General features: G+C 32.2%; 10 protein-coding genes across 16 annotated transcripts in view; 6 read left to right on the top strand and 4 right to left on the bottom strand.

The window, feature by feature from the left end:
- The first annotated feature begins 2,100 nt into the window (after window positions 1-2,100).
- LOC107628955 (uncharacterized) lies at window positions 2,101-4,457 on the top strand. 2 transcript variants are annotated; one of them, XM_016331603.3, is made up of 4 exons: window positions 2,101-2,234; window positions 2,752-3,124; window positions 3,235-3,342; window positions 3,915-4,457. In XM_016331603.3, exons 2-4 carry the CDS (start codon window positions 2,753-2,755, stop codon window positions 4,218-4,220), a joined length of 786 nt encoding a protein of 261 aa, XP_016187089.1. In that variant the 5' UTR covers window positions 2,101-2,234; window position 2,752; the 3' UTR covers window positions 4,221-4,457. The 2 variants fall into 2 exon arrangements, with proteins under 2 accessions (XP_016187089.1, XP_088364554.1); XM_088508428.1 differs by lacking the exon at window positions 2,101-2,234 and adding an exon at window positions 2,292-2,338.
- Window positions 4,458-6,440: 1,983 nt separating this feature from the next.
- On the top strand, window positions 6,441-8,653 carry LOC107628961 (endochitinase EP3). Its single transcript, XM_016331609.3, has 2 exons — window positions 6,441-6,769; window positions 8,046-8,653. Exons 1-2 carry the CDS (start codon window positions 6,484-6,486, stop codon window positions 8,450-8,452), a joined length of 693 nt encoding a protein of 230 aa, XP_016187095.1. The 5' UTR covers window positions 6,441-6,483; the 3' UTR covers window positions 8,453-8,653.
- A 1,793-nt stretch (window positions 8,654-10,446) lies between these two features.
- On the bottom strand, window positions 10,447-10,928 carry LOC148569706 (uncharacterized). The gene has a single exon (XM_088509756.1). It carries the CDS (start codon window positions 10,843-10,845, stop codon window positions 10,573-10,575), a length of 273 nt encoding a protein of 90 aa, XP_088365882.1. The 5' UTR covers window positions 10,846-10,928; the 3' UTR covers window positions 10,447-10,572.
- A 3,264-nt stretch (window positions 10,929-14,192) lies between these two features.
- Window positions 14,193-19,267, bottom strand: PTAC4 (plastid transcriptionally active 4). 3 transcript variants are annotated; one of them, XM_016331611.3, is made up of 11 exons: window positions 18,945-19,267; window positions 18,750-18,868; window positions 18,527-18,637; window positions 18,208-18,272; window positions 18,043-18,124; window positions 17,416-17,490; window positions 16,398-16,468; window positions 16,223-16,305; window positions 15,577-15,641; window positions 14,880-14,954; window positions 14,193-14,742 (listed from the first exon to the last, which is right to left on the bottom strand). In XM_016331611.3, the coding sequence occupies exons 1-11, from the start codon at window positions 19,063-19,065 to the stop codon at window positions 14,623-14,625; spliced, it is 987 nt and encodes a 328-aa protein (XP_016187097.1). In that variant the 5' UTR covers window positions 19,066-19,267; the 3' UTR covers window positions 14,193-14,622. The 3 variants fall into 3 exon arrangements, with proteins under 3 accessions (XP_016187097.1, XP_016187099.1, XP_016187098.1); XM_016331613.3 differs by having other exon boundaries at window positions 18,527-18,645; window positions 18,945-19,200; XM_016331612.3 differs by lacking the exon at window positions 18,945-19,267 and having other exon boundaries at window positions 18,527-18,660; window positions 18,750-18,870.
- A 1,254-nt stretch (window positions 19,268-20,521) lies between these two features.
- Window positions 20,522-22,034, top strand: LOC148569705 (uncharacterized). Its single transcript, XM_088506599.1, has 2 exons — window positions 20,522-20,617; window positions 21,570-22,034. The coding sequence occupies exons 1-2, from the start codon at window positions 20,522-20,524 to the stop codon at window positions 22,032-22,034; spliced, it is 561 nt and encodes a 186-aa protein (XP_088362725.1).
- Window positions 22,035-30,194: 8,160 nt separating this feature from the next.
- LOC107628963 (DNA-directed RNA polymerases II, IV and V subunit 8B) lies at window positions 30,195-33,002 on the bottom strand. Its single transcript, XM_016331614.3, has 4 exons — window positions 32,863-33,002; window positions 32,401-32,558; window positions 30,973-31,061; window positions 30,195-30,476 (listed from the first exon to the last, which is right to left on the bottom strand). The coding sequence occupies exons 1-4, from the start codon at window positions 32,936-32,938 to the stop codon at window positions 30,365-30,367; spliced, it is 435 nt and encodes a 144-aa protein (XP_016187100.1). The 5' UTR covers window positions 32,939-33,002; the 3' UTR covers window positions 30,195-30,364.
- A 731-nt stretch (window positions 33,003-33,733) lies between these two features.
- Window positions 33,734-37,052, top strand: LOC107628966 (FKBP-like peptidyl-prolyl cis-trans isomerase family protein). Its single transcript, XM_016331618.3, has 7 exons — window positions 33,734-33,869; window positions 34,524-34,804; window positions 35,287-35,370; window positions 35,685-35,734; window positions 36,103-36,151; window positions 36,285-36,359; window positions 36,730-37,052. The coding sequence occupies exons 1-7, from the start codon at window positions 33,785-33,787 to the stop codon at window positions 36,847-36,849; spliced, it is 744 nt and encodes a 247-aa protein (XP_016187104.1). The 5' UTR covers window positions 33,734-33,784; the 3' UTR covers window positions 36,850-37,052.
- Window positions 37,053-37,238: 186 nt separating this feature from the next.
- On the bottom strand, window positions 37,239-41,378 carry LOC107628965 (uncharacterized). Of its 2 annotated transcripts, XM_021117930.2 has the most exons (11): window positions 41,104-41,374; window positions 40,248-40,404; window positions 39,994-40,162; window positions 39,687-39,757; window positions 39,209-39,346; window positions 39,036-39,127; window positions 38,682-38,953; window positions 38,217-38,302; window positions 38,014-38,115; window positions 37,518-37,692; window positions 37,239-37,372 (listed from the first exon to the last, which is right to left on the bottom strand). In XM_021117930.2, the coding sequence occupies exons 1-10, from the start codon at window positions 41,184-41,186 to the stop codon at window positions 37,531-37,533; spliced, it is 1,332 nt and encodes a 443-aa protein (XP_020973589.1). In that variant the 5' UTR covers window positions 41,187-41,374; the 3' UTR covers window positions 37,239-37,372; window positions 37,518-37,530. The 2 variants fall into 2 exon arrangements, with proteins under 2 accessions (XP_020973589.1, XP_016187103.1); XM_016331617.3 differs by having other exon boundaries at window positions 37,239-37,692; window positions 41,104-41,378.
- A 9,063-nt stretch (window positions 41,379-50,441) lies between these two features.
- On the top strand, window positions 50,442-58,681 carry LOC107628964 (P-loop containing nucleoside triphosphate hydrolases superfamily protein). The gene is made up of 17 exons (XM_016331616.2): window positions 50,442-50,896; window positions 51,273-51,363; window positions 51,501-51,619; window positions 51,768-51,958; window positions 52,104-52,314; window positions 52,912-53,152; window positions 53,433-53,860; window positions 54,132-54,270; window positions 54,398-54,594; window positions 54,883-55,232; window positions 55,638-55,737; window positions 55,812-56,030; window positions 56,450-56,689; window positions 56,809-57,018; window positions 57,130-57,399; window positions 57,506-57,709; window positions 58,206-58,681. Exons 1-17 carry the CDS (start codon window positions 50,606-50,608, stop codon window positions 58,365-58,367), a joined length of 3,663 nt encoding a protein of 1,220 aa, XP_016187102.1. The 5' UTR covers window positions 50,442-50,605; the 3' UTR covers window positions 58,368-58,681.
- Window positions 58,682-60,574: 1,893 nt separating this feature from the next.
- LOC107628967 (DNA double-strand break repair protein) overlaps window positions 60,575-60,948 on the top strand; it is a 3,541-nt gene continuing 3,167 nt past the window's right edge. The window contains exon 1 of one of the 3 annotated variants that reach the window (XM_016331619.3): window positions 60,575-60,923. The gene's annotated coding sequence lies outside the window, so the exon portion shown is untranslated. The remainder of the gene's footprint in view (window positions 60,924-60,948) is intronic. The other 2 variants (XM_016331620.3, XM_021117927.2) reach the window with 2 other exon arrangements.

Raw genomic sequence — 60,948 nt, 5'->3', positions numbered from 1 at the left:
GAAGCATTCATGAAGATGGATAAAATTAGGATATACTAAATAATTAAATATAACATTGTAAAAAGGTATGTACTCTCAACATTAAAGGAACATAAATGATATAATAATATGAAAAGTCATGTAAATGCACATGGTAGAATTAGGATATATTAAATAGTTAAATAAAACATGGTAGAAAGGTATGTACTATCAACATTAAAGAAACATTAATGATATAATGATATGAAAAGTCATGTAAATGCACATGGTAGAATTAGGGTATATTAAATAGTTAAATAAAACATGGTAAAAAGGTATGTACTCTCAACATTAAAGGAACATTGATGATATAATGATATGAAAAGTCATGTAAATGCATCGGATAAAATTAGGATATACTAAATAATTAAATAAAACGTGGTAGAAAGGTATGTACTCATGAATCAAGAGATTATGAATGACAAAAATAGATAGACATGGTCAATATGGATAAGGGATGAGAAAAAGGTACTTAATGCTATGAAACACATGAAAGATAGTAACCATGCATGGATGGAAGAAAAATAACTAGAACATACTACATGCCAACATAAAGTGAGAAAGACATAATTTCCTACTCTTTTTCCGAACGCTTCTTCTTCGAGCTTGCCTCTTGTGTTTGCACATAGAATATTATTTGAGAGGAGAAGGGAGAGGATTAATATTTGAGAGGAGTGATTTTCTACTTATGGATGATCTCCTATTTATATACATTTGGGGATAGGATGGTTGAGATATTTTAAATTTCAAACGGATGGTGGTTACTAGGTTGCTATCCATAAATTCAAAATTCTAAACTTATCTCCGACTGATTTTTAAATTTCGAATTTAATTTTGTTTTTAGAAGGATGGTCGTTACAATAATCACTTGGCCTGGTTAGAGTAATTACTAACTCAATAACGTTTAATCAAGATTTTAGATTTAAGCTAAGATATGTGAATACAAGTATATATTCGTGTTGAGAGATTCATCACACACTATAATCAAGTGTACGACTCAAGTCGAATTTAAATAATTAAATTAGTATATGTATCCATGTATATATACGGATAATATACGAAAATATATAATATTTTTTTATTTTTAAATAAAAATACGCATAATAATTTTTGTTATAAAATTTTTATAAAATTAATTAAATTTAGAGTTTAACTATTTTCAATACTGAAAATAATAAAATCAATGAGTAATAATTTTGTTTATTTTTAAAGTATAATAATTTTTCATTAATAATAATATATAATTTATGATTAAATTAAAATATTTATATTAGAATTTTATTTTTTCAAATATTTTTTTTAATAATATTAGTGATTAAATTTGTAGATAAAATTTGAACAAGTACAATCTAATAAAAGATACAATTTGTCTTAAATTATCTTTTTTATTATCATAGCAAAAAAATTTATGAAAAACTATTTTTGTTAAAATATATCTACAAAAACTTTTAGTAAATATTGACTCAAATATTAATATGATAATAAATTAAATTAAATAATTAATATAATAAATTAATTACAATTGTTTGGCTCAATGAAGTAAGTAAATAAATAAATAATACCTTATAAATATATTATGTAAAAATTATAACACTTTTTAAAATTATTAATCAAAATATATAAGACAAAAATTAATGCAAATCCAATCAAAACAAAATTAATTTATTTATTTCATTCAAATTTAATAATTAATATAATTAATTATTTATAGTTAATATGATCAAATAAAATATTAAATAAATTCTTAACTTTGTCAATCTATAATAATAATAGCCAATGAGTAATAGTTCAAATGGCATAGACTCCCCCATATTCAATTAAGAGGTTGCGGGTTTGAGTCTCGTATCTTTCCAAATTTTTAGCCATAATAGCTCAAATGGCATAGTCTCCCCATACTCAATTCAAAGTAATATTTTTTTTAAATATATGTGTGTTTATTTGAGTTATGTGCAAAATAATTAGTAAATTTAAAATTTTCATATTATAAACTTTATGTTTAAGTCTATCTTACAAAATTAAATATATTTTTAAAAGAAGAAAACATTTACATTTCATTATCATCGTTATGCATGACTAATTTTTGTTAATCCACATTTGCATGACTTTTGGAAACTAAACCTGTGATCCGGTTACATAGATTTTTTTTTTTTTTTAGCTTAAAATTTATGTAGTAAATCTCATTTGGTCCATGTTCCTGAACCTGTGGATAGAACAAGGTATTGTTCATCGTCATGTTTTTTATCTTCTTTTGTTTTGTTACTATCAATTTGAAATTTCCAGGAAAAAGTCAACATCCGTATAAAATTGCTTCTGAATTAAGGTTACCACCACCCATCTATTTAAAAATCTTCCTTTTTCAATGTCTTGGAATCACAGACACGCAAAGCCTTCAACTTATTCAATTCTTTTTAGTTTTTACATTCTTCAGATTCAAAACTCCTATATATATTTCTTACTTTGACATTCGTTTAATTAAAAATAAAAGTTTATCATTGTTCTTGTTTAATTATAATATATCATAGGCTTAATCAATGTGCAACGTGTATGCTATTAAATCATGCAAAGTGCAAACGTTAACATTACTTTGTTTCTATCACCAAAAACCTTGTTCTGTTCTGTTCTGTTCTATTCTATTCTTCATCCACATGTAGATCACAGAATCATTAATTTATATACAACATTGTTGTGAGTTGTGACAATTGTCTTAACCCCATTGATTTATGGTTTCAACAGAATGATCATCACCCTTTTGAAGGGGATGATGGAAGATGATGATCAAGTTTTTTCCATGACCAAGATGATGAGGAGGAAAACATGTTTGATTATGATAATGATGATGGGCATGTTTGTTACAACAACATATGCAGCAGGTGACACAAATAATGTTTATAGTCCATGTCTTGATGCTAAGGTTCAGACAGGAGATGGTTTCACCTTTGGAATTGCTTTTGCATCAAACAAACAATCTTTCTTACAGGACAATGGTGGTCCTCAGCTTTCCCCCTGCGACCGCCGCCTCGGCCTCGCCAGCAACGGTGCATCCGTTGCTGTCTTTAGGCCAAAAGTTGATGAGATCTCCTTACTCACCGTTAACAGAAACGACACGGTATGTAATTATATTATCGTTCGTATATTTCTTTCTATCAGCTTAAGTTTTTAGAGTTAATTGATCTCATAAAAGTATCTAAGAGGTTTTCATGAATTCGAAATGATCAGGCTTCGGGTAGTGGATATATGGTTGCATTTGCTGGACAGAAGTATGCGGCAAGATCACTTCCAATCATGTTTGCTGATAACACACACACAATTACTAGCTTCACCCTGGTAAATTTGATATATAACTATTTACGTGTCTTTTTCTATTAGTTTAAGTTTTTGAGATAACTAGTTTTATGATATGATTATGATATCAGAGTTTCTATGACCAAAAAGTATAGAATTCGATTCTTATTAATTCCAAAGACGTGTTAGAGATATAATCATTCATATACCTCTTTCTATCTTTTTTGAAAATATTCATAACAGTAAACACATTTAACAATAAGTCTGTTGGAGAAGTTGTAATTCTAAAATTTGGATGGTGATTGATTGATTAATATCACACACAATTACTAGTTTCACTCTAGTAAATTAGAGATATAATTATTTAAGTATCTTCTTCTATTAACTTAAACTTTTGAAATAAATAGTTTTATGATATGATATCAGAGTTCTTATGACCAAAGATTTAGAATTCGATTTTTGTTGTTTAAAAGAAAGAATTTCAGTAAGACGTGTTAGAAATATAATCATGCATGTGCATCTTTCTGTCAACTTAAATTTTTAGGATAAGTAATTTCATAACAGCAAACACATTTAACAATAATAGTCTTGATTGATTGATTAATATCACACAGGTTCTTGAATTTAGTGGGGGAACCCTTCAAAACTTGTTCTGGAAGAGTTACGGCTGCAATTCGTGCTCCGGAGGAGGAAACATTTGTCTGAACAACACAGATTGTGCAGTTCCAAACTCAAAGTGTCAAGAAAATGGAGGTAGTGGCTGCAACATAGGCATACAATTGGCATTCTCAGGGACAGACAAGAATCTTGATGTTCTTAATTCTTGGTATGAAGTCAAGAATCTAAGACAGTACTCTCTCTACACTCTGTACTCCAATCTGCGCGACACCATCGTTGCGCCGTATGAAAAGTTTTTCTAAACTCCTAAACATGTAATTAATTACTCTCTTGATGAAATTGTTTTATGAGTATAGACCAAATTGGTTCCTTAAATACTAAATAACTGTTTCTTGTGCTACACGTTAAATCTTGTTGCTTCATTGAAGTTCAGTTTGGTTAAACTCAACAACTAGAGTTTCAGGCTCAGTTATAAGATTAAAGGCTAATTCTTTTCCTGGTTTAGAATTCATTTATAATCATCTATGGATGTTGTGTTGCGTTCAAAGACTAATTAATGGCCTTTTCAAGTAAGTAATGCAGGCTCATGTTTTAGTTATATGTTGATTTTATTGGAAAAGAATCACAGAAGAATGAGGGAATATTTATGAAGACCAAAAGAAGATACCAATAATTAGTGTAGGAATAAAGCTGCAGATTGCTTGCTTGCTTGTTATGCTGCTCAGAGAGTGTGAATAAGCTTATATTATCATAATTCATAACATTAACTTTAAATTTTCTGAAAATTAATTTGGGTTGGTCGAATAGTTAATTTATTTATCCGTTTAAATAAATATAGGAGTTCGAATAAAAGAAAAAATTTCAAAGTCAATAAAAAATTGAATAAAAAATATTACTTTGAAATAATTTAATTATTCTTATGAAAGATTATAGTCTGCTTTCGTAATTAGAAACATAAAAAAAATATATTATTTTTTAATTAAAAAAGGATTGTATTAAACCCTATATAGTTAATATAAAAATTTTGTCGAATTTTTGTACCCTTTTTACAAATGGTTCATTTGAATTTAATTCGATTATTATTCACAAGTTGGTTTACTTTGGCAATTATTTATAGAAGAAAAATAGTTTGAATTAGTAATTTTTAGTATTTTTTGTTATTATTTGATCAGTATAAATATTATATTATTTTTAACAAATAAATTTTATTATCTAATTCATATGTACAAATTTTAAAAAATATAGATACAAATTATATTAATTTATGTGTATAAACTTTAATAAATAAATATAAAAATTATATATTTATTGTATACAAAATTCTAATAAATATATATATATAAATTATTATTGACTAAATACTAACTAAAAATAATAATATTTACTTGTCCTATAATATTACTCTTTATAAAATTCTTCAGTAATATAATTTTGGATGCTTTTATTCAATTACTTGTCATGTAACAATGATATTAGCTTATTATATCAGTTCTTTAATTTCTTCTCAAGATACAACATGATGAACATATAAGGCACTAAAAAACAGTCTCCAATCATGTTTAGTCAGAAAAGAGGACTCATTCAACCAGCGACACCACTGCCAATCACCATTATTTAATTTAATAGCCTTAGACCAAGACCAATTCAATCCGACAAATACTTGTATGTTTTCATAATTGTTATTTTTTTAAATTACATGTATATTATTTTAAATAATGAATTATTATAAAATTTTTAAAACACTACTAAATGTTTTAAGTAATTTTTTTTTCACATTATTTCTCATTTTAATAGATTTGAACTTCATTTAATAAAATATCATTAACTAATAATAAATTTCTCATTTTAATAGATTTGAACTTCATTTAATAAAATATCATTAACTAATAATAAATTATTATATACACAAACCAAAATAAATTATTATGATTTCGAATAAATCGCTATAGTAAAATTGGTAGATATACTGTTCTTAGGAAACAGTGCTATACATCTCGGTTCGAATGGTTCAAATAAATTCATTATATATAAAATAAGAGATAAATGTATCGAAATTTTATAACCTTTTTAATACGATCAAAAAAATATTTTATCTATAAAATTTTTGTTCGTATTAAATTTTGTCGTGTAGACCTTTCGTTGAGGCCCGCTATACAAAAGCGAAAAAAATTTTATTCTTCTCTTTTTTTTCTTTTTTTTTAACATTCAAAATTTATTTAAGCAATAAACAACTTATCAATCACTCATCCTATCATCCAACTAAAATTTGTCAAATGTTTTAACTAATTTATCTATCCTGCTAGTGTTTCTATAGTAGTGGACACTGGACAGCGCACACCACTACAAAAAGAGGGAGAAATATCAAAGTCAAGGTCAAAATTTTCCACAAACACATACTATTCTCCCAATAATTTTCACACTAAAATGTCAACCATCCACAACGTAGCCCCACAAATATTGTGTATGGATAGCGTGGCCAATGCAGCACCTCCTAATCAATATAAATACACCTCCTTTAGCTTTATGTTCCTATAACTAACCATATCACACATCTTGAAAGATAATATGAGGATGGAGAAAAGGTTGTTGCTAAAGATGTGTGTTATGGGAATATGGGTAATGATGGGCATGGTGAAAAGTGATGGTTCTGTTGGTGACATAGTGACACAGGAATTCTTCAATGGTATTATTGATGAAGCTGATGATAGCTGTGCTGGGAAGAAGTTCTACTCCAGAGATGCATTCCTCAGTGCCCTCAATTCCTATGATCAGTTTGGTAATCTTGATACTCTTGATGACTCCAAGCGTGAGATTGCTGCTGCTTTTGCTCATTTCACCCACGAAACTGGACGTACGTTATTGTATATTTATTCGTATTTTTTTTTTTTACCAAAGATAAGATATTCGAACCTGTAATCTCTTAATTGAGTATGGGAGACTATACCGTTTAAGATTATACTCCTCATACTCAATTAAGAGGTTGCGAGTTCGAGTCTCCTATATTTAGTTAAAAATAAATAAATAAATAAATAAATTATTTAAATTTAAAATATTATTTATCTCTTTGTTTTCACGCGTTAATAGTTAAAAATCAATAAATTATTTAAAAAATTTAATTAAATTATTATCTAATAATTATTAACTATTAACTTTACATAAAAACACTGGATACGAGTTTGATTGATTTTTTTTTTTTGGTATTTTTTATTTTAAAATTTTGTGAGGTGAAAAAACAATAAGTAAAACAAAATTAAGAATTTTATTATTTTTATAATTTTTTATTCTGAAAATAGAAAACATTCTGGGTCGATCTGGATAAATTTTAGTTGATAAGAGTCAATCATACTTGCATTATTGTTCGACCGGCCAAAATAGACTCAGATTGGCTCGGTTTGAATGGTGTCGGTCATACTTACCTTCGGTTTGGCCGATCGAATTAGGTTTAGGTAGTTTTTCATAAACATAAGCCTATATAATTATGATTTTTTTAAAGAAAATAGTTTTTACTGTTAATTATATATTCTACAACAATTAAAATTTAATGAATAACTATAAACTAACACTAAAACCAATTATAGTGCATTTGATTTGACGTTTTCATTTTAGCATTTTTCTATTTATATGATTTTGTTAAAAAATATATAAATAATTTTTTTATTTTTACCTCATGTTTTTATTTTTTTTTCTTTCACAAAATTTTTAAATTTAAAAATATTAAAAATAAAAAAATAAAAATACAAACTAAATACACTCTTATATTACACTTTTAATTTTGTTTAAGATTTTGTATAGAAAAAATAGAAAGTACTAAAAATAATTAAATCTCATTTACTGTTTTTACTTATTTTCAGTTTCTTCTTCAATAATCTTTAAAAAAAAACAGATTTTTTTAATAAAAGATACAAAAAAAGAGCAAGATATTTTGTTTCTCTGTCCTTATCTTTACAAGCAAAGGAACTTTTATATATGTATGCTGTCTTTTTTTTGTTGTCTACGGTATCTCTCAACCCAATAAATTAATGACTAGTTTATCATGATTTAAACTCTATTTAAGAGTTTGCTGTACTTTTATTTATTTCAAAAATATTATCCAAAATAATTATTGCAAGATGTAAATGTGAATGCAGATTTTTGCTACATAGAAGAGATAGATGGTGCATCAAGGGACTATTGTGATGAAACAAACACAGAATATCCATGCAACCCAAACAAAGGGTATTATGGGCGTGGCCCAATTCAAATATCATGGAACTTCAACTATGGGCCTGCAGGGAAGAACATTGGGTTTGATGGGCTCAATGCACCTGAGACTGTGGCCAATGACCCTGTTGTGGCCTTCAAGACTGGACTTTGGTATTGGATGGAGAATGTGAGACCTGTGGTTAGCCAAGGCTTTGGTGCAACCATTAGAGCCATCAATGGTCAACTTGAGTGTGATGGTGCTAACCCTACCACTGTTCAGGCTAGGGTTAATTATTACAAACAATATTGTTCACAATTAGGTGTTGACCCTGGTGATAATCTTACTTGCTAGTTGCTTGTGACTACTTCTAAACTCATCATTATTTAGGGTTATAAATTTGGATATCATGTCATACATACATTTATGTCAATAAAGATCTCACTCATGAATGAGATCCTATTTAGGAATTTGAGGAAAGTAACATATATACAAGTTTTAATGTGCTTGTTTCAATAAAAATATTTAGTAATAAAAAAAATTAGCCAAAAAAAATCTGAACTTAGTTTATTTAATATTTATTAATTATTATAGCAATTAATGAAGGCTAAATAAAATAAGTTCTGACTGTTCATTTTGTCTTCCTAATATTACCGTTGTTTCAGTTTGATATTTTTTTACCCCATGAGATGATAGTGATAATTTTTAAACTAACAATGTTTTCTTTCATTTAAATTAATGTCCATTTGAGATAGATATCAAGGTATATTTAAAGATCAAGAAATTGTGATAAATAAAAATTAAACTATTACATATTCAAATAACGTCTATTTTTTTTTTATTTTGGAAATTATTAAGAGGAAAATGTTTTTCTTGACTAGTTTAATGTCAGCTGCTTAGTCCTTTGGGTTTGGTGAGGACCAATATATATTAAATTATTAATCAAAATAACTAATGTGTTTGTTACTTTGTTTGCACGAAGCTAAGCAGCCACTAGTTAACTTTAATTAATTAGGGTCTACAAGAAATCAAAGCCAATTAGAAGAAGAAAGCAAAGCCTAATACATAAAAAATAAAAAATAAAAAATATCAAATGGATAATGATATATATAATGACCAAGCCCAACAAAAGACAATGTCAACATTATTAATCACTAATGTTTGTAGTGCTCATCATATATACACTATGTAGTTTTCTTTTTTCGCAATTAAATAATATTAAATTATTAATATGAACTATTAGAGCGTTTTTAATAGAGTATTTTTAAAGTATTATTTTTAATTTTTTTAAAAAATAAATTAATTTAGAATTAAAATCTGTATTAAAATTGATTGATGAAATAAAATTGGTATTATCTTAAAAATACGGTGTCACCTTAATAGAAAATTAATAAAATTTTGTTATTTATATAATTATATTGATGAAATAATTAAAAATAATATAAAATTTTAACTAAACTAAAATTAAAATTAGAGGAACAAATTTTACTTTTAATTTTAAATTATTATTTATCACATATAATTTTATAAATATTTATGTATCATTTTATAAAACTTAAAATGAAATTAAAATTTGACCAAGCGTTAGATGCTCTTATTTCTCATTAAGTCTCGTTATCCGTACATGCATAATGAAATTGTCACCAAATAAAGAAATTAGTAACTGCAAGTCAAATTGATTTATTGGGACTCATTAATTAATTAGAGACTTAATAAATGCTAAATAAGATAAGTTTTGGTTTTTTTTTTTTTTTGTCTCTCTAATATTACTCTTCTCGATCTATATATTGGTAAGAATCTTATAATCACATATAAAAGATATGAATAACAAAAATAATAATAACCAAAATACCCAAACATATAACAATAATAGTAACCAAATTCAAAAGGTTAATAGTAGTGGAACTCATTTTTGTAGATTATATATATTGAATAATATATTTATGTGTGTGTTTGTGGAAATTAATATTGGAATTGAAACTTGAAGTTGTTATAATTTAGAAAAAAAAACGAAGAATTAGAAAAGTATTATTTTTGTTATTCATATATTTTATTTACATTGATTTTTTTTTAATTTTCTTTGATATTTTTCTGATTTTGTTTTTTAATTATGATATTTTAATAGATATTGCAATTTTTTTTTACCAAATATAAGAGACTCGAAAATAAATATGGAGAGACTATGTCATTTGAGCTATTACTCATTGGCTAATAGATATTGCAATTACTTAAATTAAATAACAAAAGAATATATTATTAAATGAATATACGTGAATCATATATTCTGCATTTTGGTAGATCCGTATGCAAGTTTCCATCTATATATAACTAACACACACATCTTGAGCTAAAGTAATAAATAAATAAATAAGATAAAAAGGTATTATGGGATTCAATAAAATAATAATAATTGAGCTAGCTAGTCATCTATGTAAGTATATATATTTAATTTGATGGAGAATATATAATGAATATCAATGACCAGGGCCTTTAGGACTTGGTCCAGAAGCCAAACGCTGAAGCCAAAAAGCCATGGTGTTCTTGGCATGTTCATATGCTGATGAAGATGAAGAAAATGTATATGACTGAAGGTGGTTGGCACTTGCAAAATCCTCTGAATTTGAAGAACCCCTTAATAAAACCCTACCTGCATCCACCCCACTTTGATTATTATGGCTCATCAAAATACCCAAACATATAACAATAATAGTAACCAAATTTAAAAGGGTAGTAGTAGTGGAACTCATTTTTGTAGATTATATATATTGAATAATATATTTATGTGAGAGTGTTTGTGGAAATTAATATTGGAATTGAAGCTTGAGGTTGTTATGATTTGTGAGTAGTGAGAGAAGAAATTGGTGCCTTTTTATAGTGTGGCAAAATGGAGACTGCTAGCTAGTGATAGTGGTAAATTCGAGGTGGTTTTTTTCGACTTTTTTAGTGGACACATTGTTTTGAAGGGATTTAATTAATTGCGTGTTGACCAAGAAATGTTATTGGAGGAAGCTGCCATGCATGTGAATTATGTATGACGTACTTGCTTTGCCGGGTATGTATGTATATATAATAATAATTTCAATTTCTTCTTTGAAAATGTCAAACCCTATGTTACTATATTTTCAAAGATTCAAGTGTTTTTTTCTTTATTGACACAACAAATTTTAACTCTTTAAATATTTTAATATTATAATTTTAAATAATTAAATTTATTTTAATAATTTTTATCAAATTATAGCGTTATACGATTTAAACCATATTATTATTTTATATTTTACCTTTTAAGTTTATTCCTATAATTTTATATAAGATATACATTGATTTGGATATTAAGAAAATATTTTTAATTTTGATGTGCCTATTTTAGTTATTTATGAATTCGTCCATGCTCAAGAGTGAAGACATTTTGGCAAGTAGAGTCGACATACAATTTATGTGATATTGGGAATATTTTGTTTTATCATATATATGAATCATGTTTCCTGGTCGGAAAAAATGGAATTTGACTAACTACACTTCTGTTATATTTGACTATGCCCGAGAAAATGGAAATCATAGTACGGCACACGTAACCTAATGCTGAAAAATTTTAACACACAATAGTTTGGGTGAGGGAATTTAACAACAATTCAACGACTTTTATTGTAGCAAGTCCCAAATTCTAACTCAACAACCCACACGGTTTTTGATAAATCAACCACCCCTTTGAGGGCTGACTCATGCTCACATGTACTTTGTTGAAAACTAAAGAAAACAACAAAATTACTCAAGTCAGAGGCTACTAGGGTCTAGGGGTGTTCAAGAGTTCGATACAACTATACAAGGCATATTTTGCCGGATTTTAATTTGTTATTTTTATCCCATGTTATTTTTGAGTGATTTGGGATTATGCTTGGAGCCATTTGATCTAGTCTAAAGTTATTTTTTTAATAACAAAAAATATATTTTAAAATAAAATTAGTAATATTATATTATATTTTTATATTTTAATTAATATTTTTTATATTATATGATATTATTTTTGTTTTAAAATAATTTATTTTAGTATAAATATGATATAATATTTATTAAATTTGATTTTTAAAAGTAAAATTTTATTACTTTAATATATAAAATTCACAAATTTACATATACTAATTTTATATCAAATCGATCCAATTTATTTTAAATCAATTTCGAGTCGAATCAAAATAAAATCCGAATCTAATTAAATACGCCCAAGCCGACCCATGAACTTTTAGAGGCTACAAATACAGAGAGCTCTGATAGAATTAGTATTGGACTAGTCAAATTAGAGAATTATACTATAAATATGAGTATGATGTAATAATGTGAATAGATATGATGTAATTGGAAACTCTACTTTCTCTCTTGTCCATCACCTTCAGAATTGCAATGCGTCTCCCCTTCTCTGCAGCATCCCCAGCGGCTCCTCCCTTCTCTGCCCTGGGTTTCACTGCTACCAGGAGAACCATCAGCGTCGCGCGTGCCTCTTCCCCTTCCGTCACAGCCTCGCTCTTCGTCCTTGCTCCTTCCTCACACGCCACCCACAGTGGAACGAGCCAACAACCGCGCGTGCCGCCATCGCTGGAGAACTCGAGGCTTGGTGTCTTTGCAACACGATCCTAGGGAAATGATGCTGCCATGAGCGGTGGTGGCCTAGCCACTATCGGCGAAGAACGGCGGAACCAACCTTTGCGAAGAGCTCGCGGTTCTCCTTCGTGCAACTCGACAACGTCACAGAATCACCTCCGAGATCGGATGCCCTCGTCCCTTCCTATTTATAATATAATTCTCTAATTGGGCTAGCCCAATACTAATCCTATCTCGGAGGCGATTCTATGATGTTGTCGGGCCGCGTGAAGGAGAATCGTAAGCTCTTTGTAATGGCTGGCTCCGCCATTCTTCGTCGATAGCGGCTAGGCCACCACCGTTCATGGCGGCATCATTTCCCTGGGATCGTGTTGCAGAGGCGCCAAGCCTCAAGTTCTCCAACGATAGCGGTACACGCGGTTGTTGGCTCGTTCCACTGTGGGTGGCACGTGAGAAAGGAGCAAGGACGAAGAGCGAGGCGGTGACAGAAGGGGAAGAGGCACGCGCGACACTGGTGGTTCTCCAGACAGTAGTGAAACCCAGGGAAGAGAAGGGAGGAGCCGCTGGGGATGAGTTAGGCCTTTTTAATAAGAACCAAGTCCAAATCCGTTCTCAGCAAAAATGTGTTAAAAATTGAGCCAAACATTAAAGAAAATTATTTTAATCTGATGGGTCTTGCATTTTTTAAACAATAGAATCTTGGTGGTTAATTTTTTTTTTAATAGTAGCATAGACAATATTATTTTAGGATTACTGGTATTTTTTTTTAATTACCAGTAATTAGAATTTACAATTTTCGTTAGGATTTATATTTTCCTGCAACTTTGAGAACAAAATTATTTTAAAAGGTAGGGTAATAATAAGATTAGTATTGGACTAGCCCAATTAGAGAATTATAAATAAAAATATGATGTAATAACGTAGATAGATATAATGTAATTAAAAACTCTACTTTCTCTCTTTGACCCTAATTCTAAGAATTTCTCTTCTATTCTCTCTAATTCTTGATACAAATTTGTATCACTCTCCCATACCATTGTCCTTTCGGAGAAAGTAGCATAGAAACAAGAAATTATATTTAACTCGCTATTTTATAATCCCATGCTAATTCATGTTTCTTAGTAGGTAAAATAGTAGGTACTATATAATATCTCATAAAATTTGTGTATACTTGGCATCACTTGAATACTTAGTCAAATTCGTTTTACAAAAACTAAAATTATCTAGAATCAGAACGTCTTAACCAATGATCAGGACATTGTTTTTATAATACACCATCGACTGATTAACTAAGTTATTTGAATTACCGCATCTATCTATGTACAACATATAAAAAGCTAATACCAATGTTTATGGTTATTATTTACTATTTTATAATTTTATCATTTTAAGTATTTATGCATAAAAAAAAGCTAATAGATAAAATTTAATATGTAAAATTATACATGAAGCCACTGATGAAAATGTCATCCCATTTTTAACACCCTCCGTCACCAAAGATAAATAAAAGCACAAAAACCTGAAATGTATAAATCTACACCGAAAAACAATTATTGCCAAGCTATCTGGATGATGCTGAACGTTTTAAAAGCACAAGACAGATAGATATCTATCAATCTAATAGAAGGGGCTTAATACATCAAAATCAACAGTTTTCAAGCGCTACTTGGTTTAATTCAGAAAAAGGGGAAAGAAGGAGAGGGGGGGGGGGGGGGGGGTTCGGATCTTAGATATACTACAGTATATCAGTGTGCTTAGATGTCACACATGAGCTACAGAAGCATGCAGCTTATCTATTCCATTTTCCATCCAGCATTTGGTTGTAAATAATTTTAATCGCGATTGGCACTTAACTGTACAGTGTTTGATATCTGAAGCATACGAAATTCAAGCATGAAATACGAAGAAACGAAAAAAACATTCCATGCCTTTTAAAAATCCTTTGCTCTTTGCCTCAATTGATCAAGCTCCCTTTCTATCTCAACATCTCGAAATGGAATTCCGGTGTTGGCGCTAGTTGTGCTACTTCTTCCAGGGGGAAGCTCTCCTTTCTGCTTCAAGCAAACAGTTAAAGAATGAATAGTTAAAAAGATATGTAGCATGTGGGAACTAAACAATTTCTCTCCCTTCACTTAGTTTATCATGATATAATGATATTGGAGAAAGATAACAGTCATTCGAAGCATACCTTCGAGCCAACAGAGAGTTCTTTCTTCAGATTTGCAAGGTCATCATCAACTGATGAGCTCTCTAGCATTGCAAACTGCAAAAATCAACAGTTAATGTGTTCATGTTGGGGGGGAATCCATAATTCCAAAAAAATCAAAAAATAAATTGTACAGCCTTTGCAACTTCAAACTTCACAAATTTCATGAATTTAAAGATCAAGGGATGATGCGGCCCTAGATAAGACTCGAGAATCAATCAATTTCACCACCAACTCAGACAATGAATCCAAACACATTTGGAAATTAGAGTTATCCTGTGGTTTAGTGGTTCTAAGCCATACTCAAATCATAATTAACCAAAGGAAAATATTTACAATAGAAAAGTTTGTAACATAATCATTGGAACTCCAGTGTCAATTTTCCTAAGGAAGAACTTCTCAAGAGGTGATTTTCAAAATTTCCAAGGGAGGTGAACTGGGCAAATTAGCATAACTACCTTTGGTATCCCATTAGCAGGCATTTATATACTAACCCAGTGACAAACACAATGAACATAGCTATGATAATATTTTAGAAGAATATATTTTCCATTATTATTATTAGAACATCAATACATTTTATAAACCTAGGCTGGCTTTATTTTTATTTTTCTTTCACAAGCTCAACATGTAACTATATATACAAACTTGAACGTTACATGGTACACAAGTTACCTACCTTCCCTTCAAGATCATCACTTGTTAACTGGCCAAGAGCTTCGGCTTGGGACTCCATTGCCATCACTATCAAGATAACATAAAATAAATACGAAGAAAATAATCTTATATTTCATATATAATAAAAAGCACATAGAAATTTCATGCAAATGGTTCTGGCATACACGCCATTTCCAATTGAGCTACTATTCACATATTGATTAGGCACTTATCATGTCCAACTATACCAACTTCAGTTTTACTCATAAATTACTCATAAACTTCTGTTACCATATATTTTGACTACAATTACATGAACTACAACAATTTAAGAAATAAGAATAGCACACACATAAGGGCATAAAATCTATAAAACACAAGGTATGTGTTCAGCATAATCGTAATAACTCGTGAATATGCAAATAAAACTATTCAGATTGTTGAAATGAATGCAAATGTCAAATATTTTGAACCACTAGAAGCTTCAAGATATCAGATTATATATATATATATAGGAAAGGGGAGCAGGATACAAAGCATAGAACCATTAATATCTTTCTGTCAATCCAATTTAAGCAAGGGCATACATCAAGGATAGACCAGCATAGTATTATTATATATTTATATACCCGAACAACTAATGAGTAATGTCAATAATTTTTATTCACCTTTCTCTTCCATTTTTTCAAAAGCAGACAGAGCACCACTTGTATTGACATTTCCCAGCATCTCACTCACCTTGGTTGAAGTCCTAAAGGAACATTAATCAACAACCAGGATTAAAAGGGATTAGGAATAGACTGTAATAAAATGCGAGTCAATCAGAAAATGGTTTGGACAAACTTTGCAGATTGAGCTCTTGCTTTCAGAGTATCCTTCTTTGATCTCGCCTCCTGTATCTTACTCTCCAGAAGCTACAAGCAATTAACAAAGCAAAAATGGGAGAAACTTACATCACTAGTTATAACAAAAAAATCCTGCGTTATAATTAAAATAGCCCAACAATTTTCAACAGCTTATGGGATTCTGGGAAGATGCAATTTCTTACAAAGCAGCAGAAATACAGCATTGTGTCCACATCCAGCACACAAATTAACATCAATAAATTATTGAACCAACCTGATGCACCCAATTCGAACACTGGGCTACTTATAATTAGCTAGCAATAAAATTAGACTTCAATAAATGATGGGACCATAAATTATTGGTCTAGTACACAAAGCTCGAATATATTAAAGAATTTCTTCTTTTCAACAAAATTTAAAATGCATTATTGACATTAGCATTATAGGCCCACTTTCATTCATTAGGATTTACATTAATATTCAAAACCCAAGTGGATTACTTCTCTTCCTTTCGCACTCATATTCATATCCTTATGCCTATTTCTTTCAGCCATTTCCTGTTTTATATTAGTATACTCAATATAATTTACTTGAAACTTCATAGCTAACCCAGATTTATCATACAATCACAGGAATGGAGAATTTCATATCCAATCGGATGTTGAACCTTAGTGGAAGCCCAACAACTCAATAGGTTATGACTAGGGTTTTCCTAGATATCATCATTGAGATGGTAGAAAGAAAACAAGAAGGTAACATAAGCTTCACACATACAGGTACTCTATAGGTAGGTACACCTAGGATTGGAGAAAACACACATAACAGCTATCCATCCTAAGGAAACCAAGGTGTGTAACAATCTAGTAAGGTTTTAGGAACATACATCCCAATAATCAATACTAATCCAGAGTGACATTCAAAGAGGCAGCACTGCAATTCATCAAAGTGCTTCAAAAATACTTTTATAATACTGATCATTTCAGAGTCTAAATGTACCAACAAAGAATAACATTTACCCGTGTATTGGAGACAAGATTGTCAACAACACTCTTTTGTTGATCAAGTTGGGCTTTCAAAGAACTAGCATTATCCTGCAATATATAAGAAGCATATAATAAGACAACCTTATTATAATAATGAATTGAAATATATAAACAAAATCACTTCACAGATATTAAGTATTAAAAGGTCTTTTCACTACTGAAGAAATTTGAACTAACATCAGATAATCACAAAACCTTATAACAGGACATGACAACCTTAATAGTCAATTCACATCATAGACGTATACATTTGACTATTATAATAAATCACTTGCGTACACAACAAAAAGAAGAGTTAGGCATGCTTGTAGGAAAGAGAATTTGATACAGCAATACATCACTTGGGTAGACAAAGGAGTTCCCATCGACCTTTAAGAAATGCTTGTATGAATGGGAACCATAGCAAGTATAAGTAAAAAATGTTTCAATTCAATTAATCAAAGGAAGGGAGGAAAAAATACTACCGCATTTAACAAGGAAAGGAAATTAAAAAACAAAACTTCATTTGATTATTTGCACATCCCTATATGTAAAAAAAATCCTCTCCAAAAACTAGTAACTCAAAAGAGCAAAAGTCCCCCAGAGGATAAGGGAACGTACTGCATAAGATTTGCGTCTTTTAAGTGCTTCACGGGCAAGATCTTCCTCACCTTTCTGAAGAGCAAGTTGTGCTTTACGGTACCTACATCATATTTAAAGCACAAGGTGGTATTTATACACATAAGGTCATAAGTAAATTAAGATAATAATTCTTTCATACATTACCACTCTTCAGAAGCTTGTTCTGCTGCTTTGTATTTATTTTCCAACCGCTTTTGAGATGCCAACACCTTAAGATAGAATATGAAGCAAAAAAAAAAATGACATAAGCATTGCTTCTTTTTTTTTTTTTAACGTCTTTTCAGCTTTCAACTGTTATAGCTAAACCTCAAATAGTTCCCAATAGCTTCTTTTTTCTCGTTTTTTTTGGGGGATAAAAATCAATAACTAATGCCTTGTCATAAAAAATATTCAAAACAAGCAAATAAAAACAACGAAGCAACAAAAACAAATAATTCTGAAGAAACAAAACGGAGTAACTAACTTGTGCTGTAGCTTGACGCATTTTGGTCAAGTCATCGTTCATCTCAAGCACGGCTTGCTCCAATATCTTCTCCGGATCTTCAAATGAACTAATGATTGCATTTGCGTACGACTGCATTACTAAGATGACAAAATCTAACCATAACGATAAATAACAATGAGAATATTAAATCTAAACCTAAATATTTTCTCATAAAAAAATTCCCAGTGTTCGTGTTATTCACCTTCACAACTCTGGCGAATCTATCAAACAGGTTCATTCGAGTACCAAGAGCTCCACCTCCATTCGTGGAACAGGAAGATCGCAGAGGCTTCACAACCTTCACTCCTCTAAGCTTCACAACTTCAAGCACAAGAACAATCGAAGTTAGTGAATAAGTTAATTTCAACGAATCGTAGGACAATAAAACACGTGTTACCTCCGTTGCCGAAGAAGGAAGTGGTGAGAGGAGGTTTCTTGGTTAGCGAGGTAGACGACGAAGAAGAATAATGAAATGGCGCCGGGGGTAATCCTGTAAATATGTGAAGCTTCGACGCCATTTTTTTCTTTTCTTTTTTATTTTGGAAAGTGATGAGTGATGAGAAGAGGAGTGTTGCTTTGGCTGAAATGGGAGGATGAAGAAGAAAACGATAAGAATCGGAAGATATTGAGAATTTTGGGAACACTCCTCAACCTCACTCCTCTTACAGTATTTTTTTTTTTGTTTCCTACGGTATCCCCCAACCCGACAGGTCAAGGATTAATCCGTCGCGGATCTGAGCTCTATTTAAGGGTCTGCCGCTGGCCAATGGGTTGCTGCATGCACAAGGTGACACTCCTCTTACAGTATAACAGTACAGCTACCACGCTCGCTACTTTCTTATTAATGGGCCTGATCCTGGGCCTGAACATAATTGGGCCAACAAGAATAAGATCACTGTTAACCAAAAAGTCAAAAACCATAAAAAGGAGTACACCAAAAACAAAACCCGTAAAAAGGAGGGTCGTCCTCTTGACCAAATACCATGGTTAGAGCTGAAATTGAGTCAAGTCAGCTCATGAGCTAATTCAAACTCGACTCGTTAATAGTTCGATAAGATGAGCTAGTGAGCCAAGTTTGAGCTTGGAATTGAGCTCGTAAATTAAATGAGTCGAGTTTGAGCTTGGATAAGCTCAAACTGACTCGATTATATATATACACATATCCTATATGCATTTAATCTATATTTTTAATATTATATATATACATATGAAATAGTAATATATAATTTTATATATATATATATATATATGATCTTAATTATTTGAAATTTTATATTTATTTTTTATATATAATTTTGATGTAGGACATCAATAAAAAATTTATAATTTATTGATAGATAGAAATATATAAAATTAATCTTTTTAAATATTTTTTAAAATATATAAGTTATAATTTATTGATATAGAATTATAGATTAAGTATTTATGTTTCTATAATTTGAGTCAGCTCGTGAGCATTCGGTGAGCCGAGTTTGAACTTACGAAATATGCTCGATTATTAATGAGTCGAGCAATGAGCGAAACTCAATTTTTGTGAGCCGAATTTGAACTTGGTCTAACTCGACTCAGCTCGACTCACTTCCAGCCCTAACTATGGTAATCCTCACCACAGACAAAAATATGTTGATGTTTATAAAAAAAAAAAACGCCCAAAGAAATTATTTTAAAGCGAGCAATGTTCGTTTTATTAGGCAGAAAAATCAAGAAAATACTACCATCAAAGAGTGGTGAAAACTTACATATAATTATTTTTATATAAAATTAATAGTTAAAAATTATTGACTCACATATAATTGTTTTACGTAAAATTGATCATAATTAAAAATTATTAAATAATATTTTAATTAAATATATTAAATTATTTAATAATTCTTAATTATTAATTTTATATAAAAATAATAGTACCTGAACTTTTATCTTAATTAAAAGACATGACATCAAAAAATAAAAAATGTCAAATCTTCTTAAATTATTATGGAGTATTATGGAGCTAGCTCCCTTGAGAAAGAGGTTATTCGACCTAGCTCCCTGCAAGAAGCATTCCTTTCAAGATTTGTCAAGGATGCAAAAGTAGGTTTCGACTGTGACAATAAATGACGACGTGAGTATAACAAAATAAATACAAATCACAAAATAAAATATTACCGTAGAAGTGGGAGGTCTAACGATTTTTTTGTGACTTACTGGGACCAGATCTCAATATAGAACATCAATAAACTCACGTTTTTTCGACCAGAGAATGGCATCGCTGGGATTTCTCTCTCCTTCGACCACCTCCTTTCTTAGCATTGGATTTTTTAGGAGCATGATTCTCGTCAGAATCATCCGAATTCTCTGTGGGTTTTTTAGGATCGGAGCCTACTCCGACAATCTTGGTAGGACGCAGCTAAAACATAAAAATAATTAAATTATATATAGAAGCAACAAAGTAAAATTGCACAAAAAAATGTGATACTAGAAAGATATTTGGTGATCTTCCGTAGTACTAATAAGGTGGTAACTGGTAAGTATGAAATATGTATTCTCAAAAAAATTATAAAAAATATATATTTAATGAAAAATTATTAAATTTTAAGAAAAAATTATGATTATAAAAAAGTATCAAAATTCAATTTTTAAAGCATTTTTTGATAAAAACATATTTAATATTGAATTAAAGCATTTTTTGATAAAAACATATTTAATATTAAATATTTTTATTGCATTTTTAAATTATTTGAAGACATTTTTATCGATAGAAAAATTCGAATATATTTTCGAGTGCATTTTTTGTAGTTTACCCAAACTTTATAATTGTTTTCTTTAGAAAAAATATTTAAAAAATAAAAATCCATCCAAATATAAGATATCCAAATCCAATCCATTAGAGTCACCAAAAAAAAAATTCAATCCATGATCACCTCATCTTCTATATAAAATCTCACCAAACTTAAATCATGTGAACATGATTAATCTGTTGAATATAAATATGGCAATTTCCAAAAATTTAAGGTCATAATTAGGGATTCGGTCTCAAAAAAAGAATAATAATGTAAATACCATTGACACTGACATTGATGAGAACCAAGTTAACGACGAAGAGATTCAGCCACTGCCACCAACATGCGGTATATGCACCCTCCCTATATCTGTCGGCAATGTCTTCAACAACAACCACCATTGCATGCACCCTCCCTATTACTGCCATAACTGCATCAGCCGCTACCTCGTTTACTACGCCCGATTCGTCACTGCACAGAACGTCCATTGCCCTGACTTGAAATGCACCGTAAAGTTAGATCCAATGGCATTCAAGATTCTCATCCCCGAAAATATCTTCGATAAATGGTTTGATACAACAGTCAAATCGGCACTCCTTTCGATGGAGTATCAGTGTTGCTGTCCTTTCTACTCAGAATTGGTCATCAATGAGTGTAAAGATAAGTCTGTGAGAAAAGTGAAGTGCCCTAATTGTAAGGAGTTTTGCTTGAAGTGTCAAGTTCCTTGACATCATGATAAAAGCTGTTATAATCATGGTGTGCACGATAACGATGTGAAGTTTGCGAAGCTTATTTGTAAGAAACAATGGCGTAAATGTTCTCATTGTTCTTGTTGGGTTGAGCGAGTTAATGGATGTAATTTCATTTATTGCAGGTATAATTAAGTGTGAAACTTTTTTATTTTCTTTTTTCTTTTACCAATTCTTATCCATATCTACATATTTCTTAGTTTGATGGTAGGTTTTAAAAAATTAATTTGTAAATTTGTTTGATTTTTGGATTTACTGGATTTTAATGGATGGTTTAATTGGATTTGAATGGATAAAATGTTTTAAGGTTTGACTTGTGAGTTTGATAGTATTTAATGAAAGATTTTATTGGATTTGAGTGGACCTAATTATATTTTAATTAGTGAAAATTTATGTGGAGTTGATATTTAAAAATTATTAAATAATTTAATAATTTTGATTAAATAATTATTTTAAAATTTTTAATTATTAATTTTACATAAAGATAATTGTATATAAATCTTTATTATTTTAATTTGATGGTAGATTTTTGAGGGTTTGATTTTTAGAGTTATTGGCTTCTAATAAGAAACTTGATTGGAATTTTTATTTTTTATTTTAAAATTTTAAAATTTAATTTTGACGTAGCATGAAGAAAATTTTGAAAAAATATGTAGTTCATATATTCATATATCAAAAGAAAATAATAAATTTATTTTTTTAGTGAATATTATTTTAGTTTATGAAGTATGCATTATTTTGATGTGGAATAAATTAATAATGTTGGTGATACATTAATAATGTAGGTGCGGGTTTACTTCTGCTATATATGTGAAAAAGATTATTACTCTGATAATTGTCTGGACTCTTTGCTGCATATGTATCTGGAGACCTTTGAAGAGAAAATTTCAAAAGTAGGAGTTCTATTGGTGTTAGCATTCTGGGTTTGTTAATTAATGGACTAATAGTTTATAAAGAGTTAATATTTAAAGTGGTCTATGAATTTGTATTTAAATTTTTATGTCGTTCTTGAATTTAAAATTGTTTTAAATTTGTCTCTCAATTTAATAACAATGACGTCGTTGGATAGAGGCCACGTTAGAAGTCATGTTGTACTGATAAAATATTACTATTTCATTTTTTTGCGCTTTAATAGAACATAAACAACATCTTGAAACAACAATATTTTATCAGTCTAGCGTGACTTCTGACGTGGCCTTTATCCAGTCAGATCATCATTTTGTCACCGAAAAGCATTTTAGGGATAACCATTGTTAAGTTCAGAAATAAAATTAGGACGATTTTAAGTTTACGGATGACACTAAAACTTGACTGCAAATTTATGAAGCACTTTAAATATTAATTCTTTTATAAAACCCCATTTATAATCCCAAAATTAGTTTTTTCAATAGTGGTTGACATTTTTAATGTATTTTATTTTATTATTTTTTTAAGAAACAAACAATGTTTATCTCCTTCCTGTTATATGCAAATAAAAGCTCTTTTTCCTCCAATCAGAAGAGAAGTTAGTTAAGCTTGGATGATACAGTGTATAAGAATAAATGATGATATATTTAGTAAAATATTTAGAGATGAGTAAAATATTACTCACTCTTAACCTTTTTTAGTTAAAAAATTAAGATAACATGAATTGATGATAATATAAATAATAGAAATTTTGAATCAAATTAATATTTTGTAATAATTATATTTTAACAATATACAAAAATAATTCTACCAATAAAATTATAACTATTTTTTAAAAAATTATCTAATCCATTAGATATCTATTCTTGGAATTTCCTATTAATAAGAAATTCCAACAGTGCTGGTTCCATTTTCTTAATGAACCAATAGTTCATAAAATAAAATTTATGATATGAAAGTTAGTTTTTTCAATAATTGTTGATATTTTTAATATATTATTTTTTTTATTAAGAAACAAACCATGTTTATATTCTTTCTGTTAAACGTATACAAAAATATGTTTTTCTTTTCGAGGATTTTTTTTACAAAATAAAAAAATTAATTATTTTCTTCAAAACAAATTTTTAACTTTATTTTTGTAAATACGATTTTTTTTTGAATTAGCAGCAAGTTCGTCGCCTCCGGCGAACTCTATAATGAGTTCGGCACATTATATAAACAGTGTGGGACCATTTTGGTTTGTCACTTTCTCCTTCTATTCTATCTTCTAGAATTTTTCTGTTACTTTTTTCTGCCTTTTCGACATCCGTAAAGTTTATTGTGGATGACAGTCTAAGTTCCAGGTTAATAAATAACAGTCTATTTTTTTTTATGTTAAGTTGGTTTACTGCTTACATGTTAGATAAAATTGTTAGGTATAGATCGTTTATTAGTTAAAATAATAGATTTATTATTTACATATTACTTATAGGTAGATGTACTTTTTAGTGTTGTTATATTAGGTATATTATTTTATGCTACCGTTTTTTAATATAGTGGCTATGTATCATCATGTAAAAGAATATAGGAAAGTACATTATTAGATAATTTAGTTATTTGTATAGCATTGTGTTGTGAGTTAGAAGGTAATTAGGTGAGCACTAAAATTTAAGGTTAAGTTACTTATAAATTAATATGACGACGCCAGTTAAGTAGGTTAAGCTTAAAATTAGTAAGTTTATAAGCCATTTTTCATTTAGTTAATTTTTTAATAATATAGTATGTGATTTTATTTTAGTAGATTGTGTTTCGATGGAGCAGCAGTTATTGGATTATGAACATGAGATGTATAGATTGGATCAGGTTGAGCACATCGTTGGGAGGCTTGATCGAGTGGTATAATTTTTTAACCCCTTTTTTTTTATTTTATTATAGTGAAGAAAAAAGTGAAGAGTGAAGTGAACTTGCTATTGTATGTATTGAAGGTACCGTTCTTTGTTAAAAATTATTTTTTTTTTGTTTGGTAGGCGCCTCGGATCTTGCACACCAAACGGAACTTGATGACACGGCCGACGGAGCAGATTAGGCCATATATGAGACGAGCCGGTTTTGAGTACGTCGCATACATGGTGGAGTTTGAGCATGATTGGTCGCTTACCTCGGCATTGATAGAGAGGTGGAGGCCTGAGTCTCATACGTTTCATTTGCCATGCGGAGAGATGACCATCACCTTGCAGGACGTGGCATATCAGTTGGGATTTCGGATTGATGGTGATCCTGTCAGTGGATGCATCGGTGGGTAGGAGCAGCACCACCAGGGACGGACCATTGAAGAGTTGTGTGAGCAGATATTGGGTGTTGTTACTGGCCCAGAGGACAGACAGTCACAGACTAAGTGGACTATCAAGCTTACTTGGTTCCACAACACGGTTTGTGGAGAGCTAGAGCAGGATGCCACAGAGGAGCGGCTGATGAGGTATACTAGAGGATACATCATGCAGTTGATCGGCGGTATCCTCTTCCCCGATGCATCTGACTCTCAGGTGCATATCAGGTGGCTTCCCCTGCTGGAGGACCTTGATGCATGTGGCCGGTTGTCGTGGGGCTCTGCTGTGCTGGCATGGCTGTATCGCCAGATGTGTTGGGCCACAGAGCATGGCCAGCGCAACCTGAGAGGATGCGTCAGCCTGATGCTTTCTTTGGGCCTACCACCGTATTCCGTTAATACGGCCTGATGGGTTTGATGCTCGTCGCTTTCCCCTGGTCGAGAGGTATCATAAACACTAACCAAAGTTATTTAAGTAATTATTATATAGTTTATTAAAAATAAAGGCTAAAATGTTATGGTTGTTGGTTGTGTAGGTGGGTTCAGTACCGGCCGGACAATGCCACAGGCGAGGCACAGGTTGAGGTAGTACAAGCGTACGTTGAACGGGATTGGGATGATGAATGTAAGTTATTAATGTTTATTTCTAAGAAATTAATGTTTAGTTATCTGTTGTACGTATTGCGTATGATTATTTGAAGTTTGATGTGCATCTGTGTTATGTGAACACGTTGAGTGGACGCCATATGCTGACCCGCAGCTTTTTGGCCTAGTTCCACCGGCGATAGCAGAGGCAGATGCCTCGGCGGCGGTTGTTTGTCCACTGCTGTACTTTGCTATCGTCGAGTGGCATCAGATGGACCGGGTGGTACGTCAGTTCGGTGGCCTGCAGCACATTCCCACTAGGCCACTGAACATTGACGACATGCACAGGCTGGACGAGAGATTCGGTCGTGGCGAGTGGTTCCCGCATCTGCTTGGTGGCTGTCACAAGGCTTGGGCCAACCATCGTCTACCGATATATCATCATATTGACATGTAGCCGTCCCTCCCGTACATGACATGGTACCTGCAGTGGGCCCACACAGAGTTATTCGGTTTGGGTGACCATTATTTAGTGCCTGCTGGGGTGGTGCCTGAGGACCTGCCCATACATCATCCACTTGCTCCAGACCTGCATCAGCCACGATTGTGCCACTAACTGCACCCAAGTACCTAAATTGGACATACTTTAGTCGGCTTTTTGTACACGGCTAAATTAATGGCGAATAAATAAACTGGAAATAAATCTTACCAGGCAAGTACATTTGCATAGCGAATAACCAACGAGGAAGCTCTTTGTATGACTCTTCCCAATCGCCATATATTCTAGCTATGACTCTCTGTTTTGCAAGTCAAACCTTTCTGTACGACGCCTTGTAACCAAAGTGATTCTCCACACCTCCTTGTAGAACCCTGATGCTGATTGTTGGATCGGCCTTGACCATCGTGAAAATGTGTTGTGCAATGACATTCGAATCCAACCTACGATGATCTTGCCCTATCGAAGTTTGTACGCAAGTATCAGGACCGGTGTATCTCCTAACCTCCCATCTTTCTTACTTTCGGCGATATGATATAAGTATGCTCCAATTACAACCGGGTCCGAACTGGATACATCTTGCATTGTACCTCCAATGGTCACTCTCTACTATTTTGTACTCCACGGCTTTCCTGATGTTGTACTGCTTAATTGCCAACATGACTTCTTTCTTACTCCCAAATTGTTGTCCAACCTCAAACTTGTTGCTTGGGCCTTCTTCGGGACCTCCTTGGGTGAACGACCAATCCGATGTCATTGCATCTAGATTCAATCTAGTGAAATGATCCGACCGGTCATATGGTTGAGAAATGGCAGGCTATGTCAGAGCAATCTGTGTGTCACCGTAGTAGTTCATCTCCTCTTCCTCGTCACCATCATCAGGGATTTCGGGTGGTTCTTCGTCAACATCCTCTCCTTCATCGTGGTTGACTTCGTACTGCTCCATCATCGGATCTCTGATACTAGAACTGTCATGACTTTCAAGACCGTCATCCATTAAGTCAACGTTACGAACTTCAACATTAGACCCCTCCTGACTACCCTCAGATGGCATATTCAAATCCACCATCGTTCTTCTGATAGTTCGTCTAACAACGCCACCCGTTGGACTATCATTGATAGTATTTGCAGATGATCCTCGGCCACCAAAGTCAACAAGAAACGCGTATAACTCCAACAGATGAATATTGGTCCATTTGTTGTGCCACGACCTTATAAGTTGTACGTCCTCGTCGTCGCGCAACCGATACCTAATTCAAAACAACACAAATATCGCTCACAACGACGGTGTGATAAATATACTTGCAACAGAGACAAAGAAAACACAACTATAATTTAATATACCTTTTATAAAACAAATTGCCATCCAACTCGGTAGGATATCTGTAATAATTTTTTTTCACCTTTTTAGATTCCTGCTGCCCGAGGACATGCAATATCAAACTCTTTAAAGCTGTTAAACTGTTGACTTCCGTTGTCATATACGTAATTATCGGCTGGCCCGATCTAAAGATAATTGAACCTTCTTCATCATACACTATTTCACCATCGTAATGAATGGATAACAATGAATTTTCTGACATCGTAGCAATAACAATAACAGTAAGAAAGAAGAAAGTAATTAGAGAAGTTGTGACTGCTTGAGCTCCAATGGACCTGCTTTTATTGCCGAACTCATCATAGAGTTCGCGGCGCAGGGGGAGGCGGCGAACTCTATATAAATTATAGAGTTCGCTGGGGGTGCAACGAACTCCATAATTTATATAGAATTCGCCGTTAATTTTTTTATTTTATAAACAAAAAAAATCCTTCTTTTCAATCCAATATTTAGGGTCGATTTAATAAAGCTTTTACTTTTTGAAATAGTTTATTAGAGTTGATTTTTAATTTTTTTTTTCAAAAATTGTAAATTTATAGTACTTATCTTTGCTGAATCAAATTATAATCTCATATATCTAATATATGAAGTTTTATTAGATTTTTTAAATTTTAATAAATACAAATTAATTTTAAAAAGTATAACTTTATATACTTTCAAAAATATTTTTAAATTTTAAAAGCTACAAATATAAATACATAATTTTTCTATTTACTAACACAAAATAAAATATTTGTGCTTTTGAAAAGCTTTTTTTTTTTTTTAAATTCTACTAAACCAAGCTTTAGTCATAAAAGAATTAGAGCTGAGTAAAATATTCACTTTTAACCTTTTTTATTTTCTAATAATTGTTTGTTTCTATTAGAATTCAAATAGTTGGAGTTGAATCCTAAATTCCTAATATCATGTTACTTAATTTATCCATCAATTATAAATAGGTTTAATTACTCTATTGGTCCCTATAGTTTCGCGAAATTTTCAATTAAGTTCCTATACTTTTTTTTTTTTTAATTGAATCCTTGCACCAATTTTTTTTTTTAATTGGGTCCCTACACTTTTTTTTCTTTTATTTAGGTTCCTATATTAATTCTTTTTTTTTAGTTAGGTCCCTATAAAATTAAGTCAATTACTACTAAAAGGGACTTAATTGAAAAAAAAAATAGACTGAGTTTAAATATATTAAACTTTTAATGTATCAATTTTATCTAAAATAAATACTTACTTAAAACTCGATAGACTGAGTTTAAATAATGTACCGCAAGAAGAAGGGAAAAAAAAAACTTACCGTACAAATTATATGTCTTTATAATTTTTTTTTGGTGACTATATGTCTATTATTTTGTTGCAGAGTTTTATTTTAATAAATTATTAGAATAAAAAGAATTATGATGCAGATCTTACACATGCATCGAATTATATATTGTCACGTTAACAAAAAAAAAGATAAAGAATTTGTTTGGATGTTATTAAATTGATAAAAAAATATTTTTATTTTTAGCGTTTTTAATAAATTTTTAGTAGTAAAAATAAAACATTAGAAAAAAAATATCTTTTTTGAAAAGGTATAATTTATATATTTTTAAAAAAAAATATTAAAAAAAAGATGTTTTTCACATAATAAATAAACAAAAAATACTTTTATAGAGTTATTCCCAAACATCATTGATAAATAAAAATATCTTTTTGCATGAGATATCTAAACATAAAATTACTTTTATTTTTCTATAAGATCTTTTAAAAAAAATAATTTAAAAAAAATATTTTCTTAAAAGCTCACTCAAATAAACCCAAAGTATTATTTTAATCCTCAATATTTGAGTCTAATATTAATTTAATTCTTAATGTGTCAAACTTCATATTTTAGTTCTAAAATATTTTAAATAGATTTAATATTATCTCACTATTAAATTTGACACAAATAATTAATATTTTAAACAATTAATTTAAGTACATAAATAAACCCATTAATGATTACTAATATAAAAAGCTTTCTCATTAATTTTGGTACATTAATAATTGATTACTAAATTTTGTATGAGAGAGAGAATTAGACAACATAGTATACAATAATATTTTGGCCCTATTTTTCTAACAAATAAAAAATATGACTTAACAACAAATAATGTTAAACGTCCACAACACCTTTTTCCATTAATTATTCATGTTAAGTTTAATAATAAAACAACATTGAACTGATCCGAAAATTTTTTACCCTAAAATAAGATATTTAAAATATTAGAAACTAAATTAGGATTTGATCCAAATGTTAGGAAGAAAATAATATTTTATCATTAACAAAAATAACTATATTTTTTATTGACTACGTAATAGTTATCCAACAAAATGTTTTAAAAAATAAAAATATAATTTATATGATAAAGTGACTTCCCTTCTATCACAAAAATTCTTTGTTGAGTTTTGTACATGTAGAAGAATTATTTTTCTAAGAATTTCATTAAGGAAGAAGAATAAGCTAAAAGAAATTTTACTCACCTTAAACAATTTGGTTAGAGTAAGATTAATATCTAGTTAGCATGAAGATTAACAGTATATGAATTCTTCTAACATGTAATTACAAAAAGGTGCCGATAACCAAAATTTTCAGATCCCTTAATTTGTTTTTCCTTCACTAGTTCTCATCATACTTTCCTCATGAGAAGATAAAGCTTCTGATCAAGCTCAAACTTGTTGCAATGAGAGGGATCTCCCTTCATCATCATCAGAAGCCCACCAAATGAAATAAGAACCTCCCTGTAAATAATACAATGCAACAAATCAAATTACCATTGTGAATACCACAATCAAATTATAATCTAATAGTCATGTATATATCAATAATTTATGCTTATGATAAAAAATAATCTCACAATCATTTTGGTTTTCAACTTTCAATTACTGAGCAGTTATATCGAGACAATATGCGTCAATCGGAATCATACAAGTTCATGTTCCTAACTATTTTAAAACAAATTCAGGTAAGGGTGTGATCATGAGTTGGGATCTTAAAGGACGAGGGCAGGCGAATAGCTGAATAGCATGATGAGTTAAGTATATTCTATTTTACTTTTCGAGTCATTCGCTTCTTCAGCTCCCCAATTCGAAAGGAAGAGGTGTCTATAGTTAAGAGGTCACTAGCATCCAAATGGCGAATTAGCAATTAACAAAAGTTACATAGAAACTAAAATAAATGTTAACAAGCAATTCCTTTCTTCATAATCTTATACTTTAAAACTGGTAAGGGACATACACATTTTCACGCGTTGAATCCTCTGTTATCTTGTAGAGCTTCCCATGCATGACGTATTCAAAATTGTCAGCGAGTGAGTGCCGATTGCCCTGAAAATAGAAACGGGGAAAAAGAAAAATAAAGAACTTCTGTGAGGGAAATTATGGACTATCGAATTGACAAGTAGGAAGGAGAACAAAACTAACAAGGGGCAAGGGGAGTAATGGTTGTAAATTGGTTTACGACAACAATTTTCTCATACAACCTTACTTTATTCTAAGCCTAGAATTTGTTTTCTAAGAAGGATATAAAGTGGTTTGAGGTTTGTAAAATGTGATTAGTCATGTGACACTAGATCATTAACAGGTTATAGATGAGCAATGAAACTCTCTTAAAGTCCTTGCATGTCTGAGGTCAAGTTCTTTGCATCAGTCACAGTACCTAAATACTAAGGTACAAAGATTCTCCATCATATAATATATTCATGGCCCATGTTCTGTTGGATACCAGAGCTAAATGGAACAGAATAGCAACTAAAATTTGAAGATGAGAAAAGAGTGGAATTAAACACTATCATTTATCTTTAGATAATAATGAAGAGAATATGACTGAGTGGAAAAATTAGACACACTCAAATACAAGGAGAAAATTAACACTACTTTTTAATGTGTTAAAATTATACTCATACTAACAAAACCAAATTAGGAGAGACCTAATAATGTCTTTCTATAATTACACTCACCAATTAAATTTGATTCTTCCTACACTTCTCTCGACTTCCTATATATATAAATATGGCGGTAATGACCAGAAAAAAACACATTCTGACCATTACATTATTACTCTTTATGATACATGATGATTTTGGCTTCCTTTAGGACACAAATCTGCTGACAGATGTAGTTTATGCTTCCAACTTAACACTTAACTTTATCACTGGCAATTATTATGTCTAAACTGATCTTGGTTCCTTTTTTTTAATCAAAAGATCGCGTTGATTATTCTTCACATATTCTAGCAAATCCAAAAATTTTATATAGATTGGGCGACCGGAACACCTTCCCAGCAGAAAATTTGGCAGAAAACAAACCACTTTCACTGCATCAACCACATGTTCATGCGTCTTCCCCCCACGTATGATTCAAGTCCCAAAAACATGAAGAACAAAAGCTCCCCAACAACCATATTAAATGCTTTATTTCTACCTTATACACTCTACTAATTATCTCTAACTAACCAACTAGATAACACACTCTTAACTAACTTATACTAATGGTTACTAGCGAAAAAAGAACAAAGATTGACATACAAACTATTGAATATACCGGGGCAAAAAGTCATATTCTAAATGGGTACGTGTTCTATTTTACCATGGTTCACTTGACAATCATAACAATCATTTATCAGAAAACAAAGGTGTCCTGTATAGAGAGAAAGAGATATAATTACCCCAATATAATAGCCAGTGTCTGGTGTTCCATCAAGATTAAGAGTTGGAACAAGTAAAAGGGCGAATTTCTGTCCAACCTTTAAAGGATACACCTCAGAATTGATGTCTAGGTGCATGAACATGTCAAACCTCTCACTTCTTGCTTCAATGCGTGTTACTTCGATTAACACAAAAACAAACATTGAACCATCAGAATCAGATACACACGCCAAAACCCAAAGCTTAATGTCTCCAACAACAAACAAGAAAACGCACACTCATCAGAAAGCACATAATATAGCCACACACACACACACACACACACACACAGAAAGAAGCTAACTTTGAAATGAAAACGAGGACCCATTTACAGATAGTGTAAGAAAAACATCATAGGAAGGCGAAAAGCTTCAAAGATCATAAACAGAGATAATTGAATATATGGGTGTATGAAGAAAATGAGGAGAAAGAAAAAAAGCTACCTTTATCGAAGTATTTCTTGTCATCGGGGTTGAGTTTTTCCACTCTGAAGATATCATCAAAAAGAACGTCCACCATTTCGCAATTTCTTCTTCCTTTTCACCGCACTCAGTAAGAAATTTCTGGGTACTGTAGCTACGTAAAATTTTGGGGCCTTTTATACTAACTACTAATACCCTAAAATGTTTTTTTTTTTTTTTTTTGTTTCAAAAGTGGGAAGTTTTATTGAAAAATTGAATACTTTAAAACATTTTGTCTCTAAATTTTTATCAATGTATTAAAAATTCTCAGGATAACAAATTTTAAAATATTTGTGTGATTAATTATTATTAGCTTTACATGCATTTATTATTATTATAAGATAATTCATTATGTATATATTAAATGAGAGTTATATTGTATTTCATAATAACTTAATAAGATAATAAGATTATAAGAATGTCATAACAATATAAATTAGATGTGCAGTATAATAATAAGGTTACTTAAGATGGTAAGTATTTAATATTTTAATTAAGATATTTTGAATTTGACTTTTTAAAATAACAAAAATATATTTTTTTATAAATTATATATAATAAAGAGTATTTCAAAAAAAAAATATTTATGTTTTTAAACTAAAATAATAAAAATATAAAACTTCATGAAATCTTTATTCTTTTTGGTATAAATGATATATATCAATTATATATTTATATTAAATAAAAAATTTGAGTGGTATAAATTATTTTATACTACTACAAGATTTATTAAGGATTAAGATTTTACTGTATTTGCCAATTCGAGTCTCTATTTTTAGTTAAAAAAAAAATTATGTTATCTGCAAGGGAGGAAAAGGGAAAAAAAAAAGATAAAAGATAAAAGGACACTAGGACAGTTTCTGACAGGTGATGTGTTTAAGTGGATTTGGTTTATCCACATCAAATGACATCTAATATTACAACCTTCAACCTTGGATATGATATGCCAACAATGGCTGCTTCTCTCTCCTCTCTCCTTCTTCCACTAGGTATCTATTCTATGTGCTGCTTCCTTAAATTTTCCAATTGTTTTCTTCATTTCACAACTCAAACAATGTTACATTGTCATTGCTTCTTGTTTCTGTTTTGTTCACAACCTCGAATTGTTATTGCTTCCACTCTTGTATAGGTTTTAGTTTGAGGAGCACTACTAATTATTGTTTAACTCAATGATCTGTTGTGTCATGTTCTTAGATGAATGATAGTGGTGCCAAAAAGTTGTTTTTTTCTAAGAGGAAAGTAATAAGTAATAACGAATTATGTTGAGTTAATGAGTTCATGCATTGTATTTACAGGATAGTAAAGGTGAATTCATTGTGACTTTGTAATCTAATTCTGTTTCTGCAAAATTGAAATTTCTCAACTATTATCACTTCCCCCAGCTTCCATTCTTCAATTTTCACTAATTTAGGATTTGATTTCTAGACATTGATGGTGAGGTAAAACAATTTCTCCCTGTCATCTAATAGAAATTCAAGAAAGTGCCAAATCATCACAACTATCCACCATGACTTCATACCTTTTTGAATTTCTATTGGCTGAAAGTTTCAAATTGCTTTTAAAGTGTTGGTGCATAGAAATTATTCTCATGGGTTTAACTGTCACAATTGTTTTCTAAAGTATGTAATTTTTTTTTTGGGTAGGTTCTACTTGTAAAAGTTTGGGCTGCAATCCTCAAGGCATTGCTGCTGACAGGCTTCGATGCTTGGTTCCGCAATACCGAAGATCGGTGGTAAAAGTAAAGGCCTCAGATACAACTGAATGTGCTGCTATGGTTAATTCCAATTCCCGCAGAGACTTTCTTGGATTGGCTTTGGGAATCTCAAGCCTCTTTGTTGGTTCATTGGAAGCCAAAGGAGCTGGTTTGCCCCCGGAAGATAAGCCGAAACTATGTGATGAAGCTTGTGAGAAGGAGCTTGAAAATGTATGGTGAGAATACATTGTTCCCTTCTCTGCCTCCTTTCTTTGTTTTTCTCTGCTAAGACATTACAAATGGTTGTTGTAAATTGCTAATAATGCTTTGATATTTGATGTAATTGCATTGCATCTCCTGTTTCTACTAATGTTAGTCAGCACCTTTCTCAAATGTCAGTTATTTTTAAAGAGAAATTCTTCAAATAAATTTTGGGAAATCAAAGCATTATTAGTATCTAAGCTAGTAAGCTATTCTTTCCTGATAATAGAATCTATCATTCTTAAAGGAATAGCAGACATTCTTATATTTTTAAAGAATTTGTGCACCATGCAAATAATCTGTTAATAACCAATCTATGTGATTGCACTTAAGTTTTAATATTCACATTTTTAAGACCCCTGAACAATGACCACCATGGTATCAATGGATTTTACTTAGAATATCCATAGCTAAATGACTAATGTTGACTTTGAACATTTTATGCAATGAAGGTGCCTATGGTAACTACTGAATCAGGTTTGCAATACAAGGATATTAAAGTTGGACAAGGTCCTAGTCCCCCAGTTGGATTTCAGGTGTGGAATTTCTTCTAATTTGTTCAGTTCTTTTTTATATGCAATACAAGATAAATAATGTCTATTCTTCTCGAAGTTAACCGTTGAAAAAGGAAATATAAAACTAGAACACTTTCACATTTTAAGCAACATGTAAAGCTGCGTTTGGAATAATGGATAGGACACGGAGACAATGGTTTTGTCATGCCGTGTCTCTCTGTATCTCTGTCTCAGTGTAATCAAACATAGTTGTATCTAACCAAATGCAACTTCATTTCTATAGGCACTCCTATGGTAATATACCTTATGTAATGTAACTGTAATTGTAATTACAGGTAGCAGCTAATTATGTAGCAATGGTTCCTTCCGGACAAGTATTTGATAGGTAAATCCACTGATTACAAAACTATATCAATCTTAACTCATCTTCATGAATTGCAATATTTAGAATGATGTTTAACGTTTGTTGTTGTGTATACCAGATACTTCATCTAAGTGTGTGATTAACAGAATAAAATTGGCCAATTTTAGCTAAAATCAAATGTTACATGAATGTTTTAGAATATCAAACTGTCCATTCCTTTTCCAGCTGTATTGTCTCCTTTCAATTTGGTTTTCTGGATGATCTCTTTGAGAAAACCTTGATGACAATGTTCAATGATATTCTTTTTGTGGATAACAAATCAATATACAAGTATGTGAATATGACCAAGACAAATGTGTTGCTCATTTCCCCCATTTTCAATCATGCAGTTCATTGGAGAAAGGCCAGATTTACATTTTCCGTGTCGGTTCTGGTCAGGTACACTCTGGATTTTTCCTTTTTTGTTGTTTTCAAGAACTTTCCTTTCATGGTGATCATTGTTCAAGATTGAAAACCAGTAGCTTTAGGGACTATGAAGATTGACTGATACTAATCCGAATGAGTACAACAGGTGATAAAGGGTCTTGATGAAGGTCTTCTGAGCATGAAAGTAGGAGGGAAGCGTCGACTGTACATACCTGGACCAGTAAGCTTTTGCCTCGGGGAATGGATCCTCTCAATTGAAAATTTCATTTGAACATGTCAAATGTAGATTTTCCAATTAAGAGAATCCACTCGCTTTGCCTTAATAGCTTATACCAGAGAAACTGTGATCTTTTAATCATGTGAATCTATCATATAACTATTTTATAGACTCTGCTTCGATGCCATATTCCTCGTTTATCAGTGTCTATGGACATCTGTGCCTAAAATATACATTGAGCACAAAATGATGAAAATACATAAAAAGGATGCATGCTAATGAACATTGACTAAATCATGATTAATTTTCCTTAAAACTGAGTATTAAATTCTAAATGTGTTGGCTACAAAGTTCTTTATTATTTATTTGGCAGTTGGCATTCCCAAAAGGCCTTACATCAGCTCCAGGGAGACCAAGGGTGGCTCCAAATAGTCCAGTCATATTTGATGTTAGTTTGGAATATATACCAGGGCTTGAAGTGGATGAGGAATAAACTATAAAACTAGATGCAATAACCCAAATTTTCTTTCTCTTTTTTTTTGGGAATTATGCAAATCCAATTTCTATTTATCTATTTCCACTTCCCCCCATTGTATACAATTGTTAAATTCTTTTGAAAAACAAGTCTATAATTTTATAGCTACGCAGAGCTACATATTTTGATGTTCAATATATATCAAGAGAAGCTCCCTTGCATTTGTGTTTTGTTGTATCTACATATTGATAGTTTATGTTAGATGAGGAATACAAGATCTTCATTTGTTCCACTTTGGGGATGTTAAAAATGTGGATCTCTCTTAGCAACAGCATTATGTTTATCTGTGGTATAAGTATTATTCTCATAAGGTTAACTATTGTAGCAGAATGAAAAAATTGAAATACTCTTGCTGACACATCTGTTGCTATTCTGAAATGTTATGAAGTTAATACAATAAAAATAGGCTCTCTGTCTCTATTGTTTTTTTCTTTTCTCCCCTTCCTCTCACTCTCTCCTTTACAAAATATTACAAGGTAACCTACATGGAAAAATGGTTGTGAAAAACAATTAATCCTTTTACACAAGAAACAACACCATATATGATGTAGGCAAAAGCCTGATGAAAAAGTTTTTGAAAAAAAAAAAAGAAACTAGAAAATGAACAAGAGTTGAATCCAGAAAACCAGAATTGCCAATTCAGCTGGCTAAATGGCTGGGAGAGTTGTTGAACATGCTGTGCCACATAAATGCCCTGGAAAGCACCATTTCCAGCTCTTGGTGAGTCCAGTTCTGAGTTGGAAGATGTTGAAGGAATATCACCAATTCTTGGAAATCTAGCTTCCGGAGATTGTCTGACCACTAAAAAAAGCAGCATATGAAGAAATTCATTATCTACTATATTGATCATTGCTAAAAGTAAGGAGAATGTGTATATAATCTAAGCAAATTAGAAGCATATAATATAGGTATGCATCCCGTTGTTTTCTATTGCATTTGTGTAACGTTGCTTCAAAGCATTGCCAGGAATCCTAGAATTGCATTCTTCATTAAGTAATTCAATGGCAAAAATGGTGCAAAAGCTAAATTATTCCTAATTAATTGTTTCTACTTACATTGGGAAAATTATAATTAAATTAAAATATATCATATTAGTGAAGGGGCCAAAACAAGCTTGCTTACTGTTAGAAGGAAACTGGCAAATATATACACAAGGAAATCTGGTAAAGCATCTCCTTCAGCAAGGTACGTGTCCCAAAGGCGTGTGATGAGATGGAAGGGTATCTAATCATAAAAATCAGAGATCAGCATTGGTGACCGTTTATGTCAATCTTTTATTCAGAAAACTATCCAACTTATAAGGAAAATAACATGTCTGAGCAGACCTCGCGGATTAGAAGACAGTTGAACCAGCGGAAAGCAAACTGAAGAAATTCAAGACTTTGATCCTCCACATGTCGTGAAACAGGTTCTGGGGCAGCACACAATTTTCAATTAGGGAACATCAGGTTATATTTGTAGATATAATAATACATATTACCAGGAAAAAAAGGGATGAAATTTCGACATGTTTGTGCCAAGAAAATAAACCATCTCTTTTATCCTGTTTTTGGGAGCAAAATTGACAGAAATATTCTTCTTTTTACTTGCCCCCCTTTTTCATACTTGAAAACAGAAAAAGATGATGAAAACATTGTGGAATCTTTATAACTAAGAATGAAAAGAGAGCAGTTTGTTAAACTAAACAAGCCTTCGTAGTAGAGGAGCCATCAAAACTATAAAAAGGGATGAAGCATTTAAGATTATAAATATAGCAATGTTTGAAGGAAAACAAAGCCTGAGAAGGTTACCATCAATCCTCCTGACCAATTCCTTCAACTTAAAAACAAGCCTCTGAATCCCTGGTTGAGCAAATGTGTAATGATCTTGCATACCATCAAGCAACTTCGACAAGCACCAATAGCAATCAGCCTCTACATTGTTGATCTGGTCTGAGGATAAATCAGACATTGACCAATTATCTATAGACCCTTCTAAGTATTCTGAAAGGAAAACAACTAAAAATGGTGTAACAAGATCATTTATCCCCTGAACATATCCACTTGCAGGATGTCGAATGGCCCTGTGAATATATTTGGAAATCATATAAGATCACTAAGCTAAGAATAATATCAAGTCAACAACGACAAATTGTTTTGTCTAACCATGCATAAAGAATGCGCTCCAATGATTTCTGAACTTGCTGTTGCTGGAAGAATGGAACATCAGGTACAGTTCTTGGACAATCAACAACAATCTGACAAACATACAATGACAATAATCAACAAGCAGAAAATCGCTACAAAAATCAAGATGGTAACATATTAACCTAGAGTACCTGGCGACGCATGTTGATCTCATCATCGGAACGATCAGTATCAGGAATATCATAATACTGAGAAATACACTCAAGATACTCAAGGCGCTTTCTTCGTAGAACCCCCTCCCTTCTATCTGAATTAGGTGGTGCATATCCCTGTTGTCAGTTTATTTTTAAATTTCCAGCAAGACAAAGCTATCCATTAACATGTGTGATTGGGGATCACTAAGATTGACTCCTTACTCAACATGATTCTTTATAGTGTAAATAATTTTCATTTTTCATTCCTAAATTCTTCTTTTAGTCTCGATGGAGAACATTTTTCATGTAAGCAACGTCGAAATCTCTTTAAAATAATTCCATAGCTCAACCTAAGCAAACAAAACTTAACTTTGAAACCTGATAAAAATAAAATCCTAAAACTCGGAATATGAACTCTAAAAGTTTCATATTCTTTTCCCATATCCGAGAGCCAGAGTAAGGTCAAATAGTTTACCAAGAGAAGCCTCCACACAGTAGGGCGCATGTCATCTGGAACACCACTCCAAGCTAGCTCACGCAACTTGTCTACAGAATAGATTTCAAGGAAATAGTTAACCTCATGATACTGCAAAAAATATGTACAAGCAAGGTAAACCTCATGATAGGTGTGTTTATCTAAACATATAGTTCAGAATTGTTTATTTATGATATTTAAATGACTAGACAACATCATAGAGCAACACGGAAAAGTTAATGAGTAATACAAAAAATTATAATCATAAAAATAAAATAAAATAAAATAAATAGAAAAAACAAAATACCTAATATAACTGTTGTCCCAGAAAGAACCTTAGTGAACTTCATAACTCTTGCAGAATCTGTAGATCTGGCACCAATGGTAGACTTGCAGAATTCTTTGGATGATCTCTCTACATGCGAGATTGATAACCGATTCAAGTTGGCAATAATAGTTGGACTCTGAACTTCTTCCTGTATTGAGAGTACAAGTCCCACTTGACAAAGTGATACAAATCAATCACATAGACGCATATAAGTAAATGAATACTAAAATCACCTCATCTGCCCCATATGTATGGTCACTAGTGCCAGCATCATTGTGTGAGAAGCTCCTCCTGTAACTTGGCGATGAGTCCTTCGTGTTCAAGCCATCTACTGGGTCTGATCTCGGGCTCAATAATATTTTCCCAGGCATGCTACGACCTTTAAGTAACCTTTAACAAAAAAGAATACTACAAATCTCAGCTCCGACAGTAAGCTATATGCTTACAGTTATAAGTAACACCAAATACAAAACTAGATGAACAAAGAGAAATTGGTCAATTCATCAATCCACCAATACCATCAACAAATAAATCATAAATTCCCAGTTGAAAAGGGTAGTTGTAGTTCTGAAGAAAAAACACAATTGCGTAGGTTAGCTATGAAATTTGGTAAAAATCAACTATATAAAGTCTGTGACTCTGTTCCTACATCATGTTCAATTGGAACAAATCAGCATTCAAATCGGGCGCGAGTATACACATAACGATCTAAGAAGAAAAAAAAATTCGCCCAATCAATAATAATCCACATCGCAGCTCCAATTACCCTCTTCTAATTTTTCAGGAATCAGTGATAACAGTACACTACTGAAGTGATTGCACGGATCACATTTCCAAAAAGTTATTATAAACCCAATTCGTGCGGTAGAACTTCACACATCACAATTCCTGATCTCAAATCAACGCAACCCAGAGGAAATCAAAAGAAAAAGGTTTAAATATAGAAAATCGAGAAAAGTCGGATTTTGAGAACTGGGTTTTCGGAAAATCCGACAAATCTGGGGACTGCAATTGATGGGGATGTTGAACTTCATGAAATCTGAGGCGAATAAAACCGCAAAGAAGAAGAAGAAGGAGGAGAGGATGTACCCTTGAACAGTTCTAAGGGTTTGATTGAAGGTGGAATCGAGAATGCCGTTACGCTGATCTTGTTGGTTATGGTGGTTGCTCATGCTTCCTTCCTTACTAGCTTCCACTTCTGAGTTCTGAGTTCCGAGTTCAAAGATGATTTCTTTGCTTACGGACACGTAAAATCACAAATGAATGCACCAACAAATTTAGATTCATCGACATAGTTAATTAGCGCCAAAATAATAGTATAATACCCTTCTCCAAGTGCTTAATTATTTTACATAACGATAACTAATTTGTAAGAAGAAGAAACAAGTATGTATATTTAAAGTTTAATTTGGATGCATTTACATTATAAAAAATTTTATACGACTGCTTAATTAGATTTACGTATTTATATAATTTATTAAGTATTAATTTAAAATTAATTATTTTATTATGTATCTATATTTATATTATATTTATACTATGTATAAAAAATTAGTGTTTAGCTTTATTTTTTAAAACATCCTATATCTATACTTTTATACTTTCATACTAAAAGATTAATGTTTATTTTTTTAAATGTTTTTTATTATACATAATTCATAAAAATTGTTTTTTTAAAATTTAAATCTAAAATTTTTAATTAAATTATAAAATACTTCCTATCTCAACTAATATATTTTTTATTATTTTGACATGCTTTATAAATAAAATAGTGAATCAAAACAAAAAGAAACGTGCCAATTAATTCACTAGATACTAGTTTTTTTTTTTTTTTTACCAATTAGATGAGTATGAGGAGATTGTGCCATTTGAGCTATAACTCATTGGCTCACTAGACACTAGTTATGATAACATAAATTTAATTATTTATATAAAACTATTTTTATATTGATCATGCCTAAAAAAAACATTTATATTTATATATTGGAGTAAAACCCCTCCCCGGTCCCTAACCATTTACGAAATTAACCTGGCGCTCCCTCACCATTGGAAATTAACAACACGGCCCTTAACCATTCTCTCCGTGTGACCAAAAGGACCCTATTGTCGGTTTACAGGTAAAAAATAACCGGAAGATCCTACCTGTACCGGTAGCTGTTATACGTGGACTGAGTGTTGTTGATAGGATAGAATCTATGTACACAGTCATCAAAAACGTTGCAGTTTTGATTCCAGTTCTTAATAAGAGTAATCCCAGATATTAATGTGAACCCTAGATATCAAATCTTACCTTGCCTTCAGTGATGAACACGGAAGAACATTCATCAGATTCAATCCGTCGTTCATGGAAAGAGAAGTCGATCGGAGCTTCAAGCAACAACTCTGGCAATGTTGACATGACAAGGAAGAAGTTCATACATCCAAGCTGTTATTGTGGAGCTCATGCGATTCTCTTTGAATCCACCACATCAAATAATCCAAATAGGTTGTTCTTTGGTTGCAGTTATTTCAAGGTACATTAGGGTTTATTCCATCTTACAATCTTCTCTGTAATTAGGTTGATTAAATTTTTTTTTTCATAATTGTAGACTCCTTCAACGCATTGCAAATATTTTAAGTGGCTGGATGAGCTGATAACTGAGTCTGGCTATATGGTGGTAGAAGTCCAAAAAACGGAAGTTCATGGGAGATTGAAGGAGTTGGAGGACAAAGTTAAAGAGATGGAGATTAAGCTATATGATGGAGTTTATGGAAGAAGATACACTAGACAGAATAGATGTATTATCATGGCATTTTTTATTGTTGTTGTTGGTGAAATTTTTATTACTACACTTCAGCCTAATAGGATGTAAAAAAATTGTAACTTATTTTGGATGTTGATATTATGAACTAGATACACATTAAGGATGATGACTGTGATGTTAAATTGTTGAATTTCAATGATAGAAATGTTGTTGTGATTTAAATTGTAAGTAACCTTGTGACAATTTCTGAGTGTTTAATCATTTGAAGTATGTTTTCATACAATCTCATTGAATGAAGAATAAATCAAATCTAGTATGCAATCAAAATATTTAGACTGAAACACAAAATATCATAATATATAAAAAGTTGCAGAACACCTACATGGCATTACATGTTATGCCTTGGCAAGTATATAAAACACAAAATCTAAAGTGTTCATGTACTAGAAATTCTAAAATACTAGACCAATGTTAGGCAGAGTTTCCAATCAGATATAAGTCACAAAATACTATCCAAAATACTAGCCATAACTATCTAATCTTCATTTTTTCCGTGGAACTTTAAAAGGGGTGCAGTGGAGTCAAATTCTTTAATGCTTAGTGGTGCTCCGAAGCTTGGTGCCTTGATTCATTGTTTGAGTCTTGGTGTTGGGATGAATTGGAACAACCTAGCTGCCGTGTCAGCACTAGTTGCTGCCTGTGTCTCAAGAGAAATGCCAATGGATGTAGTTGATCTTGTAGCCATCCTTGATTGGGTTGGTGGGGCTTGGTTTGTGGGCATAGTGGGTGGAAGTAACGGCCCATGAACCTGAGATGTTAATGGCTTACGAATTGGCTGTTTCTTTCGGAAGGGTGCAGGAATTTGTGGACCATTCACTATATTTTGCAAGACATGGTTGGTTGCAGATGTGGTTGGACCTGGGGCAGTTGGACTAGGTACAGCTGGGTTTGGTGCAAGTGATCCATCACCATTTTTCACCAGTTTGTCCATTGATGTCTTGAGCCTGCTTTTTTGACCAACAATAATGAAAATTAGATTTCTGTTTGGTACACTAAAATTTCAGGCACAATGTTATATTGATCACTACTATTACCTCATTCGTAGAAGCAGATTGTGACACTAGAATTTCTACTCCTGCCTGTGGAAGGGTCACTGGAGTAATATTTCTTGGTATCTTCTTCTTATGCTTTCTTGCTTTAGTCTATATTTTGTGTACAAGTTAAGGGTTATCCTATTTTATGCCACACCATAAACAAGTGAACACATATTAGTCATCAACTTACGATAGGATCTATGACCGCAGAGGGAGCAGCACCAGATTTAGGTATAACAATAGCTTGGTTATTACCCTGTAATCAATTGTAAGAAATTTAAGACACATAAACCCCTCATTAAACCATTTATAAGACTCATTAAACTATTTTCTAGACACATAAACCCCTTCGATACTCACATTAATAGACATTTAAATCCCTGTAACTCCTAATACTAGCCTAAGTATTGTACCTTTGTATTTCTTGCCTTCTTCTTCTTTGGCTGTCAATTGGGATCCCTTGGAGCTCCCTTACATGTCTTGTAATAGTGATCTTTTTCTCCGCACTTGCTGCATGTCACCTCGAAGGCCTTTTTTACCTTGTTCCCTGTTAGTTGGCTCTCAGACACAGGATCAATAGTTCTTCTCTTCCTAGGACGACCAGGAGGTCTCTTGATGGCAGGTGCCACTGGCCTAAGAGCATCTGATGTCTCCCAAAATTCTTCACTGTTGACAGGTTGAATTGTAATACCATAAGTGGCACGCATGGCATCCATGGTAAGCCACTCATGCACAAAATCTTCAGGCTTCAAGTTAAGCGTCTGTAACCTTGAGATTGCAGCAACTGCATGTTTACATGGCATGCCTGCAACAAATTACATTATTACATATCTACTTAATAGAAACAACAAAGTGGAGTTTACTAGAGAATTACCAGTAAGTTGCCATTGATTACAAGTGCAGGTCTTTTCCCTTAGATTAATCCCAAGCTTGCTTTGGCGTCTTTGAACCTCAAAGATAACTCGTTCATCATCTCCAGTCCACTCAGCTGTCCACTTACAGCTTTCAGGCTTAATGAATTCGTCCAACCTTTGCTGTTGAACAGGAGCCAGTTTTCCATGATAGTTACTTAACCTCTTCTTATGTCCAGCCATTTTCCTCATAATATAACACCTCAAATCCTCACACATTGTCAATATCGGCTTGCTCCTATACTCCACAATCTTTGCATTTCAAACTTCACACATATTGTTGGTGATGTTATCAACCTTCGGATAGTGAGAGAATTGACTCTTAGTCCATGCGGATTCACGAAATTTGGAGAGATACTCCCAAGCAGGCGGGTTCACTAATTTCAACTTGTCCATTTTTGCACGAAATTTTGGAGTTACTGTACTCCTTGCACATTGCCATACCAAACCCTTCGATTGTTTGTCTTTCCATTGCTTAACAAAATTTTTCCAAATGTGGAGGACGCAATTCCTGTGGTGTGCCCGTGGCATAACTTCTTGAAGAGCAACCTCCAGTCCCTTCCACACAATAGGTACACAATCATTTGATTACTAATTCAGATGGGCATCAATTCAATAATCAACAAAAAATCAACTACCAGCACAAAAGTAATTATCAACACACCATCAATTAACACATTAATAATTAACATACCTTCTGCTGATCCGAAATAAAATTCCATCCATATTCAGTGCAAGAGCCTAGGTCCTCCTGGAGGAGAGTTAGGAACCACCTCCATGTGTCAGTACATTCACTATCAACCACAGCGTAAGCAATGACGAAAAAGTGGTTGTTAGCGTCTTGAGCAACGGCTGAAAGGAGATGCCCACCAAAATAACCCTTTAGGTGACAGCCATCTAGCCCGATTAAAGGACGACATCCTGACTTGAACCCACGCTTGCATGCATCCAATGATATGTATAGCTTGTCAAACACAGCTGGTGACACAGGTTGGGGGATCACATGTAACTCATCAGTTTCTAAATTTGCCATCTTGTTATCACACATCTGGTTAATTTCTTTGTCACCTTTTAAAATGTAGAGACCAGCCTCTAGGTAAGGGGCACTGGGGTCTTGCCAATACATAGCCTTGTACTCTGTATATCCTAACCCTTTGAACATCTCCTCAAAATCCTTAAAATTAACAAAGTCAATGTCCAACTTGGGGAATCTATCCACCTTACCACCAAGGTAGCTGAGCATATAATTATCGTCTCTCTCAAACCACCCCCCATGGTGAAATACTGGTATAATCTCAACAGCCATCTGCAATATATAAACTTTACTCAGTAACCCATAAATAAATTATTATTAACAGACATTAATATACTCAAAACAAACAAAAAAATTTTACTCCAAGTGATGACCCAACCCTAGTGAAAGTGACTGTTCTTCACAAATGTTAAAAAATACGCATATCATACTTTATGGTGGTCCATGGTAACAATACTTCCTTCAGATAAACAAATGAAAGACCACAATGATGTCGTTTACAAACGGTAGTACAAACTCACCTCTAAAACCGGAAGTGCGGCTCCGTCAGTAGCACGTCACCACCTCCGTCAGCAAACGCCACGTTACTGCACAGTTACGTCGTCCTCGCCGGCTCTCTTTCGTCGTCGTTTCTGACGGAAAGCCTGACAGTCTCTAGGGTTTATGGTAATTCCTTGTGTGGATGAGGGCAAAGAGTGAGAGCGTGTGATACTTCAGGGAGAGAATGAGGAATGTATGTTAGAATCTGAATCCATTGTGCATCAAAACGGCAACGTTTTTTATGACTGTGCAAGAACCCAATTGTCTCATCAAATCGTATGAATCCACGTCAGATAGTTACCGTTACACGTAGGATTTCTCGGTTACATTTCATGGAGAGGGTCCTTTTGGTCACACGGAGAGCATGGTTAAGGGCCGTGTTGTTAATTTTCAATGGTGAGGGGGCGCCAGGTCAATTTCGTAAATGGTTAGGGAACGGGGAGGGGTTTTACTCTTATATATTGCCCACGAGGCCGAAGCCTTTGGATAATAGTTATCAGAATCGAACCGGTGATCAAACCGGTCAGGTTACTGGGTCACTGGTTCAACCGATTGACTCGGTACTATGTAAATAAAAAATAAAAATAGTCAAAAATTTAAAATTATAATTTAAAATAGATATTTTTACTAATATTTTAAGAATATCAAACTATTTTAAAATAATATGGACTATAAATAATAAGTATTTTGTTATTTTTATTCTATCATAAATATTTTTATTTTGTTTTTATATTAAAATAACTATTATTTTGAATTTTAATAATTTATTAATTAGTTTATATCTATTATATTATTATATACTACAAATATTTATTAAAAAATAATACTAATAGATGTTATATAATTATGAAAAAAATAAATAAATTTATAATTATTGTTAAATAAAAATATAATTAATTTAATAATGAGTAAATTTATAACTAAATTTAAAATAAATTATATAAAAGTAAATTATATATATATATATATATATATATATATGAATTTTAATGAAAATCATCACAGCCTGGTGGCCATGCATAGCGCTTTTTCTCAAGAGGGGAGGGGTTCGAACCCCATATGTAACATTTTGTTAAAATTTAGTTTCTAACCGGTTCGGTTGGATCGAATTTTATCGAGTTCGACCGGTTTTCACCGGTTCGCAGCGGGTTGATACCTTGTTCGGTCCAAACATCGGACCGGACCGGTTGAGGGTCCGGTTCACCAATTTTCCGGTTCGAATCCCATATGTAACATTTTGTTAAAATTTAGTTTCTAACCGGTTCAGTTGGATCGAATTTTATCGAGTTCGACCGATTTTCACCGGTTCACACCGGGTTTAACCGGTTCGCAGCGGGTTGATACCTTGTTCGGTCCAAATATCGGACCAGACCGGTTGAGAGTCTGGTTCACCGGTTTTCCGATTAAACCGACCGGTCCGGTCCGGTTTTGATAACACTGCTTTGGATGCCCACAAAGCCTGAAGAAAGTCCAAGAGTGTTTTTTTTTTACATCATCTTGGAGTATAATTATATCTAATTTGACCTTTAAAATTTGAAGTTAAATTTAAATTGATTCTTAAGATTATAATTAATTTAGTTTGGCCCCAAAATTTATAATGAATTAATAGTTAAATTAGTTTTAAAAGTTAAAGTATTTTTTAAATTTATCTTTAAAATATTTTTTTAATTAAATTGGTCCTTCAAAGATTGTGATTAATCATATTTATCTTCCAATCATTCTATTAACAATTTTTTTTAAAAAATTAATGTTGTAAAATGTTATTGACAAAATATGTTTATGAAAATTTATTAATTTAATCATTTTCTCTAATTACAAAAAGAGGAGTACTATGGGCCAGCAACTTTTGTGATTTGTAGCTATCAAATAGTCATCAATAATGATTTTAATGGTGTGAGATTGGTGTGCCATTTCATCTAATGGCTCACTTTTCTTTGCTGGTTATATGCTGGTTAGAATTTAATAAAGTTACTGGCCCTAAACTTTTCCTTACAGAAATTCTATTCCTAATAGGACTTAATGATTACATTGATAGATTTTCGTAAACATATTTAGTGCATGTTTGGGCGCCATTATTTTGTTAAAAAAAGATCTTTTTTCAATGAAAAAGATCTTTTTTTATTTTTTAGCATGTTTGGCAAATTTCTAGTAGTAAAAGTAAAAGCACTAATAAAATAAAAAATAGATCTTTTTTGAGAAGCTGTAATTTACATCTTTTTTTAAAAGATCTTTTTTCTTTAAAAAAAAGATATTTTTCATGTAATAAATAAACAAAAAGTACTTTTATATTGTTATACACAAACATAATTGATAGATAAAAAAATCTTTTTGTATGAGATATCCAAACATAAAATTACTTTTACTTCTCCATAAGATCTTTTAAAAAAAGATAACTCGAAAAAAGATCTTTTCTTAGAAGCTCACCCAAGCAAGCGCTTAATCAACGTTTAATTGAACATGTTATGTGTAATGTATGCTATTAGTTAACATTTTACATTATCAATCGTTGACAAAAATTGTGAATAGAGTAACTAATTGACAGATATAATTCGTAATTTTTAAAAGACTAATTTGATTGAAAAAATCTTTTAGGGACGAATTTGAATAATGTATTATTTTTCAGAGACTAATTTAACTATTAACCCAATTTATAATAGTAATTTATGTAAAGCTTTTAAGCTGATTTTCATAAATATTATGTTGATTTTACAAGTTAACTTACTAAAATTTAGGTTCCTCACCTAGGCATTGTTTGGATACAAGATGGAAAATAGGAAAAAAGAAAATAAGAGAAAAAAATGAGAGAAAAAAATAAAAAAAAAATTATTTTTTGTATATGTTATTTGGATGAAAAGAAAATAAATAAAAATATAAAAAAAATTTTCTTTTATTTAAAAAAAATTATACCAAAATAAAATTATATTAATACTTTTATCTATATTATATAAAAATTATAATTTATATTAAGTAAAAGACAAATATGTAATTAAACCATTATTTACTTTTTCTTCATCTATTTTTATCTCATTGTGGAAGAGAAAACTTTTAGATGGACATGATAGATGGATCTCAATTCTCACACTACATTTTTCTTCTCCTCTTAAATTTTTTGGGTCAACCAAACAATAAAAAATTTTATTTTTCACTTATTTTCTTTTTCTCATATTTTCGTTGAATCAAACACTATGTTTAATCTTATGTGATTTAGATCTACTAAATTTCTTTAAAATTTGATTGATAATCTCATAAATATGACAAATAATAAGTTTAATTTAAAATTTTGCGTTGTAGAAATAATAATTAAGTTTCTAAAATTCTAATAAAATTTGATCATATAAAATTTAAATAAAAATTCAAATCATAATAAATTAATATATCAAATTAATACTTTGTTAATGGATATTAACTCAAAGATTAATGTGATTATAATTATAATTTTTGAGATTTAATTTAAATTTATTAAAAGTTTAAAAGTCAAATTAAACTCAATTTTAAACTTTAAAAATGAAATTGAATATTAACTCTATTTGAGTACGATCATATCAAATATATAGAGAACTTAAAATCTTCGAAACTTTATATTTTCTTTTGGTTACTTTCGAACCTTTATATCTGATTGCTTGGGATGTTTTCTTTTTTTTTTTTAACATTAAATTATTAGAAGTAATTTTTTAAAAGATAACTTAAATTATGTATTATATGCTATTGTAGATTTTTATAGAATATCAATAATATTTTATTTTTTTAATTTATCGCAGATTAAGATTTTATTTAATAATTTATTATTAGTCAATAGATTATTATATATACCAATGAATTATAGTTTAAATGACATAGTCTTTCTATATTTATATAAGAGGTAGCGGGTTTGAGTCTCCTATTTTTAGTAAAAAAAAATAAATTATTATATATACAAAAACAATATTTAAATTTTAATATTTATTTAAATATACTAGTGAGCAAACTACGAGATGAATCTAACTTGGTTTATTTTTATAATTAAAAAGATAATTTTTTACCACAAATCTTTGTCTTTTTGTAATTAAAAAGTATTATTTTTCCTATAACACGTTAATAAGGTCACTATATTCTGTGAAGGAAAAGTATACGGTAAATTAGTCGATTGCTTGGAACCTTTTTAACTTTCTATTGAAAAATTGTAACCGCCATAGCCGCTTCTGAAACTGTAACCTAACAAAACCCTAAACCCTTTACAACCAGCTACACTAAGCTGAGTTGAGCTTCTTTTGTTATCCATCGTCGTCGTCAATGGCCGTCAACGATGCTGACCAATCAAACAGGCCTCACAGGTCGCGCCATTCCGGTGCCAAGAAGGCCAAATCCGACAAGAAGAAGAAGCAGCAGCAGCGCCAAAACGACGATGGAGGAGACGAGAAGAGGCAAAACCCTAAGGCGTTCGCGTTCTCTTCCACCAACAAGGCCAAGCGCTTGCAATCACGCTCCGTCGAGAAGGAGCAGCGCCGCCTCCATGTTCCCATCGTTGACCGCTCCTATGGCGAGCCCCCACCTTATGTCGTCGTTGTGCAAGGTCCACCGCAGGTTCGTCTTCCCTTTCTCTTCCAAGTTTCAACTTTTGGGATCTGGGTTAAAACTATTCTAGTTAATTCACAGCTTATAATAGAACTATAAAATTTAGTATAATTCCAAACTATTCTAGCTGATTACTTAGTTGGTGTTTGCATATACTGGGTTTGCTTCATATTTTAGCGAATGTCCCGTTGACTATTGACCAGTGAAAAATGATTGGATTTTGTATTGAAAGACATAAAATTGCATAGCTTATTTGCACATTCACATTCATCAGTAACGGAATAATTAACATCACTTACTTTCTAAGTAACTACTTGGGTACGTGATCGAATATTCGAATGCGATTTAAGAAGTGTGGAATAATCTTTCTAAGCTGTAATTTCAGGTTGGGAAGTCCCTGTTGATAAAGTCTTTGGTCAAGCATTACACAAAGCATAATTTGCCTGATGTGCGAGGCCCAATTACTATTGTTTCAGGTGCTTTTTATTTTGTTACCACATCAAGTTCCTTGTGTGTGTTTTAGTTTGCTTATTTCAATTTTGAAAATATTCTTTTGGTGCTTTGGCTTTGAATTGAACTTTTGTTGATGAATAATTGTTTGATTGCATGTCAGGAAAGCAAAGGAGGGTTCAGTTTGTTGAATGCCCAAATGATATTAATGGTATGATAGATGCGGCAAAGTTTGCTGATCTAGCACTGCTGCTTATAGATGGATCCTATGGTTTTGAAATGGTCAGTCATTAATGAATAAGATAGGGTTTTGTGTGTATTAGTTTATGTACTATGTCACAGGGATACTATATAATAATTAGCTAAAGTTTTCAGTTATTGATCGTACAAAATAAAATCCCTGTTTCTTCATGTTTTTCTTTGCTTGCAGGAAACATTTGAATTCCTTAATATATTGCAAACACATGGGTTTCCAAAGGTCATGGGTGTTCTTACTCATCTTGACAAATTCAAGGATGCTAAAAAGTTGAGGAAAAGAAAACAAGAATTAAAACGCAGATTTTGGACTGAAATATATGACGGAGCTAAATTGTTTTATTTATCGGGCCTTATTCATGGAAAGTAAGGAACTACTAGAAATGTGTTATGGTTTTAAATTTTGTTCTTCTACACTTGGTTACTTGTGTTTGGCAAGTGTTTTATGTCTGTGCTTTTGCTTGTAAGCTGTGCTTAATGGTTAAATATATTGCTTTTCCTGATTGAATAGGTATGTCAAGCGCGAAGTTCACAATCTCGCGCGGTTTATTTCCGTAATGAAGTTTCATCCTCTATCTTGGCGAACTTCTCATCCGTATGTTTTGGTGGATCGTTTTGAAGATATCACGCCTCCTGAAAAAGTGCATGCAAATAACAAGTGTGACAGAAAAATCACACTTTATGGTTATCTTAGAGGGTGTAATTTAAAAAAGGGAAATAAGGTTTGTTCAGCAATTCCTTTGTATATGAGTGTCTTTATCCGAATTAAATTACCTGAAAATTCATCCTGTAGGGCTTGTTGGTGGAGTAAATAAGGTGTAGTACAATTTGATACTTGAAATGTATAGGAGAACTTTGTCTTCCTCACTCTTATGCGATACTTGTACTTATAATTTAAAGTATATATGTTTCTAACCCGCTTCAGAGATCATTGCAATTTGAATCTCAAATACAGATATTTTCTAATTTAGATTCGCATGAGATTTCTGCCTAAACTTAATTCCAAAAGATTGTTCCATGTTTATATGTATGATTGTATGTCTATCAACTCTGTACTTATATTCTATACATTCAAATAACCATTTCCCTCTTAATTGTCCAAGAATGGAAGAACTATTTCGTTATACTTAAGGATTTGTGGTATATTGGATGAAACGAATTCAGTTATGGTTTGTTCCGCTGTTTTAGCTTGATGCTTGGCAAAGGGTGTAGCTTTGATTATCTGCTTTGAGTGATACTGGTGATCAGTGATACTTTGTGCTCTGTCTTTGTCTTTTTTCCACCACATGATGATTATCTAACCTGTATTTTGAAATCAGGTACATATTGCTGGGGTGGGTGATTATAGTTTAACCGCTGTTACTGCTTTACCTGATCCTTGTCCTCTTCCATCTGCTGCTAAAAAGAAAGGACTGCGTGATAAGGAAAAGTTGTTCTATGCTCCTATGTCTGGCCTCGGGGATCTTTTGTATGACAAAGATGCTGTATACATAAATATTAATGATCACCTTGTGCAGTTTTCAAAAGTTGATGATGAAAACTCAGCCATGACAAGCAAAGGTTGTTTCCCCATTTTCTTGCATTCTGTTTTATTTTATTTTATTGTGAAATCATATTATGATCATATGGTGACATTATGGTTGTTTTTTAAGTAAAATCTGTTGGTTATGTTCTCCTAGAAATACTATGAGTTTTCTTTGTTGCTTCTTTATGTTACCTGTATAATTGTAGTATATACCGGGTTTCAGGTTAGATCATGCTTACTGTAACGACTTTCCGTATTTATTTCTCATTCCAATATGTTCCTCCATTAAAATTTGCATTCTCATGCTTTTGACAGGTAAGGACAGAGATGTGGGGGAGGTTTTGGTGAAATCTCTTCAAAATACCAAATACTCGATCAATGAAAAGCTAGAAAATAGCTTTATCAATATTTTTGGTCAAAAGCCGGAAATGTCATCAGAAGCTGTAGCTGATGCATTGGCTACACACAAAGATAACAAGCATGATAGCGAAGAAGATGTTTCAGATAGAGATCAGCATGGGAAAGCTATTGAAACTGGTGAAGATGGTGATGGTTCAGAATCATCTGATCAGGATGAAGCTGGTGCCATGATGGGTGAAGCCAGTTCTTCTGATGACAGAGATGATGATGCAACTGATATGAAAGCCATTCCTGGAGACTTGAAAGAACATGTTGAATTTAAAGACGGGAGACGAAGGAGGAAAGCAATATTTGGAAATGATGTTGATCAAAGTGATATGATGGTGAGCTTTGAGTTACCATATAGAAAAGAAGCTAGCTTTCTTTGTGGCCATCCCTTCAAATACGTTCAGGAATTTAGTTTATATAGGATTAAGGCTCTGAACGTATTTGAAGGCATGACCAAAGCAAGCTAGCTGCAAAACATGGTGATCTTTGAATTGTTATCCATGCCTCACTGAAGTTACTGACTCAACGTGAATATGTTTGCTCCATACGATATGTGGATCAGTTTGTATATAAAATGCTCATAAGTTCTTGACGTTTCATTTGTAGGATTCAAAAGAGGATAATGATGCTGCTAGTGATGATGCGGCTTCTTCTGATTCAGAATCTTTTAAAGAGGATGACGACGACGACGACGATGATGATGATGATGAGGACAATGATGACGACAATGAGGATGACACAGATGGTGCAGTTTTTGCTCTCTTGATTCTTAAGACTTGTATCTTGTCTGTTCTTATTTCTAATTGCTTTAAATGGGACTTGGCTTGATACTCGAAGCTTGATGTAATTTTTACCTCTTTTTTTTTAAACAGATGATGACATGGGGAATGTTTCAAAGTGGAAAGAATCTTTAGCGGAAAGGACACTCTCACGGAAAACTCCTAGTTTGATGCAACTTGTGTATGGTGAATCTACTGTTAATATGACCTCTATAAACAAACAGAATGATAGTAGTGACGATGAGGAAAGTGACGATGACTTTTTTAAGCCTATTGAAGAAGTAAAAAAGGTTGGTTCTTGCAGTACTTGTAGCTTATTTTAAATTACTTAATTTATTGCATTTGCTTGCTTAATGATTGCAATTCCATTTTTTGTGTGAAGTTCTATGAAATGAATCGTAATTATTGCTTGGCAATGATGCTTTCTTTTATCATTGACAAATTATAAAGAAACTTCTGAAATTTACATGTTAACATATTGCAGATATCACCTTTTATATTTGTTTGCCTTCAGAATATGTTTGTTTACTTTATAACCTAATTAATTAGTTGGTTTGCTTCCATATTTTGAATTCTAGCAAAGCATGAAAAATGGACTGAATGATGGAATGGTCAACACTGAGGATTGTTCCAAGTGTGAACCTTCTGTGGATCAGAGATGGGATAAGAAAGATAACGAGGGAATCCGCAATCGTTTTGTCACTGGAAATTTGGCAAAAGCTGCTCTCAGAAATTCTCTGTCAAATGGTAACACTGAAGAGGAAAATGATGAAGTCTACGGAGATTTTGAAGATCTAGAAACAGGAGAGAAATATGACAATTACCAGACAGATGATGCAGTTGCCACAACAGTACACAAAGGAGACGATGCGGAGGCTGAGCAGAGGAGGCTCAAGAAACTTGCCCTACGTGCAAAATTTGATTCACAATATCCTTTTTTCCCCGTTGTGGCCACCATTATTATTAAGTCGGGGTACTCCCTCCCTATATTTCAAATTCTCTTTTATAAGAGTGAAAACAGATGATACCAAGTTTCCAACATGGTATTGCTAGATTCTCAAATCTCATTTCCCTACAGTATGTTTTCTGATGCTATCTTCTTATTCTATGACCTTGTTCTCATCAGTCTTTTGGGTATGATATCAATGTGGAAAGAAACCATTTATTTATTCATTTATTTTGGGTCTGAATGGTTTCAGTTAAAACAAATTCTATTGGGTTTGGAGATAGGGGTTAACGGAGGGAAAAAGGGTGCAATATTGCTTTCTTTTTATTTTTAGTTTTCCTTTGGGTACGTAATGTGGCATTCTGTTTGACCTTAATTTTGATCCACGTATGATGGCGATGAAGTTGAGACACCAGAGGAAGATGCGGGCAATGATGAGAAGTCCAAACCTCATGGTCAAGCCAATGAAAGTAGTTATTTTGATAAGGTAAAACTGCTTGGCTATCATTTAATATTTCGTACGATGCTATACAACTGTTGCTGACTCTTGTGCTTTGCTAGTTGAAAGAGGAAATTGAGCTTCGGAAACAAATGAATATAGCTGAACTCAATGATCTTGATGAAGATACCAGGTTAGAGATAGAAGGCTTCCGAAATGGGACATACCTAAGATTAGAGGTTCATGATGTTCCTTGTGAGATGGTTGAGTACTTTGATCCCTACCATCCCATATTGGTGGGAGGGATCGGTCTAGGGGAGGAAAATGTTGGATACATGCAGGTTAGTGTTTTTTTTTTTTAAATTATAGTTCCTTATAAATTTAAAAGAATTATATCTGTTAATATGGTTTGGAATACTGCTTTGAGCTATATACTAGGATGTATAGGGTAGTACTTCCTTTTGATGTTGCAGATAGGGAATAACTTCCACCTTTGTTTTATGAATGGTGTCAATGTGACATGGACCATCAACATGGAAGTAAAGGAACATATTGAGCAGCTTGTATAATTGATGAAAACACTTGGTTTCAAAAACATGTTATGACATGTTTAGTAGTAGTACTGATTAGTGTGATGAGAATGAAACTTTCTTGGACATTTCATCTTTCTAAATTCCTAGTTTAATCTTTCTACCTGCTTGGTTTATTTTGTCATTTCTTTTTGCATATATTACTTTTTTCACTTTCTTTATCCTTCCAGGCTAAGCTAAAGAGGCACAGGTTCCATAAGAAAGTGCTGAAGACCAGAGATCCAATTATAGTTTCCGTTGGATGGAGGCGTTACCAAACAACACCAGTATATGCTACTGAGGATCTCAATGGAAGACTGCGAATGCTAAAATATACTCCAGAACATGCACATTGCTTTGCCTTTTTTTGGGGCCCTCTTGCCCCTCCCAACACTGGGATAGTGGCTGTTCAGAATTTATCAAACAATCAGGTCTGTGCAGGCATTCTTTTCTTTTGCTGAATGGTTTTCCTTAAAGATTTTTACACATGGCTGAATGCTAATATTGCACTTTCATCCTTCTATTTACATTCCATCTGGCTATTTATCAGGCAACGTTTAGGATTACTGCAACTGCCGTTGTACTCGAGTATAATCATGCAGCTAGGATAGTGAAGAAAATCAAATTGGTTGGTTACCCATGCAAGATATTCAAGAAAACAGCATTTATCAAGGATATGTTTACTTCAGATCTTGAAGTAGCTCGGTTCGAAGGTGCAGCCATTCGAACTGTCAGTGGGATCAGGGGGCAGGTCAAGAAGGTATGTGGGTCTGGTAGATTATTGCATTCGTCATGAGAATTGATTTGCCTGTTGGTTTGAGCTGTTTGCTATATATTTTGTGCTGAGTTTATACTATTTGTCAATTGTCAGGCTGCAAAAGAAGAGATAGGTAACCAACCAAAAAGGAAGGGTGGGCAAACCAAAGAAGGAATTGCTCGGTGCACATTTGAAGACAAGATTCTGATGAGTGACATTGTTTTCCTGCGTGCATGGACTCAAGTTGAAGTCCCAGATTTTTATAATCCATTGACAACAGCATTGCAGCCTCGTGACAAGACCTGGTTAGGAATGCGCACTGTTGCAGAATTGAGAAGAGAACACAACCTTCCTATACCTTTAAATAAAGATTCACTTTACAAGGTATGCAATGGTTTAATGGTTGTGTTGTCTTAGACTTCCCCTAATTCACTGAGATTTAATCCTTATTTTCGGTCATGTTTATGCCTATTTCCTTTTTCTTTGGCAGAAAGTTGAAAGAAAAAGAAAGAAGTATAATCCACTGGTGATTCCGAAGTCTCTACAGGAAAAGCTTCCCTTTGAATCAAAACCCAAGAATACGCCTAAGCGGAAGAGGAAGTCACTTGATCAGAAAAGGGCTGTCGTCATGGAAAGCGCTGAACGTAAAATTTGTCGTCTTTATCAGCATTATCGACTTATCGCAAATAATTCGGTATGCACCTCAGCTAATAGTTGGTTTGCTTGACATGTTCTTATGAATCTATATCCAAAAATTTCATACTTATTAAGAAATTGGTAGGGGTTTTGTTGCATCTCATATTTTCCAGCCGCTCCACTGCATAGGTTTTCTAAAAATTAGTACAGCTTAGCTTCAACACAATTTTTGCCTTCTATTTCTGCTCCGACCTTTTCAAAGAGCACCATGGCCTTGCCAGTGGCCTCAGGAAGCATTTGATATTCTGTCCAATACTACAATTTTAATCTCAGTTTCAGGGTTCACATTTAGTCATGTGTTTCTCCTCTGCATTTATAAGGTCTTAAATGGAACCTGATCATAACCCAAAAGGAAAGCTTTGAATTATTCTGTAATTTGAAAATATTTAAAATATATTTAAAATCATGCTATAGTTTCTTTCTTTTCTTTTTCTTACATTATGTCAAACTCACTTGTGTCTTTTCTTCCCGTGTTTTGTCTGAACCTCATCCAGGAAAAGAAGCGAAAGATTAATGCAGAAAAGAAGAGGAAAGAACTCGAGAAGGAGAGAGCGAAGGATGAACTTCTGACGAGAAAGCGCCAGAGAGAGGAAAGACGAGTGAGATACCGTGCGCAAGACAAGCAGAACAAGAGAATGCGGAGAGCCGAAGCCTGATAAGATGAAGTTGATTCTGCCTTGTCAAAAGAATTGACAATTTCAGCATCACGGAGATTGTGTTGGAAGTGGTGTTACTGATTAGTCAAAGGAGAAGCAGCTTTTTGGTCCATAAAAATGGTTCTAAAATCAACCTGCTGATAGTTAAGCTTGGTCTAGATCACATCATTTATATGGTGCAGGGCTCACACTAAACAATTTTTACTTGATATCAATTTTGATCCCCAACTTTGCTTATGCAATTACAGTGTAAAAAACATTGAAAAGGAAATTTATTATTTGTTATCTAAATGGAATTATTATTTTTACCTGAATGTTTTGTTAACGAGCTGTTTAAGCGGTTTAATTTTATGGTTCTGTTTATATTGCATTGTTATAAACTTATAATCACATAGTCATACTTGATGCTTTAACTTGTTATTACGAGAAAATTAACCCATATTAACCCTCGTTAGAAGTTTCCAATAAGAGAATCGTCTAGGTGAAGAAGAAAAAAAAGTAAAACTATACACGATAATTTATTTTTAGGCAATAATAAGAACAATATGACTAAGTGAAAAAATTACAAACTCTCATTACAAAGAGAAAATCTTAATATTTGTTTATTCTGTGAATTATACGCATAATAACAAAACCAAATAAGAAGATACCTAAGTTTTTCTCTCTCTAATTACACTTGCCACACTCATTAATTATATTTGATTCTTGCTACTCTTCTTTTGACATCCTAAATTTCAAGCAAAACACTTGAAGCATTATATATATATAGCCTTGTATGGCGGTAATCACCAAAAAAATCACATTGTGATTTGGCTTCCTTTAGGATACAAATCTGCTTACAAAATGTAGTGTATGCTGCCAACATAACACCTAACTTTATCACTAGCAATTATTATTTTTAATATTATCTTGTTTCTTTTTTTTTTTTTTAAAGATCGAATTCGTTTGGTCTATTTTCACGAAAGATGAAGTAATCTTTCTCTAAAAAAAAAAACACTTCAATTCTCAACTTTTTTATTTTAAGAGAATACTATTATTTTATTAAAAAATTTATTAAATAATAATGAAAATTAATTTTTATTTTTGTTCTAAAATGAAAAGGTTAAAAGCCAAATTTTTTTTTTGGACAATAATCACTTTGTCTCCCAGTAAAAATGAAAAAAGGTTGGGTTGGGTGTTTATTCTCTCTTCATTTTCTTTAATATTCCAACGTCTCAAAGTGAGTTTCCAAAAAAGTCAGATCCCCAAGTAGCTGAAGTTATGGTTTCCAATCTGGGGGCTTGATGCGGTCATATTGCATGCATGGGAGAAGATAAACTCTAAAGCATTTTTAGTACCGAAGATCAGTTCCTGATGGCAAGAATGTTCCGTAGTGCTTTCTATAGTTGATGTAGTTGTAGCGTGAATTAAAGCGGTGACATTCGTGGATTCTTCGAAGAAGATTTATTTGGTTGTTGTAAAATGTGTGGTTGTTGGTAGTTATACAAATTTGCTCCCTCGCGTCTTCCTAGCTTGTAAACACACCCGTACGCGTCCCCTTCACAGAAAACTGGACCGGTCCAACCCTGAACCAGTAGTATTAATGGTTTGGTTTATCATTTTAAACCATTCAATTGAAAATTAGATGTGAGCCTATGAATTGGCCGGTCGAATCGGATTTGAAATCGGCCAATTTTACTAAAACGTAGGGGTAGGTATGGTAATTCAAACTGCATCCACTTTAGAATTAGTATTATGGTTCAGAAAACTAAATTAAAACCGAATTAAAAAGAGAAATCGATTCCAAATCGATTTGAAAAAATAAAAATTGGTTTTAAATCAATTTTAATATTTAAATCCAAATCAATTTAGTTTTAGATTAGGATTTTTTTTTTAATTTTAAATTTTAATTTGGATATGAATTTTTTTTTTGGGTGACATTTGGATATGAATTTGAATATAAATTTAAACTGTTTAAATGATTTGGATTAGAAAACTAAATTATAAAAAAGATCTAATTTGGTTTGAATTTTTTATTTAAAATCGATTTTTATTGGATTTGGTTTAAAATCCAAAATCTAATTTTTTTTGTCCAGCCCTACCTAAAACGATGTTTGGATTAGAAAATCAAATTATAAAAAAAAATCTAATTTAGTTTGAATTTTTATTTATTATAAATGATTTGGATTGGATTTGGTTTAAAATCTAAAATTGGAATACTTTTGTCCAGCCCTAACTAAAACGATGCTGTTTCGATTCTTTTCCCAAAAAACAAGAAGAAAAAAAAAACAGCCTTTAGCAGTTGTACCCCCGCCCCTAGCCCTTTCAGAAAGCACTCAGCGGAGTGAGCCTGTGCCCCCGTAACCCTAGCCTCCACCGCCGCCGCAGGGAGTGATCCATTGCCGCAGGGAGTCGCACTCAGGGGCTTCTCTCTTCCTCCTGTGGGCGTTCTCGAAGTCTCCAACCCCTGTTAGCTCTCCGACTCACCAATCGCAGGCGCGCAGCTTCTTCGTCTGCTCGCCGTCGTCTTCGTCTGCTGACTCCGCTCGCCCTCGTGCTCGCCGTCTCAGACCGAAGGTCAGTGCTCACTGCTCACTTGTTC

The sequence above is a fragment of the Arachis ipaensis genome, chromosome B3, assembly GCF_059453495.1.
Source record: "Arachis ipaensis isolate K30076 ecotype BB chromosome B3, ASM5945349v1, whole genome shotgun sequence".
Taxonomy (NCBI): domain Eukaryota; kingdom Viridiplantae; phylum Streptophyta; class Magnoliopsida; order Fabales; family Fabaceae; genus Arachis; species Arachis ipaensis.
Note: the sequence above shows the minus strand (reverse complement) of the source record. Positions and strands in the feature narration are given on the sequence as shown.

What these genes read in the sequence shown, in the direction of transcription:
- LOC107628955 (XM_016331603.3), top strand. Translation starts at nt 2,753, where the DNA reads ATGATCATCACCCTTTTGAAGGGGATGATGGAAGATGATGATCAAGTT. An exon ending in CCGTTAACAGAAACGACACG is followed by an intron (nt 3,125 to 3,234) that starts GTATGTAATTAT and finishes CGAAATGATCAG; the next exon opens with GCTTCGGGTAGTGGATATAT. An exon ending in CAATTACTAGCTTCACCCTG is followed by an intron (nt 3,343 to 3,914) that starts GTAAATTTGATA and finishes AATATCACACAG; the next exon opens with GTTCTTGAATTTAGTGGGGG.
- LOC107628961 (XM_016331609.3), top strand. Translation starts at nt 6,484, where the DNA reads ATGAGGATGGAGAAAAGGTTGTTGCTAAAGATGTGTGTTATGGGAATA. An exon ending in TTTCACCCACGAAACTGGAC is followed by an intron (nt 6,770 to 8,045) that starts GTACGTTATTGT and finishes ATGTGAATGCAG; the next exon opens with ATTTTTGCTACATAGAAGAG.
- LOC148569706 (XM_088509756.1), bottom strand. Translation starts at nt 10,845, where the DNA reads ATGAGTTCCACTACTACTACCCTTTTAAATTTGGTTACTATTATTGTT.
- PTAC4 (XM_016331611.3), bottom strand. Translation starts at nt 19,065, where the DNA reads ATGGCGTCGAAGCTTCACATATTTACAGGATTACCCCCGGCGCCATTT. An exon ending in GCAAGAGCTCAATCTGCAAA is followed by an intron (nt 16,306 to 16,397) that starts GTTTGTCCAAAC and finishes ATGTTCCTTTAG; the next exon opens with GACTTCAACCAAGGTGAGTG. An exon ending in GTGATGATCTTGAAGGGAAG is followed by an intron (nt 14,955 to 15,576) that starts GTAGGTAACTTG and finishes TGATTTTTGCAG; the next exon opens with TTTGCAATGCTAGAGAGCTC.
- LOC148569705 (XM_088506599.1), top strand. Translation starts at nt 20,522, where the DNA reads ATGGAGTATTATGGAGCTAGCTCCCTTGAGAAAGAGGTTATTCGACCT. An exon ending in GATTTGTCAAGGATGCAAAA is followed by an intron (nt 20,618 to 21,569) that starts GTAGGTTTCGAC and finishes TCTCAAAAAAAG; the next exon opens with AATAATAATGTAAATACCAT.
- LOC107628963 (XM_016331614.3), bottom strand. Translation starts at nt 32,938, where the DNA reads ATGGTGGACGTTCTTTTTGATGATATCTTCAGAGTGGAAAAACTCAAC. An exon ending in ACACTGGCTATTATATTGGG is followed by an intron (nt 31,062 to 32,400) that starts GTAATTATATCT and finishes TTCTATTTTCAG; the next exon opens with GGCAATCGGCACTCACTCGC. An exon ending in GATTCAACGCGTGAAAATGT is followed by an intron (nt 30,477 to 30,972) that starts GTATGTCCCTTA and finishes TATTATTTACAG; the next exon opens with GGAGGTTCTTATTTCATTTG.
- LOC107628966 (XM_016331618.3), top strand. Translation starts at nt 33,785, where the DNA reads ATGACATCTAATATTACAACCTTCAACCTTGGATATGATATGCCAACA. An exon ending in GTCCCCCAGTTGGATTTCAG is followed by an intron (nt 35,371 to 35,684) that starts GTGTGGAATTTC and finishes TTGTAATTACAG; the next exon opens with GTAGCAGCTAATTATGTAGC. An exon ending in GACTGTACATACCTGGACCA is followed by an intron (nt 36,360 to 36,729) that starts GTAAGCTTTTGC and finishes TTTATTTGGCAG; the next exon opens with TTGGCATTCCCAAAAGGCCT.
- LOC107628965 (XM_016331617.3), bottom strand. Translation starts at nt 41,186, where the DNA reads ATGAGCAACCACCATAACCAACAAGATCAGCGTAACGGCATTCTCGAT. An exon ending in ACCCTTAGAACTGTTCAAGG is followed by an intron (nt 40,405 to 41,103) that starts GTACATCCTCTC and finishes TTTTTGTTAAAG; the next exon opens with GTTACTTAAAGGTCGTAGCA. An exon ending in TGGGACAACAGTTATATTAG is followed by an intron (nt 39,758 to 39,993) that starts GTATTTTGTTTT and finishes TCTATTCTGTAG; the next exon opens with ACAAGTTGCGTGAGCTAGCT.
- LOC107628964 (XM_016331616.2), top strand. Translation starts at nt 50,606, where the DNA reads ATGGCCGTCAACGATGCTGACCAATCAAACAGGCCTCACAGGTCGCGC. An exon ending in AAAATGTTGGATACATGCAG is followed by an intron (nt 56,031 to 56,449) that starts GTTAGTGTTTTT and finishes TTATCCTTCCAG; the next exon opens with GCTAAGCTAAAGAGGCACAG. An exon ending in GACTTATCGCAAATAATTCG is followed by an intron (nt 57,710 to 58,205) that starts GTATGCACCTCA and finishes AACCTCATCCAG; the next exon opens with GAAAAGAAGCGAAAGATTAA.